Source organism: Xiphophorus couchianus, chromosome 13 (assembly GCF_001444195.1).
Source record: "Xiphophorus couchianus chromosome 13, X_couchianus-1.0, whole genome shotgun sequence".
Classification (NCBI taxonomy): Eukaryota; Metazoa; Chordata; class Actinopteri; order Cyprinodontiformes; family Poeciliidae; genus Xiphophorus; species Xiphophorus couchianus.
Genome location: NC_040240.1, coordinates 3,602,825 through 3,674,913, shown reverse-complemented (window position 1 = coordinate 3,674,913; position 72,089 = coordinate 3,602,825). Strand labels below are relative to the sequence as shown.

Sequence of the window (72,089 nt, the reverse complement as noted above, 5' to 3'; positions counted from 1 at the left end):
ATTATGCATTTGCACAGAACTGGCCGTAGCGTGAGCGCACACAGGATGGCTCAGTGTGTCGCAGACCGCCTCTCCGGCGTCCAGTGCTGCTGAACAGAAGATTGTTTTGGCCTTTCGGTGATTACCATCTCCTCATTTGGCGAGGCTCTCATGAAACAAGACAGGCTTTCACAGATGATCAGCTTAGAAGATGCACACTCACATGCACAAAGGAGAGTAATTAAATACAAGACAGGATATCTGTCATTAGCGCATGTCAATACTAAGGAGTTTTACTATGGTTACCGTTTTAAAGCACTGCCCTGAAAAGCGACTGCGGTATCTTGGGTTCAAGTATGTTGTGAATTAAACTGAAGTACATTTTTTGTGGTAATTTAAGAAACTATAAAGAAGTTTAGAGAGTTATTTATGTTAAAATGATGAAATAACTCTTCAAAACACAGAGTGCGGCTTGGGTACCTGTCCAGGTCTCCGACAGACGTCTTGAGATTTCTCGATGTTACTCGAAAATAAAGATCTTTTGCGTCTCCCAGGAACCACCTGCAATAGATGAGGCCCAGATCTGAGGGGGGTGCCGGCAGGGGAGACGTGTTAATGAATTAATATGCATTGTCCCAATTAGCCTCTGCACTGCAATCATTATTGCGCGCACACGTTTCATGTGCTGGAAATCGGGGACATCCCATTGCGCAAAGCCTCGGCTACCCAGAAGGCTCGCGGTGACTTATTTTTACTCCAGATAAGGTCAAACGTTTCCGTTTTGTTCTCGCCGCACGTTAATTAGACGGAATTCGCTTGCAGAAAGAACGGGACGTGTGACAGATGAGCGGACCGATTCCTCCAAACTCACCTCCGGGGGGATTAGTGGGGATTTTTTAGAAAGCGGACCGTGTTTGTGTGCTACATGCGATTACCATAATCAGCTTACGTCCGTGCTCACAGGCCGAGCTAACAAGACGTTTTTTGTTTTTTTTCTCTCTTGTTTTTCTGGATTTTCTAATTATTTGAATAATATTGAGAACATTTGGTAAAGTGCTGCTAAAAAGAGAGGGACAGAACTGCACGGTCGAAGCTGTCAGGGCAAGCTAATGTTCAATCAAGTTTATTTGTATTGGACAGTTCAAAGTGCTTTACAGTATGAAAACATAAATACATCAGACAGTCAACAGTTGTGAAAACCAGTAACAAACATTACGAAACAAACATTTGTTTCTTTTGCGTAGAAGAAACAAAACACAATTTGCTCCAATTCAACAGAAAGCATTGAACAAACAAAACAAACAAACAAAAGCTAGCGTCTCCCATGATGGCACGCTAGAGCTTTGAGCGGTTAGAAACAGATATGTTGCCTTGGAGCTTTTCTATGTAGATGAGAATAAAATCTAAGGCTGAGAGTAAAAAGCCGGGCATGCATTCATCTTGTGGCCAAATGAGGCACGGCTGAAAATGATATCTAATTTTGTCTTTAGCCTGCCAACCGTGCAGCAGAGAGAGCAGAAAGCCACCGGTTCGGCTGCTTCACCCTCGGCCCTCATCGTTTTCATTTTCAGCTGCAGATCACCGCGTGTAAGCCCCCCGAACACCACACATCATCTTTCTACCAGAGGGCCACTTTAAGTGCCGCGGCCATTTAAAGCCTCCTCTCATCTGCATAATTCAGCAGTGATATTGGTTCTCTATCATTACCTGAGGAGAAATATGACTCTTGTGAAGCACCGTGTCGGATTTTTATCTTGTCACTGGGATTTTATCTATTCTTGGTCACAAAATTGCTCAAGCGCCATCGAACTGGAATGTGGTTATTTATCTTGCTGTGCCACAGAGTCTGAATTAGATTTCAACCTAGACTTTAACTGGGCCGTTCTAACATAAATATCAGTTTCAGTTCTGGCTGAAGATTTGGGGTCTTGCTGGAACTTCTTCCACCCCAGTCTTAAAGGGGCAGCATCACGTTAAATTGACCCTTTTTTTTTTGGGCTTTACATCATGTTAGAATATTTTTCCCCCATCAAATACATACTTGGAGTGTTGCTTTGATTCTTTCATGCATGTTTGAGAAATCCTTTAATCTCCCATGGCTACCATTGAGCTGAGCAAAACACCTGGGTGGATGAAGCTCCTCCTCTGAGCTGCAGATTCCAAGCTTCTGAGTTTCCACCTCACAGAGCAGCCCTCCTGCCTCCTACTCAGCTCCTTCAGACTAGCAAGCAGCAATTAGCAAACACCTGGTGATAGGCCTGTCGCGATAAACGATAAATCGATTAATCGTACGATAAATTAAAGCTATCGACGTAATTTTAATTATCGGCACTATCGTCTCTTCCGTCCTTTTTCTCTTTCAGCTAATGAGACTGAATGAAAAAGGGCCCAACTCCAGTGCTCTCCACCGACTCCTCCCTTCCTCATTTCCTTAGTGTAAAGCCCAGCGCACACTGCACGATCTTAGAGCTGCCAGCCGATTGTCGGCCCATTTTCAAAACCTGACAGACCACACATTAGCCGACAGAAATCCTAGGTGTGACGGTTCGATTGGTTCGTTCCTGCCCTGTGGTGTCCAACAATGGGCACAAAATAATGGCTACAAGTCCAGTGAACTAATTTTGAAACCAGGCATTAATCAATGCTTTACTACAGTCTACCTGCAATGCATGTGGCTAGTGTCAGTTCTGACTGAATGAAAATCATTATAACCTATTTACGTCACGTTAACGAAGAACAGCTGTAAAGTTACCGGGTTTATCAACTGCGGTAGCAATTTCGCTCCAACTCCTCCTCTTGTCATTTCTATATTCTTTGCATGTTGAATAAACATTAATGTTGTTTCCACGTATCATCTCCAATGTCCGCTGGACTTCGGGTTGCGCCGTGTCAGCTGTTTGGGATTCCCCGACGTAATTTCCGATCAGAAAACACGTCACATTCAACATGCTGAGTTAAAGCTCCCAGTCGGGGAAAACCCCTGATTTAGATCGCAGCGGCAACGATGCTCTACCCTAACACACCACACAATCTTAGAAAGACCAACGATCTAAGATTGTTGTAAGGGGAAAAATAGGAGCAAAAAATCGTATAGTGTGAATTATTGCATCAGGTAGTCGGATTTGCCCATCTTCTCTATTTAAATCTAATTATTACTGAAGGGCAACATAATATACAGACTTCATAATCTGCACTCTTTTGGTTGAATGCAGTATTTATTTCCACTTTGGCTTTATGTTGTTTAGTTTTTTTTTCCAAGTGAGTTTTTTGTTAATGGAGACTGAGAATCCATTTTATTTTTGTTTTTGGTTGTTTTGTTTATTTTGTTTATCAGCTCAAGTGTTAAGTGTTCTTTTAAAAATAAAGTGTATCTATCTTTGGCAGGAAATCGCATGCATTATTACATCATTTCCATTAAATCAGTGTAAAAAAGTCTTCAAACAATATTATCGTTTATCGCAATAATTTTTGAGACAATTAATCGCTCAGCAAAATTTGCTATCGTGACAGGCCTACCTGGTGAGCTACTTATATGAGCTACTTGTCAGTGCAACACTGGTAAAAAAAAAATAAATAAAAGAAGAAAAAAAGTTGCTAAAGTGCAGGAGGTTCCTTAAAGACACAGAGGCCCAATTTAAATTATAAAGTAAAAATTCTTTTAAGTTATATTTGATATAAAAATTATATTTTTATAACAATTGGAAGTAACATAGTTACTTACAGTAATTGTGCTATAAAATTGCACTATGTGCCTGAAAAACACATAACACTGCCCCTTTAATAATAAAAATAATCAAATAAATTGTCAATAAAACACCAAATGTCCTAAAATATCTGCTGGAGTTGGAAATCATCATGTTAAAAGAGAAAACAGAACTGCAGTTATTTTGAGATGTGCTGTCAATAGGGAGAGATGAAGGCCAGAATGCAGACTGTGGTAGGAGGAGGGAACGGAGTCGTCTCGGTGAGTCAAAGCAAACATGACAAGATGGAGTCTGAGGCTACAACCAGAACGGCTGACTGGCCTTTGACATCTCACACACTTTAATTAAAACCGATTGGTGATGGAGAAAGAAGGGCTAAAGGGGGGTTAAAGGAGGGGACAAGATGCAGCCAAACTAAGAGAAAAGGATTCCAAACTAGATTTAAAAAAATTTTCATGACCTTAAGATACATGACAGATTCTCAGGAAGGAGACAGTAGTACTAAAACACCCATTCATGTATGAGTGTGTTTGTTTACATGTCTCAGATTGTTACTATCGCAGCTCCGCTCTTCTGTTGGGGAGAAATGTGCGTGTTGGTGTAATTTGGCAGCTGAACGCGATGTCTAGCTGAGGCTCCTCGCCCCCCGTGGAGCCTTGAAGTGAGGTTGAGACTAGTTCATCACACTCACAGGATGGGGGTGATTACTGGGAGACTGTATTCTGGGTACTGGATCTAAATATAGTGGCACCGTTCGGGAGGCAGGCTCCGGCTGGCAGGGTAGGATGGTAATGAAGGCATGCGGTCATTGATTTAGCGGGATTAACATTTTTACAGAGGATGGATCGCAGTCAGGGTTAAAAAGAGGAAAGCAACACGGATGAGTAAATTACAGTTTTCCATCAACTACTGAGACGTACGATTTAAACTTTACTAGTAAAAAGCCCTGTTTGCAAACAATCGTACCAAATTAGTTGCTATGTGTACCAAATTAGGATGTGCACATAGCAACTAATTTGGTACGATTGTTAGTTTGGTACAAGTGTTACATACAACTAATTTGGTACTATTCTAGAAAGAATTCATAGCTTTTAGGGATTCTAATGCATTATCCAGTTCACAATATGAAACTATAAAGGATTTTGGGTTCATGAAAGAGAAAAAACTAAAGTAAAGGTTTCATTTGTCACACAGTGAGTCCTGTAAACATAGAACGTGGAAAAAACTACAAAACACAAACTACTTCTTGTTGTCTTCTTTGTGGCTTTCGCCATAGTAACATCCTGGTGTATATCACATGACTCGTGCGATGTGAAAACAGTGTCTCCATTACAGTTCTGCGAAATACATCAACTTGGATAGAGTTAAAAAAAGCAAACACCTCATCACAGTGGCAGAACTTTTGATTGAAAAACCTGAGTTTTTTTGTTGTTTTTTCGAAAGCTGCCGTGTTCCCATTAAGCAAATTTATTTTCATCATTTCAATTTGTGCAAGTCTATGGTTAATGGAAGCGCAGCTAGTGTGACATTTTTCCAGAACATCCCGGTCAGAATGGTGCTGTGTGCGCTACTTAACCTGTTCAAGTGTTACATGAGCACTTGGTTTATCAGAGTCGGGTTACTGTTTTCTAAATGAGGTGGAAGCTGAGGCTAAGATCACAGTGCCATCTAGTGGCCTGGCATGGTGACTGCAGTCATGCCAGGCCAGTATTCAAGGTGTCGTAAATACTGGAAGTTTCATATTATTTATTCATAAACTAAGAAAATGTATTCCTAAGTAAAGGTTGGTGAGTACTATGTGGTTTTTAAAGGTGAGGGGAACTCGTCCCGTTCACACATAATTATTGTGATGGCCCTGGCTAACACGGCTAAGCTCAGCTTGTATTACTTATATTCGACCTAAAATAATAGTTGAATTTGAAGCTTTTGTCAAATGTTACTTTTAGGTAGGAATATTTATTTGCCGCAGCAAGTTTTAGCACATGATTTAACAACAACAGTAATTGTCAAATGCTGACGAGGGCATCAGTAAAGAGGCTGATAGAAACCGTACACTCATAAGCATAATCTGATTATGAGCTACTCCCCCTTCAAAGGGACAGACGCAGCTGTTTTTCCTTACAGGCTTAATTTGCTGAGTTTCACTTCCGAGGGACATTTCGTCTTGTACTTTAAATCATCTTTCCGTTGCTCACCCATCAGTAGGTACTTCCTGTTCTGAGTCGGACAGTTTGTTCCAAGTGCTGATGCCTCAGTGCTGCTGTTTGTAGAACCGTCTCTGCTATGGGAAAAGCGAAAAGCCCTGAACTGTTGAAATGTTGATGATTTGGCCTGCGCTGTGGTTCAGATCTGCATAATAAGATGGACAAAACAACTTGACAACACCTGCAGGGGTTCTCTGGCTGGTTCGCCAAGCTGCTCTGCCAAAACATTCTCCCACACGCCTACAATTTGTAGGTCCACTGTTTCTGTGTTCCGGCATTTAATTGTGAATCGTGAGAAGAAAAAGGAGCCATTCCCTTCATATAATTTGGATGTTAAGATGTCAAGCCAGACGTCGTTTGGTGCTACAAAAATCCTTTTTTTCTGCAGGTTTAGAGGCAGACTTCAGGGTTGCTCTCTCCATGCTTCTTTCTCTCCTCTATTCCTATCTTTCATATAGTTTCATATATGCATACATCAAGTGGAGGATGCACTGTCAGACAAAATGTGTTAAAATAAAAGAAACAAATAAAATAATCATGAAAAAGTTAATAAGTTTTAAAAACAAAGCACAGCCACAATAATAAATTTTTCTACAGAAACCGTGTTGGAGGATGAAAAATACCCCATCCAGCAATGGACCTAAACACAGCTACAACGTTACAAAGGAATGCTTTAGATTAAAGCTTAGTAAGGTTCTAGAATGGCGCAGTTAAAGTCCAGAACTAACTAAGTCCAATTAAACGTCAAGTAGCAGGTAAAATAATCGGTTAGAATTGAAAATTCACTCTGACAGAGCGTGAGCCATTTTATCTCTAAAAACCTGCAGAGAAAATACAGGATACAAACAGGTTGGACATTACAGATTTTTCTTCTTTACTTCAGAGTCTCTGTTTTTTACCACTTCACAGTTTTGCACTACATTGTCTCATTTTAGATAATAAATGCGATACAATGAGACGAGCCAGGCTAGATTGAAAAGGATGTTTGGTGCCCTGACCTCTAAAGAAAAAAAATATTTTACTAATTGCAAATTACAGAACATTAACCTGTAAAACTGAGTATGAACCAATGATGCCAAAGGATGATGCAAAGTTTCCCCCAGTAAACTTGCTAAACGCGGTGCTCAGGAGGCTTAGGGCAGTCATTCATCCGCCATGTTTTTGAGGTAAAACATGTTTATAGTTGACAGGAAATTTTAAAATATCACTTGATATTTATGCATTGTTGGAAGACTGGAAGGTCAATACCTAAACACCAACTATAAAGTCTTTTTAAAAAGCAATATAAAAAAACTAAAATAAATCAACAATGCTAAGCCTGATGGGGGCACAGGTAAAGCCTGTTGGCCCGCCAGGCTTATAATACACTGAGGGAAACCCTGTGATGGTAGGTTTAACGCATCCCTGGGTCAGTAGCTCGATGTGGTTGCCAAAAAAAAAATACTATAACTTCATAATTTCTAAATATTTTAGTTTATATTTATAAACATCACAAACCATTACTACAACTCACCTACACATGAGTCAATGACTCTTATGTAAAGTGTAATGTCTGCAAAACAAAATCATTAAAAATAATAATAAAAATGGAAACATTTGTGGTGCTCTTTGAAAAATTGAAGTGTTCAGTAGCCAGTAGCTCTGGGTGCTGCCCCTGTAAGCCCTTTTAAAGTCTGGCCCAGGTGATAAGGTTATAAGTATGATAAGTATGAGTAGTTTTGCAAGGCAATGTGTTCATTTTAAAATCTTCTTTCAGTTTGTGGGTAGTGTATTAAAAATACCACGTGATTTATGTCACCTTTACTCCATGAGAATCGTTCAGCTCTCTCTTAAACAAAAACAACTAAATAAACAGCCAACAGCAGCGCTGGAGAGTGTGGAACAAACACAGTTTTACGCAGTGATAAGTGAGATGACATTTCTCTGGCTGGAGATGCAGCTGACAGGCGTTTGTTTTCAATTACCGACAGTACAGCTCTTTTAAAACAACTCTGACGGCCAATCGGCGGTTATCAGCAGGCAGCTGAGAGAAGCGCTCTGCTTTTTGAAGAGCAGTTGGGGGCGAAGTAAAAAAAAAAGAAGACAAAAAGTAAAAAGTGCTGCCACAGCTGAGGCCGGAGGAAGCTGGACGGTCCGGGTTTGTTGCCGGGTGGCCATGGAGCAACATGTCTGGTATGTTCTCCTCCGGGGCCGTCGGCGTGTCTTGTGGGAGTGAAACTCTGCAAACTGCCTCTGCGATAGCTCCGCACGATGCTCTGTCTGTCAAAGGAGGTTTTTGTCGTCGCCATAAGTTTGCTTTTTGTTTCACTGCAAAGATTTTCACCTCCTTCGGCCTACTTTGATCACTTGTAGTGATGTCCTGGGTGTGTGTAAGCAAAAGCAGTCAAAAATACATATAGGAAGTGTTTTCTGTTCCATTATTGTTTACATCAGGGAAATTTCACGCATGTGTACAACGCCAGAGGGCAAAAAGATGATTCTTTTACCACTTGGCTGTGGATCAAACTTGGATAATTTAGTGCATGCGCCACAGCAAAGGTAAAATTAACAGAAAACCTGTTGGAAAAACTGAAAACCACTTTTTTTCTTCTGACGCTCTCTGTGTCAGCTACGCTACATGCTGACCCATTGCCATAGCAACTGACAACAGCTCCACTAGTGTATCAGGATTAAACACCAATAAACATGCAAAGAACAAAACATTCAGTCTGTTACGGTATTAGTTTTCAGGCATGGTGTTTATTTTGTAATTATTAATAATGGTCCGAACACAGAGGTGGTAGATTAGCTCATTTAAACACCTGCTCTATTGATAATCGGTCAGAAAGTTGGTGTGTGGGTCGCCATTTTGTTTTTAAACTGAGCCGAAACACACCGAATTCTGCTAAGGTTGTCAAAGTCAAGCTAGCATAGCTACTTCCCTCTCCCTTGCTACTTTTGTTTTTAAATTAGAACTTTTTCCTGACTTTATCTAGTTGTCGTAGTGTTTTTTAATGTTTTTCTTTTATATACCGCATATACGTTTAAGATTTAGTGCGTTATGTTGACAACAATGGGGACTGGCAGGCTTTTTAGGGGGTCAGGATCTTGCGCGCTTGATGTCACATTACATCGTGTCTATAAACAGTCATTGGAATGTAATGTTGTTTTGCTCGCACTAAGGTGAAAAACTGACAGAAAAGAGAAAATGTATGCAATATAAATGTAAAACAGTGCTTTGATATGAAGCTCTTTGTTGTGTGTGCCCAGATGATATCTTTCCAATCAGTCTGCCAAGATTTTGATTTCCTCTCCTTCGAGTCTACAAGGAGTGAAACAAGGAGAGATGTCAATAAAGAAAAGTCTTCAACAAGCAAAATGGGCAAGAAAGCCAAAACAATTAAAAAAGATAGCTTTTGTTCTTGTTTTTATGTGGGGATTCATTTTTTTATCTATTCCAATTATTTTGCTTGTTTAATTTTGACTCCCATTTTATGTTATCACAGTGAACAAATATATATATAATTGCAGTGACCACCACTGTTAGATTAATTTCTGTATTTGCAAAGCTGAATTATTGAACAGTGCGTTGACTCAGTCGTGTGTTTAGTTTTCCATCATTGAACTGAAATTGTGGTGGTCTTTGGTTGCCGATGGCAGTATTTCGTTACTGTTTGCCTTCATTCTGTCAGCACAGTTTTGCTTTCAAAACTTGACTGACTCCATTTCCTGTTGCCTTTCAGCTGCTCTCTGTTAGTCATTGTCTCTGTGTGTATGACAACCGGCTGCTTGTCTGGCCACCTTGCCGGATTATTGTCTCACTCCGGCTCGCCGTGCTGCCAGCCAATTGGACTTGTGTGCCGTATTTCTTACACTGCCTGCCATGTCCTGCCTGGAACGTGTTGGGATTGTTTTGTAATTATGTTTTTATAGTAAAAGTTTCATTTTACTTTTCTTACCTTCCCGTCCGCTAAGGGGTACGTGCATTCGGGATCTCTCTCACACGCTATGCAAGAGAAATAATAATGACCAGGCACATTTTATTTGACATGCTAGTGAAATATCGCCCCTTTTTAGGCTTTTCCACATTTTGTCACGTTTGAACCACAGAATATATATTGGATTTGGGTTTCATATAAAAGACCAACTCAGAGGTTTGTTACAGAACAGTGGACATCATGAAAACCAAGAAGGCCATCAGAATTGTCACACATGAAGACGTTTGCGGTAGGTTGGCACTACAGTCTTTCACAGCAGTAGAGAAAACAGACTTTCATCAGTTTAACCATCAGTCTTTGCTTGAAGGATCAGTATTATGTAAAATCTACTATTTTTTAGCTTTACACCATGTTGTAATGGTATCCCCTCCTCAAACACAAACCTGGAGTGTTGCCTTGATTCTTTCGTGCAAGTTTGAGAAATCCTTTAATCTCCCGTGGCAACCAGTCAGCTGTCCAAAATGCCTGGGTGGGACATGGCACCGCCTTCAAGGATCAAGCTCCTCCTTGGAGCTGCAGTTTCGAAGCTTCCGAACTTCTGCCTCACAGAGCACTCAGCTCCTTCAGACTAGCCAGCAGCAATTAGCAAACAGCTGGTGAAACTGCGCATCTGCTGAGCTCATTATGAAAGCTACTTCTCAGTTCAATGTTGGTGAAAACGTTGTTAAAGGGTTAATATGTGTGACGACTTCCTGTAGGCAGAGATTCAGAAGCATCAGGAGTTTCTTAAAGAGACAGAGGCCCAATTTCAAGGCGTTAAATCAGGAAGTAAAACTTTCTTTTCAGTTATATTTGATATATGGAGCATTTTTATAGCAACTGAAGTTAACATTGTTACTTGATTGTGCTATAAAATGGCTCTGTGTGTCCGGAAAACACATAAAGCTGTGCCTTTAAACACACTTTAACCATGGCAGGTAAAATCCACCTTCAGAGATTCATGTGCAAATGTCAAAGTTTCAAAGAAAACATGGGCTGCTCACTTAAAGCCCCGGTTATTAGACGTGAACTGTGTCACACCACACGAGACCTCTCGTATATTGTGTTTCACACGGGGTTCACACAGGCCACTTTCCAGAGTAGGTTTAACTAGAGAAAACCCCTGCAGATCAATGTGTTTACTGTATTTGCCCCTGAGTGTGTAGCAGTGATTACCGAAGTGTTCAGCCACCCAGATAGGGAGATCAAACATCAATCTATTCCTTTTCTTGCCAGAAGAGGAGTTCGATACCAAAGGCTCAGTGCACGCGACACTTTAATAATGACGCTCAGTCAACTCTTGTTTGTGGTCTCTAACTGCGAAGTTAAGGAAGATGATCAGAAAGATTTGTTCGCCTTCTTAAAAGAATTAAGTTTACCCCCTCTAATGTTAACTTATCCACATTCAGTCAGTGTAGATTGGAGCTACCTCTAGAGTAAAAGTCCAACTCGTTGTTTCTGCCTTTGTCGACCAGACTCTCAGTGAAACAACACGACAACCATCTCCTGGCAGTAATTAGCAGCCAACTAGCTGCCGAATGCTCCACTCTGCTTCCACTTTCTGCACCAGCTGATCTCTGTGGCCGCCTGCATGCGGTCAGATGGCGGGCAGGTGGAGAGCAGAAAAAAGCCGCCTTTTGGAGGGGCAAAACAATGCAGTTGTAGCTGTGGAAGTTTCAAAAGCTGCAGAAAACTCAACAATCGGCTTCCTTCAGAGGAGTAAACTCAATGTAGTTTTGTTGAGCGCAATTCAACTCAGTCACTAGTATGTTCTGGGTTTTTGTTTAGTACTAAATGACATGGAATCTTAATTCATGTCATTTGTTCATAACATAAAAAGCAAATGACAGTTTGTTTTTTATGTCATTTGTGGATCGAAAGACATAAAGAAAAAGTTAGCACTTATTAGCTTGTGTGGCTCTACTTGCTATTTGTGTTAGCCGTAGGTTTCAATAACTCTGCGGACGCATTATTTGTTGCCGATCTTTTAACAATCACAGCTATTTTTTAATAAAGCTGCAAACTCTTCTTTTGCTGTTGTTTTTTTCACTTTACAATAACTTAAACAATAAAAGACTTTTATTAGCTTGTGGAGCTACCATCATGTCCTGTGGTTTACAGTGTACTCTCCGTATACCATATTCGGTAACATTTTAATTAGATACATCTTCGTACTTGAGATTACTTTTATCCCTTACAATATCTCTGGAGACTCTGGCTTTAGCAAAAGGTTACCAATAAGAAAACAGTATGAAAATTTGCTCAACTCTTTCTTGAGTTGCCTCAGCAAAGCATGTTAGTTGTTTGGTTTTTTTTCCAATATTTTCTCTATTGACTTCCTTTTGTTTTTCTCTTTAATTGCACTACATAAAAAAAGTACTTATCAAAGTGGTTTACATTACAAAAGAAGGCATATATAAAATTGTGAAACTTATTGCAGTATTACTGGAAATGCTTCTATTTACACAGTTTTGTATTGCATAGTATTACTGTAATCACCAGCTGCTCAGTGACTCATTCTACCGTGTCTGTGTGTGCGTGTGTCATCTTACAGTTTTAGAGAAACAAATGACTTTCACTGTAATTGTAAGATGAGAAGAACATCCACTAATGGGCCTGGTTAGAGGTTACGTTTGCTGTATGACTGAGAGTTTTATTGTGTTTACATCCAGAATTAAAGTCTTAAGATTCCCCGCCACATGCTCACAATCCACTCATTCCAATCTCTACATTTCTTTGCATTCCATATGAGAATTTCTGTTTTTCTTTTTGGTGTTACCTCAGGATCAGCACACACACACACGGAGTTATTTCCTCACGTTTGAATTCCTCCACCCTTGACAACGCGAACATCACCGAAACATGAAGTGTGAGTCAGATATGGCCACATTCATGTCTGAACGGAACATCGAATCTGGATACAATGGAAAAAAACATTCCTCCCTCGTGACAGGAACCCTTCGTTCCGATGACTCTTTAATTGGCTTTGCGGCGATAACGAACCAAAAATTCAGACAAGTTCAACAACTGAACTTTTTGTTAATAAGTAAAGCAGGAGAAGTTGCCGAAAGCTTTCAGATGACAAGCAGCTATGTTTTGACTCGTGTCTCTTGTCTTGCAGTGGGGAGGTTTGTTTCAGCACACTCAGGCTGTAGTTCCTCCAAAAACAAACACAGTTTCAAACATCCAAAGAGATCTTCTGCATAAAAGATAAAAGGCTACAACAAAGGTAATTTCTGACTCATGGAAAATTGAGATTTTGAAGTCTTACATTGTTATGTATACAAATTAGCAAATTGGGAGAGTTTAAACCTCAGTAGAAGAAGAAATCGATTAAAAAGTGTCAGACGAGAGGATTTTTACAAACTTTTGGCTTCAATTTCCTGTTGAAATGGTTAACGTATGGTGGCTCTCAAACGTGAACCCAAATCATACAGTTCAAAAGGAGATGCATGTAAACTTCTGATTTAAAGTGAGTTAACAATAACGTAAATAACAACGAGCAGATGTTACTACTGGACGAAACAACAAAGAATATGACAGGAAGTGGTAGGAGGATGATGGCGCGGAATGTTTTTTTTAACATCACATGAACCTTCTTATTCACATGTGATTTTAATTGCATTGCTTACTTTATAAAAACACAGCAGTGTTGAAATTGGTGTTTTTTTTGGATTCTAGCAAAATATCAACAAAGTTTTGCGCACAGTTGTAATGGAAGCACAGTTAGACAAACATTGCCTTGAAAGTAAATCTTAAAATCATACATGAATAAGTTTATTCACGTGATAAGCCATTAAAAAAACATTCCATGATCCTTCAGCTACGTCCTTTTTTTTGTTGTTTGTACCAGTGGCCAACATCTGGCTGTTTATCATGTGACTTATGCGACCTGAAAGAAAAAAAAAAAACACCAGATCATCCTAAACAAGTTCTTTCAAAATTGGCCTGTTTCCATTAAGCAAATTTATTTTCAAAAAGTCTGACGTTATATGGTCAATGTAAACATAGCTAATATCAATAAAATATTATCTCCAGAACGTAAGAAAATATTCCAGGACTGTGCTGTGAATATTTTTCTGTAAATATGGTCACTTTTGTACAAATAAAGGATCTTGATCTAATCATAGTTGGATCCAACTATGGGGTCGAACAATAGTGGGAGGGTGTGTGTGTGTGTGAGCCGAGTGTGTGCATATGACTGACTGTGTCTTGTTGGTCAAACAGGAAATCCATTACGCCAGCCTCCACAGATCAAGTCGCACACAGACACAGATTAATGTGGCTAATGTGTACACATTAGGGCCATTACTGGAAATGTTATCGTGTTCATCCGCCACAGTTCCAGCTGCCTTGCGCCCGGTCTGCTGCGACGCCTCGTTTAGAAAAATGCTTTAAATCATCCGAGGCGGCTGAGCCTTTCCAGCAGCACCGGAGCAAAAGAAAAAAATAAATAAATAAATTTCAGCGACGGCAGTAAGAGAGGAGAGAAAGAGTCGACGCTGCCCAAAACTCACTCCGATGTTGAAAAGCGAAAGCGTCCAATTGGCTTGAGTTACACACCGACGTGAGAGTAGACAACTCCAGATGGTATGTTTCTCTTTTTCTTTTTTTTTCTTTCTCAGTTCAAAGGTGTTAATTGACTCCATGCTGATTGGAGTTGTCTCTCGCGTTTTTTTATTTATTTAGAAGCTCAAACATGCCAACAAAGTTACAACACAAAATATTGGATTGTTTTTTTTATTATTATTATTTTTATTATTATTACCTCAGATTTTCAAGTTAACAGTTTTCACTTCACATGAAGCAATAGCATCTGTTCGTTCTGCTGAGACGACCGTCACAAACACGAGTTATGATCAGTAGATTAAAAATGTTTTCAGAATCAAATCTCTGGTCATTGATTAGTACGTATAAAACACAATGAATTCCATATTTGATGTCAGTTTTGTGAAAAAAACATTTTTTTAAAGTTGCACAGTCATCTTCATGGTTGATTCCTGAGGGGGGAAAAAAGAATTAGGAACTGTGAAGAAAACTGCAGATCCTGTCTCGGCTACCTAGCTTGTTTCTGTTGGGCAAACTGCTCTCAAGTGATTGTAAAATCCTGTCTGTGGTCTGATGTCACAGACTTTACCACAGAAATTAATGTTCAAATAAGTACTAGTATAAAAACACTGAGGTGCGTACAGAAGCCAGTCCTCACCGGCTCAATAGAAGAACCAGAACTGAGAACAAAAATGCTTTGACTGCAACCTGCAGCTCTCTGTTGTGGCTGGAGCTGTGAGGAAAAGCTCGTCACATGTTCAATTCCTTTTGATTTTCTCTTTATTATTGCTTGGACGGGCTGCGCAGACTGAGATGGAAAACAAAAACTATGAGGGACTCGGTTCCTACGGTTCACCTCTAAAGTATCAACCTGCTGCACTGATTCTGCTTCCAGCTGCTGATTTGTGCGTTAAATGACAAAGGGAAGGAAGTCAGGTAAGCGATCTGGGGTAGATTAACGTTTGGATATTCAAATGAATGGGCTCTTTGCACCTCAGCTGCCGTGTTCGGGGAAAAGCGGCTTGATCGTTTCCGATCTATGGCACTTTACACTGGATATTTGCAGGGCTTGTCCAAGGTAACAGTTAATGATGTACATCGAACCGAAGCCCCAACAAGTAAGCTGGAGAAAAGTTTTAAGATGTTCGCCTCGTTATACATTCAGAGATACAAGGTGAGTTTTACTTTCTTTAAACTTTGTGGCTAACATTAGCTTTAGCTTATGCTAGTAGGCAATATTCTCGGACATTTTTCCTTGTAAAAATGTGCTATTTAAGTATCTAAACATTTTTCATCCATTCTAACGGACAATGTTTTTACCTTGTTTTCAAGTACATTATGTGTGTTTATTGTCGTTAGTGTCAGAGACCAAGTAACGAGGGATTTTATGGTTCAAGCTTTTTGCTTCTGAAGCCTGAGGAACAACAAGCCCATAGCTTAACAGTAGAGCAGCTCTGGTGTCAGAGTTCTAGTTCAGCTGACTGTTCAGGTTCAAAGTTGTTGCTTTTAGAAAAATATGGCCGAGTTCCTTAAGGTCTCCGTGTTACTTTGCTTTATTAGTTTTGCATGCTTCTTGTGAAGCAGGACAGTGTTTACAGCAGTGTGTACTGGGGGATCAGTAGCTCGGCTGTCTGGCTCTGGTCTGTTCTCTCGTTCCCATAAACTCTCTTTCAGGCTGAATACAGAAGTGATTCCATGGAAATAACACAGAAAGCTCCTTTACCTTCTTCTCTAGGCGGAAGAAGCTGATCCAGAGTGAAGTGAAGGCTGCAAACTTTGCTGTGCAGCGGTAGCTTTAACTGGTAGCGACGAATATTTACAAACCACCGTCTTCTTAATTCAGGACCGCTTGGAAATCCATAAAAACTTAAAAGCCCATTATATTAGGAAGACAACAAAGTGCATAGTATTGTTTTATTTGCGTCTGAAACACGACTTTGTCTTTTCTAGCTGTAATGGTAACTCAAAGCGAAAAAAAGAGAGCCGCACTTGCGCATGCGGTTGTGACATCAGCGCAGCAGATGCAAAGAGCCCATTCCTCTGATTGCAGAACTTGTCAAATTCGACTGCAGTTTGTTTTTATCAAATGAATGAAATATCACAGTCATTTCCTGTTGTTGTGCAGCATCTTACTATAAGAGGTGGTTTGCTAGTAATATTTTGCTATTTTGACTCACTGAATCGTGTGTGGTGTCCCTTTGGGGTCAGTCCTCGGTCCCACTCAGTTTACCTTGTACGTTCTCTCTATTGAGAACATATCAAATCTCTACAGGATTTCCTTTCACTGCTACGTAGATGACATTCAGCTTCACACTACAGCAGAACCCATCTTGCCATTAACTCATCATCCTCACTCTTCACTCTCACCACTTGTCTTGAGGAGATTGGATGAATGCCAATCTTCTCGAATGAAACACCAAAAAACAGAACCATCCACATCAGATCCACTCATCATTTTCCACCATTACATTCTCTGACCACAGCATCCCCCCTTTTCCTCCACAGTAATAAGTCTTTGTGTAAGATTTTGTTCTCCTCTCAGATTTGAAACTTACATTAAATACCTCTGCCAGGCCTCCCTCTACCATGTGAAGAACGTCTCTAAACTCTGTTCATCACTTTCCTTTTCAGATGTTGGTCAATTTGGCTAGAATTGATTTTTTCCCCCCACCTTAATAAATAAAATCAGCATCTGAAAACAATTTTTTGTATTTTTTCAGGTTAACTGTTGGAAAATTAAAATCTGTTTGACTGTCTGAAACATTTAAGTCCAATCAAATAAGCAAAATAATAATAAAAAAAAGATCTGTAAAAGAGAAAATGCTTTTTCATGATACTGTTGTTAGCATTAGCTTATACTTATTTAGCAGGTAACAAACCACTTCCATCTTAAGTGAGGACACTTGATTTCTAGTTTAAACCGAAGTCGTTAACACAACCTTTGTTACACATGATTTTGGCATTTTACCGGTTCTTCTTTCATCCGGTGGATGAGGCTCAGAACAGTCTTATCAAACCACTGAATGGATAAAACATCAGTTTGTAAAGTCATGTTCCATCTAGTCTCACCTATCACTCTTGGTCATAGTTTGTTGTTTTTTTTTATCCATTGTTTGGTTGAAATGGCCCAATTTCAGTTCCAACCACATAAACCCAATAGTAGCCCATCACCTTCCGTATGTGTGGGTATAGTAGCATCAATTATTGATTTTACAGATATGGATACCTTCTGTACGTCTGTGATTCTATTGTGTTCAGCAAGTAACAATCTGACAAATAAATGTAATTAAAAAGTTAACGTGTAGCTGAAATCCAAGCAGTGATTATTGAAATTGGTTATAATTCAGTTTCCTTTGTTCAAGTCAGACAAAACAAAAACTTTGCATCAAAATGCCAAATCTTAAGTGCAATTATGATGTTTTTTATTTCCTTCTGTTTAATGTTGTGCTCTGCCCTTTGTTGTGTGCCCCGTTTTGAATTTTGAAAAATAGTTTGACATTTTCAGTAGATATACTTTTCTGCCTTTCTTTTTTTTTTTGCACAGGGGTATTTGGTTTGAACCCGGACCCGCGAGTCCATTTGCTTCGAGTGACAGTCAGAGAAAAACAGGGAATTAAGTGAGCAATTGTGTTGACTGTTTAAATCACAGGAGGAAAACTTCAGGTTTCTACCAAGAAACACACCAAAAATCTTTTGTTGCTATTTTGACTTTATTTGCCACTTTTTAAACAGTAAAAAGTACTTATCTGTAGGGATTGTTTCTTTGGGTTTGTAAATGTGCATTCGATTGATGGATGGCATGCAGGGAATGTCTTGAGCTGAAAACTACTTTTATTTCAAAATGGCTAATCCAAAAGTCCTTCACATTGCAGTTTCATTGACCAAAGATTTTTAGTTCAAAAACTTTGGATGTTAACCGTTTTTATCCAAAACAATATTATGAGTACAGCAAAACATTTAGAGCAGGTTCTTGGAACCGACGACAATGTGATGTAGAACAGACATGGCGGCTCATCTCTGCTCATGTGCTACATTAGAACCAGAATCCATTCATGTCGTGAGGTAAAACATCTCCAACCGTCTTCCACCCGTCATCTTAGCAAAAATAAAATGTATTTCTCACTCTTCTATCCCTTTTCATCCCAAGGTTCTTTCCCACACACTCATTGAAGCACCAGAGACTTGTGTGTGTCAAAGTACTATTCATGTTACACACATCTTCTACACGATGATGAGTGTGTTTTTCAATTTACCTCTCTCAGAAACACAAGTATGGTTCAGATTCATTTAAAATAACTTAAAACATTAATATGTGCATACATTTCTTCAGCTTGATATAAGATTTCATTGACTTCTTGGAATACCAGCCTGCAGAATGAGTCTTTGTATGGCAGCCTTTTGCAGTACTGCTGCCAATGCTACATGCCAACATTCAGCACATCTACCTCAACCATGACCGTGATTTTTTTTAGTCACATACTGGTTATTTTGTCAAATATAAGGCCAAAGGCATGACAGTGGCAGTCATATCAAACACGGCTCCATCCTGACTGTGCTGGTTCTGAAAAGGTCAACTCATAATTCCTGCCATGTCCATTCTATTTTTGGAGCTAGCTGTCATTTGCCACCAAGTGTTCTGGTGTTCTAGAAAGTTTTAGGGCGATGGTGCTGAGCTTATATAAAAATAAAAACTAAAAACGTTTTCAAGATTTCATACTCTTTAAATAAAAGCTGCTGAGAAGCCAGTGGCAGCACTGACCTGTAGTTGTTCTGTTTTCACGTTACCTTCACTAGAAGAACTCTGGTTTAATGCAGTCTGTAGAGAACGTGAAACATGATTCCAGTAGTCAGCAGCCCATTGTCTTAATGGGAATGGAGTTTCTCCACAGTAGTAGTCGAGAAACCTAATCTGAGACTGAGTCCAAACCAGTGACAGGCCATTTTCAAAACCAGCGGTACAATCATAATAATGTAGAGAACCAAAATTTGAAAGTTTTCAAAGTTAAAAGTGTGATTGCATTGAATGCAGACAGGAATTTCACATTGTGGCTGCTGACACAACTTTTATATTCTTACATAGTGTGTGGAGTTTACACTGTTTCCAGCTGATTTCTGTTCACACACTTAACAACTGCATCCACTGCAAAAAACACAAAATCTTACCAAGTATTCTTTGCTTAGTTTCTAGTGCAAAATTCTTATTACACTTGAAATAAGACAAAACTAACTTACAAATAACTTGTCAGCAAGACATAGGAGCTGGTTTTCAGTCAATAATTCCTTAATATTGATGAAAAAGTACTAGATGCACTGGCAGATTATTTCAGTTATAACAGTGTGAAATATCCTACCAGTAGATCTAATACTTTTTAGTCAATATTGGGAAATTAATCACTTCAAACAATCTCCTGTATGTTGCTGAAAAGCAGCTTCTAAGACCATTTTGTCTTATTTCAAGTGTACTAAGAATTTTGCACTAGAAACTAAACTAAAAACTGACTTGGTAAGATTTTGAGTTTTTGTAGAGTCTACTGAGGAATCACTGACTACATCACATTGATCAAACTCAAGGCCCAGATTCGGCCCGCCGTATCCGAACTGCGGCTTTGTAGACTCTATAGAGGCACAAAGACAGAACTGTAAGGTAATAGTTGTGAGCTTAAACTTTATTTTATATTTATTTTATATTTATATAGTGCCAAATTGCATAAATGTGAAAAGATTTTAAAAATTACTTAACTTTAAGAGGTACTCACTGAATGCAGAAAAGGCTGTAATTTTTTTAAACAGTTTGTTAATGTGTAGTTTTATCAATACATTCCACCACAGCTGGCCCTTTAAATGAAGGATTTCCCAATCAGTTATTAGGTTTAAGAGGAAATCACGTTTTCTCACAGGTTATGTTTAGGTTTCGATTTTTTTTCTACATTATTAACACCATTTTAAAAAGACTACATTTTCTGTTTACAAGTGTTGACTATGACTAATATTTAAATTGGTTTGATATCTTGACATTCTGAGACACTGAAGAGTGACAAACATGCAAAACATAGGAAATCAGAAGCCTGCAAACCCTTTTACACACCACTATAGTCAGTAGAACCGTCAATAAAGCTTAGACCTTTATATCACTGGTGTTAAACAACAAACTGAGCACTGTTATTGCTGCTGTGGGGCTGGTGGGCTTCACAAGAAGTAGGACCCAATTTAAATTTTGTTCAGGGCCCTGTGCAATCTTGCTCCGGCTCTGTTATTTATCAAACTGACTTAAGTCCAAACCTCTAAACCCAAAACTGCTGGTGGTCACACATTAGAGCTATGAATATTTGAGTGTTGGAAGAAAAATAAACTTCAGACCTGATGTGAACCCCAGTACCTTTAGACTGCAGTTGTACCTATGGGGAGCTGAAAGGGCAGAAAAGCGAACTGGAACATATCAGACATGCTGTCGGTCGTAAACTGGCCTCCTACCGCTTCGTCCTTGGGAGACTGACCCATCTTCCGCCGGGCCACTGTGAGTCACCCATCTTTTCCCTCCATGATGGGATGGCGCTCTGCTTTGTTAGCTAGCAGAAGGAAAACAACAGTCTTTGCATTCCTCCCCATCTGTCCCAACTGTTCTCTCTCATCTTTATTTTCCACTTCTCTCTCGCTCTCTCAAAGTTGTTCTTTATTGTTATTCATCTCTGATAGAGACTGATTGAACTCATGCTCCCCACTGTAGGTCACATCTGGCTGCAAGACAGCTTACATTTGGGCTTATGGTCCATTATGTTCCACATCTGGCCACCCAGTGCACTCAGTGGAACAACATAAAAAAAAATAAAACAGCCTTCTGTACTCTGATCATTTCTCCTGCTAACATATTGTTCCAAATGCATTAAAGGGGCAGTGGTATGTGTTTTCCAGGCACATAGTGCTATTTTGCAGCACTATGTGAGGTGACAGTGTTAACTTGTTTTAAAAATGCTATACATATCAAATGTGACCTAAAATTTATTTAACACCTTGAATTTGGCATCTGTTTCTTTAAAATCTCCTGCTCTTTCTGAAACTCCACCTTCAGAAAGTCATCAAAACATGGCTCTTCCATTAACCTTTTAACAACATTTTAATAAGAGAAGGAACTCTTAAAATGAGATCAGCAGATGTGCAGTTCCGTCAGATGTTTGCTAATTCCTACTGGCTAGTATGAAGGAGCTGTGGGAGTTCTGCTCTTCTGTGAGGTGGAAGCGCAGAAACTTAGAAAATGTAGCTCCAAGGAGCTCCAAGCTTTGTCCTTGAAGGCGGAGCTAGGTCTACCCATGTGTTTTGCACAGCTGAATGGTTGCTATGGGAAATTAAATGATTTCTCAAGCACACAGGAAAGATTCAAAGCAACACTCCAGGTATGTTTTCGATGAGGAACTAGTACATGATGTAAACCAAAAAAGAAAAAAGTCAGTTTTACACTAGACTGCCTCTTCAACATCCTTCCCATCATGACTTAAAGCTCTCCGTTTTCTGCATTGCTGAGCAGCTCCGATTGAAATTCACTCCCCAGCAGTTTCTCCTCCGTCTTCACACAGGCACCGTTCAGCAGTTCTCCACTAACTGAAGTATGGATGGATGTCAGGCTGTAATTTCTGTCCCCAGGCGTACTCAATCTGGCACGGCAGAGCAATTAAGCTATCCATTTTCCCACTTTTTTTCAGTTCACGCCAGTAGCTATTGCCTGTTTATAGACGCTCCTGGCAGGCTGAACATGTGTGGCTCTGTGAACTCTGCATAGGCGCTGCAGAGTTTGCCAGCTGGCCGTATCTTATCTGTCTGCTGCTGCGGTAGGTTAGCGGCGACGTCATGAAGCTGCTATTTTCAGTCCATGAAAACATCCACGTCAGTGTCAGTACATTAGCCCTCAGTGACCGGGGCCTGGGGCACCGCCGGTAGAATGGAGCCAGGAGTATTTATTATGTTTATCATCATATTTATCATAGAAATGTGTGTTTCACAGGTGACAATTCTAAGAAAGGGCATATTTAATAGAAATGAGTCAATCAAGGATAGAGTAAATACACAGTAAACAGATAAAAGTGTCAAAATATGTCTCAACGTATGACCTTCTAATCTGTTTACTCGTTGAACTGTGGATTTTTTTCCACTCATTTTTCTTGTCCAGTGTGAGTTTTAGTTGGTGTGGCATTCAGTTCTTTGTCGTTCCAATGCTGCCACTCCATGGCAAACTAAAGAACTGCAGGCACTTTTCCAACTACTTCCTTTGCACATCTTTCCCAATGGAAATCATTAAGTGTATTCAGTAAGACGGCTTGAAAAAATTGGACTGCTCCAACGCATAAATTCTAGAGGTTTTTAACAGTGTTTTGTGTTCATAACACTTTTAACGTTTTCAGATTTTTATAAGCTGCAACCATAAACCTTAATACATGTAAGGGAGTATTTTTGTGATAGAGCAAAAGATATTTTTAAATATGTCTGCAAGTGAAAATCTGAAGGGTGTGATATGTGCATATGGTTAAAAACATGTTTACATACACTGAATTTTTTTCTTGCTAGGACATTATTAATAGTTTTAATTGCTACTTATCAGAATAATTATGAGATTTATCATCTGGCATTCAGCCAAATGATAAATCTCATTGCCAAGCCTCTGCTGATGAAGGAATCTGGTCATTTGCTTCAGGTGTGTTCACAGGTAAGTTTTACATGTGGTCATGTAAACGGTGATGTTGAAGGACAGAACATTGCTTTTGCCAGTGGCAATGAAATGTATTTTCGAAATTTATTGAAATGCAACAAAATACAAGATCTTTCGCACATTTGGATAAAGCAAACAACATTTAAGTGCTTCGTTGCGCTTGCCCATTTAATGCTGCAGGAAGTTTTATCACTTTTATACCGAGCTACGTTGAGGGGACAAAACGAGTGTCACGGTTTCTATTTACCATGGAAGTCAGAGGTCAGATCTCAGAATGCTGTTACGCTCAGGATAACTGTGTTCCGGTTGGACGGTGGAAAACCAGCAGGAAATGCTAGTTGTTTTGTTCTTACTTGGACAATAACTAAGAAAGCTACAAATATGTAGTTAAACTTTAATTACAGACTGATTTTTAATGTGAAAACCTTTCAATGTCCCAATTTCAATGTTAGGGGTGAATCAAGTTGATTTTCTTAATTATGAAACTCAAACTCTGACTTCCAATAGCAAATGAAAACAAGTAGCATTAAACAAAACTATAAGGCTAACTTAGCCTTAGAGTTAAGTTAGCATTAGGCTAACTTAGGGTTAGCCTTAGAGTTAAGGCTAACTCTAAGGCTAACTCTACCTGTCTCATGCGTAGCGTGAGACAGGTAGACTCATGCTACCTGTCTGTGTAGCGTAAGTATCAGAGCTGATTACACAATGACAAACAGCTTCACTCAAGTAATTCAGCCGAATCATGATAACAGTTCTATTTATCTTCAGTTGTATCTTAGCCCTAGCTTGACTTTAGACATGAAAAGAGGATGCTAGCTTGCTAAGCGTTACCATGCTAATGATTGGATCGTGTTTACGTTTGCTTAGAAATGATACGACAGGACTTAAAGTCTGGGTGGGAAAAGTTTGTGCATTGTTTGAAACTAAAGGCACTCAGAAAAAAACTTTTTGGGAAATCTTGAAAATCTTAAGGATGTTAGCGGTCTGTAACTAAGGCTAAAGCTATACGAACAAATTACCTTTCATCTAAGCAGGCTAGCTTAAAAAATCGGGAGCATTGTACGGCCTTTTTCCACTAGCACCTAGCAACGCAGCTCAGCTTGGCTAAACTCTACATAGTTCACATATAGTGGGTGGTCGTCATATAGTTATTCAGTCCCACAGACTGAAAACTCCTGATCTGTGCAGAAGAAAAACACAACAATAGAAAATGTTGAACATTTCTGCTAAGTCTGCCATTGTCCTTAAAACTCCTAATACACTCGGTTGATGTTTTGTGTTTTCACAAAATAGCAATATTGGCAGGAATATTGTATGGGAGTCACAACCAGTGACTCTATCCCCTAGCCAGTGAGTAAGCGACATTGTTCTAACGTTGCGACTCCATGCTCTTCCAATCCCACATAATCCTTAGTCGTGGAAAATGTCGCTGAACCGAGTCGAACCGTGCTGAGTGGATATTAGTGGAAAAGGGCCAATAATGTACATTTTCAGAGCAATACATTCCATCATATCACAGTGCTTTCCATCAGGATTCACAGCCTTTCATCATCTTCAAATTTTGTGACATCACAACCACAAACAACAAAGGGGGAAAACAAATATGAGGTTTCAGCAAATAAAAACCTTAAAATTGAGTAAGAGATATACAGTATATCCAGCCCACTTCTGTCATTACCTGTAGAAGCTCCTTTCATTGGCGGTATGTCTTTACCAGCTTCACACAGCTGGAGACTGAAGTTTTTGCTCACCTGTCTTTGAAAACCACCGTCCATCTTCTCTTCAACACTGACCCGCTTCCTCATTCATGCTAAAAAAAGCTGTTATCTCCACAGCATGATGCTGCCACCACCAAGTCTCACACATACCGTCTGAATATCACATTTGGTTCATCTGACCGGAACGCACTTCTCAAAATTTCTGTCTGCCAACATGGTTTGTTGGAAATTTTAAACAACTTTAATCGTAGCTTTCTTTCATCAAAGGCTGCCTTCTTTTCAGTCTTCTGTAAATGCCAGATGCCTGGAGCGAATGACGAATTCTCCAAACTGAGAAGCGAATCTCTGCAGCTTCTCCATTTTTGTCATGGGCCTCTTGGCTGGTTCTCTGATTTATGTGTTCCTTGAAATTAGTGGTTGTAATGTGACAAAATGTGAAAGGGTTCAAGGATTAGGAGTACTGTAACATTAAATAATACTTAATACATTATACATTACATATGAAACAGGGTTGGTTAATAATAACTGCCATTCTTAAGGCACCATCTGAGAGTTATGGCTTTCTATAGTTGTTTTGGACTCACACAAGAGAAGTTGCATTGCTGCAGTTTACTGCGACGGCATGTTAGAGCCATTGTAGACAGAAAAAAAAAATGGAGTAAATTTTTGCCAAAAAATCTCACATTTTTAGTAAAACTCGAAATTTTGAGTTTGAAAAGTAAAAGTTTTCTAGAAAATCTCTGAAATTTGAGGGGGGGAAAACTTGGAAATTTCACCAACTTGCTAGAAAAAACTTTTGAGATTGATCTCACACATTTTCTAGAAAAATCTTGGAAGACTTTTGAGTTCCAAAACTTGAAAATTTTAGATTTTTAAAACAGAAATTTTTATGTCTTTTTTTTCTCAAAGATTTCTGAGAAAATGTTGCGAGCTAATTTTTTTGCTTTACCCAGAAAATGTCTGCGCTTAACCTCAACATTTCTCAGCTTTTTCTGGCGATTTTTTTGACTTTCAAGGAGATCGGATTTTGAGATTGATCTCAAGAATCACATTCTGTTTTTTGGTGAAAATGTACTACTTGTTTTTTGGGGGTTCTTTTCTATCTACAGTTGTCCCAACATGTCATTGTACAGTAGTTTACAAATATATATATACATTTTACATTTCTCTGAAATCAAAATTACTAAATGATTTCCAGCATTCTATATTACTACTAATTTGCTACAGTATATCTCTGTTATATATTTACCCTGTATGTAATCTAACAGTCTCTGCTTTGTGCTTGTAGCTCAATAACATTCGGTGTAAGGGTTTACTTACAGTGATGCTTTGCATGTTTGTAGAGACGGGGTTTTGTTTTCTTAGGAAGTCAAGGAGGAGAGTGAATAATAGTGCATTTATAGTGGCAATGAAACACTTGCTGTCTTATGCAGGGCAATATTTCCTAAATCTCCCCAGCAGACGACTCACTAAGGCGTTGGGTTTTACAGGGGACAGTCATGTTTTCTTCCAGGTCATCTCGGGTTCCAGACCTCTCCTTGACCTTAGTGCATTTTGCGAACATTTAACAGTATAAGTTAAGCTTCTCTTCCACTCCAGGATCCTCCCCCCCCCCTTTGTTGCTGTCGAGTTTTTTTTTTTTTTTTTTTTTTTTACTTTCCTGAGCTCATCTTCTGCTGGCTGTTATATTTCTGTGCAATCCCATAAGGAACGTGCGCGGCGACGGTGCCCATCTCCGCCGCGCCCTCCACATGAAACATCTGGTCGTCGAAGTAGATGTGTGGCCGGATCTTCTCCAGCATCGGGCCCTTGGGGGCGCCGGCGAGGAACAGCGCCTCGTCGATCTCCAGCCCCCAGGCCCTGAGCGTCTTCAGCGCCCGGATCCCTGAGCTGGCCGCGCTCCGAGCCGTGACCAGGTATGTGCGGATGGGACAGTCCAGGCGTTGGCCTTTGGCGTAGAATTTCTTCTGCAGCTTCCCCAGAGCCTCCAGGAAACCCTTCAGGGGACCCTGCAGAGCGGTAGAAAAGATGGTAACTTGTAGTATCTTATGTATTCTTTTAGGGTGCATTCACACCAGCCCTGTTTATTCCACTTTAATCAAACTCTAGTTTTTTTTGCCTAGAATGTCCAGTTCACTTGGGGAGGTGGGATCACGCAAGCCAACAGTAGATATTCTGCTAGTGTCGAAAAAACAAAATTTCGCAATTGCGGCACTTCCAATACATCTGAAATTCAATTAAAATTGCACATGAATAAGCGTCTCCTCACAATAGTCATTAAAAATTATGGATGTAAATACTTGTATGAAACAAGTATTACTAACGCTCCTCATCTGTCAACCACCAGAGGAGACATTGGCATCTCATCCAGACGCCAACGTCTGCAAAAGCCGCTCCGACAAAAGAATTTGTCGGAGCAACAAACTCTTTCTACTTTGGAGCGGCTACGTATGCGACGCTTTGGGGAAATTGGAGTTGGCCATTTTACAAAAGAGCTATCGACTCAACACATTCAAATCACAAACTCAACTTCTGATTAACTGTGTGATGCGGTAAGTGTTTACAAATAACCATGTTGCTGCTGTTTACAAAGTGGCATGATGCAAAAAAAATGTCGCGTTTCCATTGCAGTTTTGCGAAATACAAACATTTTGATATGGCTGAAAAACCACGTTTTATTTCTAAACCACTCCAAAAGCGGGAAGTGGGCTACACCAAAGGCATTCTGGGGAATTTCGACTAAAACAAGCCTGAGAGTTCTAGCGCTAGCAGCGGAAATGGCTCATGGTCTTTTGCCAAAGAAAAAAAAAAAGAAATCCTACATCCGCTAAAATCTGGCCGTACTCCATTTTTGTTTACAAGAAAGAAGTTGTTCTCAGTGTCTTCTTCTGAGGTTTTTGTGTCGCTACTGTAGTTCTTGGAGCAGCGCCACCACAGGCCCGGAGGGGAACAGGTTTTTCAAACCATTTGGATAATTTGACACAGTGTGAAAGTGAACCCCAGCAGCTGAAAATGTAACGAATGTTGTAGCTTTGGTCCTCAATCAAACCGAGTCTACCGGACTATCAGGTGTGAAAACACACATGGATGCAGCTCAAGCACACTGTTTACACACACGATAGCCTGAATCTCAATAATTTATTATATTATTCTATGAAAATAATACATTATAGATTAAAGGTTGTCTACAGTTTATTGGAAATACTTTTTTTAAAAAAAGCAACAATCTTTTCTTTATTTCTTTAGATTAGCATCAGGTTGCCTCTGTAGCAATGTTAGAAACAGAAACTGTAGAGAAAGTTTTACAAACGTGATCCAGGAGTCTGTCCTCGTTTTCCTTCTCGTGCTCGAAGAACTTGTCCAGGCCGTGGGTCTTGAAGATGCGCTCAGACTCGTCAGAGAACAGGACGGCGTCGCCATCGAACGCCACTCTCAGCTGAGACTCCGACACCTCGGTCAGCTTCTCTGGCATGAACATGGTTGCTGCTGCGATGCCTGAGCGCAGACACAGAGAGAAACAGGATAAACTGGGCACGCACTCGGTTGAAGGAAGTTAAATTAATTTGCAGTGCGTTAGAGAAATAGAACAGCATCTTTTAGGAAATGACAGGGGAAAAAAGCATAACTATTGTAAACAAAAAGGTCATTTGCAAATATTACAGAAACTATTTTTCCGTATGAATTAGCTCTAAACCAAACAGAATACTACGGAAGCTCTAAAGGCAATGGGCAAACTTCTTATTGATCAGCCATTTTCTAAATCGGGCCAAATTTTTTGTTTTGTCAGGACTTTAAAAGTAAGAAAATAAAAAAACAATTTTGTTAGAATCACTTGGTATTTTTTCACTTGCCCTTCAGAATTTAAGTGAGAAGAAAAGCAAGACATAAAAGCAAAAAATGTATATTTTCCACTTTGTCGGTTGTTGAAATGGAAGAAATATATTTGTTATAGTCAGAAATACTTCATAGAAAAACACTCATTTTTAAAATTTTGCACATCATAATTCTCTTTTTAATTTTGTATTCTTTCTTTTAGGAAAAACAATGCTCCACAAGGAGAGAAAAACTACTTAAAAAATATTTTTATCTTCATTTTTTCTTTTTTCTTGCACATGACTTTTAAAGTCAAGACAAAAAGAAAATTTGGTCAGACTATATTTCTCCTCCTGATTTCAGAGCTCTGATAGAATACAGACATACAGCAGATAAGTAACTTAAAATGCAGCTTTCCTAAAAATCTTTTACTTAAAATGGAGAACAATTTGAATTATTATCTGGATAACAAAGTTTTCTCTTTTAAACATCATACCATCAACCTAATACGTTAAATGGCCGTCAGAACGTCGTTGTGTGTGCAGTGGTGTGTTCTTACCTTCAGCCAGCGCCTCCCTGACTTTCTCAGCATCTGCAGACAGGTAGAGGTTGGTGTGCCAGGCCTTCAGGTAGCCAATCGGACTGCTTCCTCCGGTCATACAGAACCTCTCAATAAATAAGTCTGGGAACGAGACCAACAGACGGTAGCAAGGTTTTTTATTTCATTGCATACCGTGGAGTTGAATGTCAGCATTCCTTAGAGGGGCAGTGTTATGTTTAAGTGCCATTTTATAGCATAGTTAAGTAACTGTGTTACCTTATGTTTTATAAATATCAAATATGATATAAGAGAAATTTTATTTCCTGATTTAATGTCTTCAAATTGGGTCGCTCTCTCTTTAAAAGCTCCTGCTCTTTCTGAAACTCCACATCCAAGTCATCACAACATCTATCCTGTATTAACCCTTTAAGAACCTTATAACCAGCGCTTCACTGAGAAGTAGGTCATATAAGGAGCACAGCGGATACTCAGTTCCACCAATTAGGTGTTTGCTAATTGTTCCTGGCTAGTCTGAAGGAGCTGAGTGGGGGGTTGAAAGCTCAGAAGTTTGGAAACTGCAGCTCTGACAGCTGTTTTGCTCAGCTGAATGGTTGCCATGGGAGATTAAATGGTTTGTAAAACATTCATGAAAGAATGAAAGCAACACGCCATTTACATTTTAGATGAGGGAATAACATTATGACAAGATGTGAAGCGCAAAAAGTCAATTTTACATAATACCGTCCCTTTAAATGAGCAGCTTATAAACTTAATTACATTTTAATAACAATAAGTTTAGGATTATTGGTTGTTAACATGAAATGCTGCTGAATAACAGGGCTGTAAGGACTGAGTCTGTGTTTGGGGCAGAAGCTGAAATGGAAATAAATCATCTCAGGAGACATGAATAAACTTACAAGCGCTTAAAAGATGGATAATGTCCAAAGAGTCTGTTTGCATTTATTCATTTATTTATTTATTTATTTATTTTGTCGTGCAGGGACTCAACTCGCTGCTGTGGCTCGATGAAAAGAGCAGAGCAGATACAGCATGTGGAGAACGACGAGAGACCACTGATAACTAGTAACTAGATCCATGATTCTAGATCCTATCTCCTCTCCCGGGTGGAATGAGAGGATATTCGCAAGAGCAGAGCGGGAGAGACGGACAGGAAGGTCAGGAGGAATGTTTTAGAAGAAGTTAGGAGGAGCAGAAGGTTCAGAAAGAAGCACAATGAACTCGAAACCAGGGAAATGTTACGTAATGTGACAGAAGGTTAATGAGGGAGGGAGATATGACTGGATGTGGCCATAATCACAGTGCATTGATAAAGAATATCATATCCTATAACTTTAAGCTCTCTCAGAGTGGATAGCATTAGCCACGGATTCTCAATAGGATTTAGGTCTGGACTTTGACTGGGCCATGTGACCACAGTTCTGATATTACCCCTCAAGTTGGAAAAGTGTATTTGTACTGTTGTGGTGATCAAAATCATAAACTGGCTTTTTAAGTTTGAAAAAAAATATGCAAAAGCACCATTAGAAATAGAAAACATGACATGTTAAATACTCGATCCAAACTTCAAAAATAATAAATATACATGTATAAAAGTTGCTGAAGCGTAAAAAAAAAGAATCCTCCAAAAGCAAATCTTACTTTCTCATGGATTATTTTCAATAAACACCAAATAAATACTGTTTAATCTTATAATCCTCCCTAAATAAATGAAAGAAAAACATTTACGCATTTGTGACGTAACCACTTTGCAAATTAGATACTTTGTGACTGCGCTCTAATATGTCTATTGCTTTTACATTTATGTTTAATTTAGATCTAAATAAAATACAGTGTCGCCAGAAACCCCTTTATTTTGTTTTATTTTATCACCACAGAATTTCTCGTGTTTTTAAATCTCTAGCACGACTCAAAAGTTTTTATGTCACAGATTGTAGAAACCGAATCTTGAAGATCACAGGCTTGTGCTGAAACATGATTTTAATCAATCAAATCAGCTGTTTTATCTGAACGGTGCCAAATTACATCAATGTAAAAAAATATTTCAAAATATGTAACTTGACGAGGTTTAAATGCAGACACAGCAGTTTGTTCACATTTTAACAGTTTAATAGGCAGATTTTATCGCTACTTTTTGCCACAACCGCTCCACAGCGTTTAAAGAATAGTGTGCAACCTCTTTCACCTTGGCCCTGCATACAGGATAACAGCTCTGGTTTTGTGGTTGTATAATAATAATATCAATGATAAAAACCTAAAAAAAATACATTCATAAAATTAAGCATTAGAAAAAAAAGATTAAATAAATGTAAAATCTAAGTCATTAAAGCCAGTCACTGACAAGTAACAGAGCGGTGGACTCAAAGGAATTAAGTCCTCTTCATTATTTTTTCGTTTCCTGGCTGCATGAATGTTTTCAGATCATTCATCTTGGATTCATTTTCTGGCTCAGAGGATCTAAAACATTATCATATCAAAGCAGGAAATCAGCAGGACAACAGAGACACACTGTTGTCTCAATAAAGACCAACTTTTAGATATTTATGTTCATCTCTCACAGGCTCTGTTCCGTGCTTCCACATGTAGTTTTTCTTGGGAAACGCTTACATAAGTCCCACATTTATGTTCTTTCAAACGACACAAAATCTTTACTGCAAGCAGATTATGCATCACGTTCTCCTGGAGGTTTGGATTCGTTTCAGGATTAAGAGAAGAAACTGTTGCTAAGGGAGGGTCAGAGGTTGTTGCATTGATGCATGCACTTCTTCACAAAGGGAGCCACCAAAACGACATCAAACGTAAAAGCATCTGCGAAGCCTTGCGTTGCTTTTCTTGGTGTCTTTGCTCGTTGCTGTTTGTCTTTCGGGCCTCTTGGATTATTCTTCCATCCCGCGGGACTTAATCCTGAAGTCGACCCGGCCTGAAGGTCCGCGGATCTGAAAACATTAGAGGAGCTGAACAGGAAGCGGTCTGTGTGGAGAGTGTCACCAGAAGGTCTGAGATTTTCCCTGGGAAGGATTCAGTCACTCAGCTGTCCATACACTCCGCTGTTTATCTCTGAGCACAACTTGCGTCAGCTTCAGTACACAACCTTTGGCTCATCTGAAATGTACCCAACATAGTGTTTGTGCCCCTTGGAATTTGTCACAATATATATTTCAATTGTATATTTCAAGGATGTTAGGTGACAAAGTTCCTCCACATCTAGAATTGTGTAGATACGTGGATTGAGATGTTTTTGACAACTGGAAACGGAAACATGTGGTGGTCCACGTTCTCTTTAACAGGGACAGATAAACTGGTCGAAGTTAACGGGAAGGCAGATGGCTCTAAATTCAGGTTGCCGCAGCGACTGCAGTGGTAAACATGGTTTCCTCAGGTCAAGAAAGGCTTGGCTGTAGCGTGTGGACTTTTCATGTTCTCCCTGCGGATTTGATTCAAGTTCCTCTAGTTTTCTCCCACAGTCCAGAGGAAAAAAGTACGTTCGATTGATCGTTGTGTGTGCAATGTTCAGATCTGGTATTCGGATCCATCCCAGCAGAGCAGCACAGCTGGTTGCCCTGTTGCCTTGCAGCATAAAGTTCCTGGGATAAAAACCTGACCTAACGTCTTTTGCGCACGGAGTTTGTTCTCCGTCTGCATGCCTGGGTTCTCACCAGGTATCAAGCTTTTTCACACAGTCCAAACATATGCATGTGAGGTTTAATGAACCTCTAACACTTGATTGATTGGCCTGCCTGTCTATGAGTTGACCTGTGATGGACTGGATCTATCCAAGGAATACCCCACTCTGTGCCCAAAGAGTCCTCAATCAGCTCCCCACGGTCCTGTGAGGACAAGTGGGTAAAGATGAGGGACGGACTGATGGATGGACACAGTGGAAACAAGACACATCCAGTCCATGTTCATAGGCCCTCTCCACTCTCAGACCTTGATTTGATTTCCTTCCTTGCTCCTCCACATCTAGAGGATTCAGTTGAGATAACCTGGCCATCTGGTTCGGCATCTTCATCCAGGAAGAGACCCAAAGGAAAACCCGAGACCGGCTGGAGGAAATATGTTGCTCTTCTGGCCGGGATATTCCTTGGAATCTCCTCTGAGGAAGTGAGCCGAGTGGCTGGGGAGAGAGAAGTCTGGGTCTGTCTGCCATGACCCGACCCCGGATTAAACGGAAGATTACGAATGGATAATGACCCTAAGACCCAAACCTAATCTTAACCCCTAACCCTTAATCACAAACTACACAGAAAGTTGCACAGCAGAAGGTATTTGCCAAAGAGAGAAGTCATGCGAGTCACTTTCACCTCCGTCCCTCGTTGGTGTTTTTGTTTGTCAGGTAATGTGTCTGTGCTTCCCTTACTAGTGGTAACATTTCAAATTATCTACAGCAGCAGGAAATGACAAACTGCATATTACCGGGAAAAACATTTGTTTGAAACATATATATCACAGCCAGTGACATGCGGTGAGGTACATAGCTGGTGAGACACTGACTTAATCATAATCAGATTTACAAATTTAGATCCCCTGCATGTTATTGTTTACATAAGGAAATTCCCCGCATGCGGCCAACGCTGGAGGCCAAAAAGACAATTCTTCTACATGTCATGCATAGCCGTAAAATAATTCCAATCACACTTGGACATGTAGATATTATTAATTTTGTGCTGTGCTCCACAGGCTCTGCCTCAACTGCCTTCGCTGACCGCACGCCACTGATCACAGCCTACCATGAGAAAACTCTTTGTGTCCGAGCACACCTTCAGTAGCATCCTCCTACTCCTGAGGAAGTTATTGCTCTGAAAGTTGTTTTTTCTACTCTCAGCTATGTATTTTTTTTGGTTTCCTGTCTCTGCTGCTTTTTTATTTTAATTTAGTTTTTTGGCAAGGAGAATGTGTTTGTTGTTCCTCATCCATGGCTTCCTTTGTGCTAACCTGCTTTTGGGCCCTTTCCGTATTCCCAATGTAACAACATTTCCTGTTATCGACCATGTGATTGAAATAGTAAGAAAGACACTCCCTTGTTCACAAGAAAGACAGTTCCTTCATTTTCAGCTGCAAGATTTCCAAACTCCACCTAGCTTGAAAGTAAATAGCTCTTTTGACAAAAGCAGAAACAGACTGTAATCTCGTATTCTCAATAAGATAAATGTATATGGAAGATTTCATAGTTAACTGCTACTGTAGTGACCAAAAGCTCAGAAAATGGGATTATTTTTTCCTTTATTTAAAAAGTAGGCTGCAACATGTGCAGTGAGATGATTAGCTAACTGTTGTCACTAAACAGTAAAAGCTACTATGTTGATTACAGTTTGTCACATGAAAACAAAATACTCAAATTAATGTTCATCTTTGTGGAACTTACTGTGGTGATTGATGGTGTTGATGAGCCGGATCCCGACATGAGCGTGATTGTACGTCACCAAGACGATGTCGAACAGTTCTTCACTCTGGGGGTACAGCTCCCTCAGGCGAGTGTTGACCGCGTCCAGAGCCTGTCAGAGGGGCGTTGGAAACAGTCACCCTGGAAGAAGTTCAACTCAAACACCATCACACCCCAGAAATCTGTGCGGATCTATAACCTTGACAAAAGGAAAAGCGGGTCCCGGCGCGAAGGGCTCATTCTCGTGCTCGATTTGGTATCTCAGGTATTCCTCCACTCCTTTCTGCTCGAACACCTTCTGCTCCCGCTCGGTCCGAAACAAGACCCGGGAAGAGACGGCCACCGTCACGGCGTTCTCTGGCTTTGGCTGAAGGAAAACAGAGATCTGGGTTGAGAGTGGAGTGAATTTAAGAATCAACCTAAAAGGAGAAGAACAAAATCAATCAATCAATTTTACAATTCATGGCAGAATAAATTACGGGGTAAGCCCTGTTTTTACATTCAATCATGCTAAAACAACATTTTTCCTTTTAAGTTTGCCTTTGCATATGTCTCTCCATCCCATCCATTTCTTCTTCCTATCCCTGGGGCATTGCTTGTTCATTTGCTTGTTCACTGTAAATTCCTCAACTCTCCATCCATCCTATCTGTCTGACAGTTGGCACATACACATTTAGTCCTGACCACTGATTTTCAGTTGTGTTCAGGTCAAATGATTTGAAGCGCAGAGCTCTTAAGATCATGTTTGTCGAGTGTGTGCAGCTGGCTGTTCGAGTGTGTTTCGAGTTGATTATATCCTTTTGACTGTTTCTTTTCTATGTTTATTTAGAAGTGACTATAAGAGAAATTCTTCTGGTTGCATATAAAACTCTGACTAATGAAACTCCATCATATAAGACATCTGGTAATTGCTAAAAGAGTGAAGAGCTCTGTTGGGAACAAGTTCATGGTGGACGATGAGGGCATGTAGTCTGTCTCGCTACGCTCTGTTGAGGTAAAACAAACTTACAGACAAGCTGCGACAGTCAAACTACAAACTTTTGACTACATCCAAAATGATGCAGATGGAGGAAGTATTTTCACACAAAATGTCCTCCAAGATCGTTTTACTCATGAAAACACAATAAAAACCTTAAACTAGTGTTTCCCAACCCTGGTTCTCAAGGCACATAGCCCTGCATGTTTTACATGATTTCCTGCTTTAACACACTTGATTCCAATCATTGCAGTTCAGCACAAGCCTGTTAATCAGCCATCAATTGAAATCAGGTGTAATGAAGGAAACGCATAGGAAACATCTCGGGCAGTGTGCATTGAGGACCAGGGTTGGCAAATGTTGCTGTAAGCAGTAAAATGTGACTGTTACTATATCAACATTGTTTTTTAATTGTTCCAAGAATGAAACTCAAGACCATTCGAGGATAATGTGTAAAATTAAACCTGTATGACAAAAAACATTTATAATTGGAGGAACAAAATAAAAGTAGAACTCATGCAAATGTCTAGATTTTACACACACAAAAGTGAAGTTTTTATTTGTTAAAACTGGGAAGCACAATTTGGGTGGCATGTAGAGGAAATTAGAATTTAAAAAATGTCACATACAGAAGTAGCACAAAGATCTGAATATCCCTCTGGAGACACCTTGATCTTTTTAAATGTGTAGTTGTGTCAAAATCCGGCTGCACATCTCTGTATGTTTTTGTAAATGTACAATCGCTACCAAGTTAGCATTTAATTGACTAAATCCCTCTCCTTCCATGGACTCAGGAGGAAAAGATCAAGACGCCATTTTGTCCTCATGTTACCTGATGTGTATGTTTACGCTGCTGTTTGGAGGGTGAGGGCAACATTCCTGCCAGGGCAGCAGGCATTAGGGCCCACAGCAGCACCCACTGGGTGAACACTGGTGGCTTTGCTTGTTTGACTTTGCCTCACAGTGTGTGTGTGAGGGTGTGTTTGTGTGTGTGCTGTCCACGGCTCACACGTACAATCTTTTACATCAGAGATGCTAGACTTCAAGTGGGCAACCACTGGAGCAACCATTATGTGTAAACATCCTTTATTGTTATTATTATTTTGGTTTTAAGGAGGAGGTACTATTACAAATACAGTGAGAAAGATAACTGCAGTAAATACAAGTTGCAGTATTCAAATATAATAATTTACCGGAGATTAGCCAGATTTTACTGGACAACTGAGCTAAAGGCTTTTGAGTGGCCTAGTCCAAGGTAGAACTAAAATTCATTTAAAATGCCGTAAGATTATTTTAAACAGGCTGTTCATGCTGGAAAACCTCCAAAGTGGCTGAATTAAACCAAATCTGCAATTAACACAAATACTTGACGTCAGCTTGGTCTTATTACGATTGAAAGGTTTTTACTTTTGCTTATAAAGCTAGCTTGGTGTGGATACATTTTTCCCCCCATTAATAAATTACATCATCAAAAACCCTGTTTTTCCTGTTGACTTAAGATCAACAAAAAAGCAAAAACAAAAGAAATCAGAAGTTAACAACAACCTTAAGGTAGCTATTCTCTTTTTTTTTCCCCCCAGGGGGTCTTTTGTGGGCTCTAGTATCCATTATATGATAGTTGGCTGACAGGAAACGGGGAAGGAGAGGCGGGAAGACATGCGGCAAATGTCGTTGGGTCCAGGAGTCGAACCCGCGACGGCCGCGTCGAGGACTCAAGGCCTCCAAATATGGGTCGCGCTATCCCCTACGCCACCACTGCATGCCCCAGCTATTCTCATTTTAATATACTTGTTACCAACAGCTATGTTGGAAAGCTGAATTTCAGCCCTCTTTCTGTGGCTACTACTTGGGTTTCATCCAAACAGGAAGCACAAAACGGCACTGCTCTGATATAATTGTCGGCAAACAGCAGAGTGTTGCTGTAGTGAGGAGAGGGACTCTGTGTTGAGGCATCTGCGTGCTTGTGTTTCAGCGCGATCCAGAGAGAGTGCTGAGCTGCTGCTGATGCATTTAGCTATGATCCGTCACCGCGCAGCCGCCGCTGACATGTTGCTCACATACTTGGTAACACGCAGACGAGGCCTTGACAGGACACATCTGAGCAAAAGCTAAACATAAACTGTAAGGTGCAAAACGATCCATTTTAAGGAATAACCGGTGAATATGAAAACCAATTTATTTACCTGTTATAAGAGCCATTAGTCTTTGTAATATGTCACTAATTTTCCTTAATGCCAGCATAAGTGTCTGCTGTAGTGAGTATTGAGAGCTTATGATTGTTTCTCTACGTTTTGCAGAGCTGGCCGGTTTGAGTCTCATCTGTCCGACAGATTACAGTTTGTTCATCTGAACACTAGATCTTCACTCTCCAGGATTACTTATGGAGTTCCACAGAGTTGTGTGTTTGGCCCAATTGTTTTTACATCTGGTTCCAGGTTCTGCTGCAAGTTTCAAGTGATTTCCTGCTGTTGCTTCGTGCTGGTCCATAGGGAGTGACTGCTGCAAGTCACTCCCTGCTACAACCTGCTGGGTTTCCTGAGATGGAAACTTTTTAAACTACTTTATTTGAATAATTAACTGAGCTTGCTGTACCGTTTTATCACTAGGGTCAATTGGAATGTGTGTATGAAAAAATTTGAATGATTTTTAAAACATTTTTAGCCAAATACCTCTTTGAGACATTTGTTGTGAATTGGAGCTACATAAATAAAACTGAATTGAACTGAACTGAATTACTGCAAGAAATCTTTCGAAAGATCACTGAATTCACCAACACCAAATTAATGTAGCATGGCAATAAAGGTTGCTACTCTGATGTATGTATTTTCTACCTCTGGTACTTTACACCTCTCTCAGACAGAGAAAACAGACAAAACTGCTGCTTAACAAAAAGTCACTCCAAAGACACTTCATTTAAATAACTTAACATTTGTAAGTTGAAGTCTAAAGAAGCGGTTACATGTTTTACAGTCATCTGAAGTCCTCTCGGTTTTTTCTTCTTCTTCTTTTTACTCATGCTACAGTCGTTGGTACAAGAACATGCGCCTGGCAAGGGACTGACATAAAAGTTCGCTCCTCATTACACTAAGGAAACAGCAAAGGGAGGGCTAAATCTAGACGGAGAAAAATGTTTCAAGCATGCAAATGGAGATTATGAAGCCTACTGCCATTCATCATGCGATAAACTGATTTATTACAGCGGTGTTCAAGCTTGTTGTTAGCTGGGCCAAAAAAAAAAAAGCTCAAACCTACAAAGCGAAACAATATAAATTTTTTAAAACTACAATCACCAAAAACATTACCCTTTTTTTTATAGCAACTCAATAATAAAACAACCACAAACTATTATAATCAGATTTATTTTTTTGTAGGAACTTCAAATTATTTTTGCACATTTTCCTTGTCAAATGACAGGCCTCGAGTTTGATCTTATTTTGGGCTCAATTATAGAAAACTGAAAAAAATATATATTTTGTCTATTTTCAGCAATAAAAACAGGATCTAGGTGAGTCTTAATTTGAAAACACTTGCTGTATTTAGCCAAGTTTTACTACAGCAAATTAAAAGCTGTTTTAGGTACAACAAAGTGTTTAGAGCAAAATCAGTGAGTAGATGTGATTCTATTTACCATGAAAATAGAAACAAAAACAGTTTGTGTTGAATCTTAACATTTTGTCAGTAGATTTTATTGCTTATTGTGACAGAGTTATGCATGGTATGTTTCTTCATATTCTGTAACGACCCACTGAGGCCATCACAGAACAGCTGTACTTTTACAAACAATCTTTTATTCTCAAAGACAGGTCATATTTACTGATAAAGTCATTTTGAAGGCACTTTTGTATTCGCAGCTTTCAGTTTAAATCATGCCTCATTTTTGTTCATCTATAAATTTACCTAAATAATTTAGGTTCTTCTTTGAAAGGCATAAAGTGTTTTTCTGTGCATGTGCTCCATTGGTGCCATTTTGACAGGCGTCCACCCATAATAACACATATGTACACACATTACAGGCTTCATTAGCTCAGAATGTGAAATCAGCACAACACACGTGACGACGAATCGGGTCAAGCGGTTGGTTAGTAGCACGGGTTCGTGCGCGAACATGCAGCCGTCACACAGAAGGTTAAACACGCAGGGGTGAAAGGTCGTCACGAATGCTCGCTCAGACACAACGTGATGACGGGACATACTTACGAAGAACACGGCTCCCTCCACCTTCCGGGCCCGTCTGCCTGTCACCTTAGCAGAACGACAGTTTGTTTTTATTCAGCAGAAGGAAGCTTGCACATTTATTATTGTTATTATTGTTAGAGGATGTCTGAATGTTCACTTTTTGCTATTTCCTGCAGATAACTCCAGTTTTTAGAGTGAGAGGAGGTGAAATCACCCTCAGAGTTTCATGTTTGCAGACGACGCTGTGGTTTGTGACAGATTAGCGGGACGTACGAATCCTTTGGTGCAGTTTATCTGTTAGTCAGTTGACTCTATGAATAACATGTCACACAGTCTGGGAGTGACGGCCGAGCCGGAGTCCAGTTCTTTGCTGTGATTTGATACTGGAAGTGTTAACTGCCTGCCTTCTCCCCGAGCGGGGCTCCTTTACCCCAGAGGGAATTCGTCAGTCGTGGGACTCTTCTTCACAGAAACCCACTGTGACTTCAACGCTAGCTTACAATCCCTGTTAGAGGGTGACTATATGTGTAAATTGGGAAAAAATTTTGTTTGTTTTTTAGTCTTTTTCCAGTAGTTAAACCCAACCCTGTTCTCATGATATGAAACCCCTCAGAACTTTTGTGACATCTGTGTTTAATCCTGGTCATTGACTCATCTTTTTTTTCTTCTTCTTCTTTTTACATACCAAAGACACAAACTTCCAGAAAGATTCTGGAGTATAGAAGGGGAGCGAAGAGGTGAGAGTATGAGCAGAAAGTAGTTGGGTGAGTGCAGACTGCAGTTATTTATAGATCAGGTAAAGGCCAGTGATGGTGCAGCCTGTCCAAGTCTTGGCAGACATGGTAACGCTGGCGTGTGACTGTACACACTGCCACTAAACAGCGATGTCACTCTGAAATCTGACCCGAGTTGTGTTATTCTTTGAAAAAAAAAAACATCTTGTTGGCCAATGAATGACAAAATTCCTACAGGAAACAGTGTTAGACCACTGATAAATATCGGATCTAAACTGGGACGCCTGGCACTGTGATCCTTTTACTGATTATAGCGTACCTTACTTTGGAAGTGTTTTATTCATAGTCCACCGTAACGTGACTCTGTTCCCAGAAGGAAAGCAGTTTATCATAAAGGAAAAACCGTCCCCAGAGATAACAGCAAGCAGCATAGCTTCCACTGATATAGCTTATATGGAGACATAATAATTTTCTAATTACAGGGAACATTTAAAATCAAAGCCAAAAAGACTCAGAGGTAACAATAATCAACTGCGTACTGCAAAGCTAACACTGTGCTAGCAAGCCTCAAGGCAGGTATCTGCCTAAAGTAAAGTAACTGAAAGATTGTGGACAACAATGGATCCAAATTTAGTGCTTTCTGTAAGCAAAAAAGACATCCGTGTCTTTAAAAGCTTAAGGCTTTTGCATACTGGTTTGACACATAGATGAGGCATAACATTATGAGCTGCTGTTTCATAATAGCAACACTTTGAGTTTATTTATCTATAGGACTACTACATAAGAGAAGTGTTAAAACGCTAAAACTGAATCTCAGTCTCTTGTTTCTGCTACCTGCTTGTTTACAAGCTAGCACTGGTGCTATACTACATCTAACTGTTGAAGAAAATTAGAAAAGTACCTTTTAAGAGTTTCCATTAGCTACTGCTTTAAATGTTTTGTTGAATTTAAGGCTTTGGGTGTTCTGGGAAGTCAGCTTAGTGAAAATATTAAACTTTGTAGGCATAAGAGCTTGTTGGTTTTTAAATGTACCTACAGTCTCACCCATAAAACTTATTTTACTGCTGTGCCTTTAAAGGAGCTCTTCAAAATACAATGAAACAAACTATTGCCCTCTACGCAGTGTATATTCAAACTGTTGAACTATTAGTTTAATTATGTTGTCTTTTTATTGTTGTTTTGATGTGCCTGTAGCAGATTATTTACATGCAAGATAGGTTAAATGCGAGTACCTAATTCTGTTTATATAACACACTTTTTGTTAGATATCTAATGCTGTTATGTATACACTGTATGACAGAGGGGCATTAATATATCTGTGCTGCTGCTGTGAATTTGAAAGTGATGTTATACAATAATATCTGGTTTTATATTTTAGCACAATCATCAGTGGGCCTACATGTTGATCTGAAAATACACTAATCCTCACCCAGCAGAGATTACTCAGCATTTAGCTTCTTTTAGCTTCATACCACTTTGCATTTTATAGTCTACACTTATTTGTTATTCTTCTGCTTCATGCTTATGAAACTAGCAATAGGACTGCAGTGAATCCCTGTCAGAGTCGCCCAGAGGCAACTTAGAGGCTTATTCCCTTGGACTTGAAAAGTGCTACAGACTACAGTACATCCTGTTCAGTATGTTGATATCTTTCAAAGCCAAAAACAGCCCTAAGCCCTTGGCTGCGACACTTCAGCTCCCCGTGCTAACCTGTGGGTAGCAGCTTCACTTCCCTGAAGGTTCTCAGAACTGTGACTGAACCTTCCGCTCATTCACAGCTTCCACCAAAGACAGCTTTTTAAAAAATCGTCTTTATATTTTCTCACTAAGTGGCACTACAAGTAAAATTACTGCTAAAAAATTGGGTGGTAACCATTTTGAAAGTTAGCAAAGGCAGTTAGCATAGTGACAAGCATGTGGGAGAGACCTGATCGCAGTCCACCTGCTATACCTGGTCATAATAATTACACCATATTGACAATAAAGTGCTGAATATATAGAATAGGTGAACGTCTTTCTGTAAGTTTTGTCTACAAACTATAATTTACAAAGGAAACATTTTACAGGTCAAAGAATCAAGTGGTCAAAACAGAGAAAAAAGCGAATGTTAGCCTAGCATCTTAGTAAATATCCTTCTGTTTAAAGACCTTTAACTGAGCAAGAAACATGCTTATTAAATACTTTTTTGTAGATATGTGTGCCAAGTCAGGAATTAATGAAAGAACTATTCTTCTTCTACTGTTGAATATTATTACAGCTTTGCAAAAATCTTGATTTGGAGCTAACCTCAATTATTTTTTAAATATAATTGTTAATTTATGCAATGCAATTTTAACTGTTCAAAGAGAAATAGACAGATAGAATTTATTGTAAATCTCCTAAACAGCTACCTGACAGTTTTATGAATGTGAAAAAGAAATTATTTTTAGTTATAAAAAGAAAACCTCAGATATAATCTAAACTAAATATTCAAACTTTATTTCAACACTATTAAGTGGTCTGCAGTAGTGTTGTGATTGAGTTCTGCCTAAATCACTCACCAATAATCATTTTACAGATTCTATATCATTTCCCTCCAGGACTTTAGAACAGGCTTATTTCCACAAACAGTTGTCAAGCTAACAACGGTTAGCATTTGTGTTCACCTTTATTTTGTAAAACATAAAAGCCTACAAATGGGAAAAATATTTCAGAATAAAATAAAACAATTATATAACTCTAGATTGAATTAGTTCATTGAAGGGAGACACTGTAGTTTATCTGTCTACAGTTAATATTTACATAGATTCATTCTATTCTTGAGAGAAGGAAACACATATTTGTTGAGGTATGAAAAGTAATGAAGTCATCAAATTTACTTTCAACTTTCTTAGTGCTCTTTACCAAAAAATGATTTAAGGCTAAAAGTGTTATAAAGTGGGGAAAAAAATGCAACAAATTTGTTGATTGCAGACCTGAACCTGCAAACATGACATTTGAGAAGCCCAACGACCGGTCACGCATTAACGTAAATCTCTGGATGTGTCCGTCTGAAATTCCACTGGCGGTGGGTTTGTAACGGAGTAAGAGGCCGTCACTGACACCTGCAGATTCACTGATATGCAATGTGCCGATTCCCGGCCTTAACATCCAACCGACGCGATTTAAGACAAACCAACACGTTGGCAGGTGTGCATCTACGTTCAAACCATTACCTGCAGAAAGCAGCGTAGAGGGATGATCGTCTCAGAACAGAATCCAATCCGAACTGCGACCACGGTTTGTGACACTCACCGGCTTCGGCTTGGCGGTCAGCTCCAGCTGGTTGGGGTCGAACTCCTCTTTCCCCTCCCAGGAGCCTCTGGTGTCTCCATTGGACGAAGGGGAAACTTTGAGCTCCTTCACCTGTCCGCTCATCACCTGTATGGCGTCCAGACTCATCTTCACCATAGACAGTCCCTCTGTCTGCGCCTCAACAGCTGTCAACCCTTACACTCCTTCTTTGGAAAAAAAAAACAAACGGGACACTGTGTTCCTCTCAAACAAGAAGAAGAAAAAAAGACAAACAGGAAGAAGGTGAAACTAAATAAACAAAAATGTCTTTCTTCTGTCGCTCACATACGACAGGACCAAAGGTTCATGTGTACATGAGAGATCTGCTTGCACCTGCCCTTAAATCACACCGAAGAGTTCCCTCTTCTTCCTCGTGAGCTCTGCCCCGTACCCAGCCTCTTTTTTTCTCTATTTTCCCCGTCCCAAGAGGATTACTGCTCTCAGCATCCAATCCAGAGGACATGAAAGACGCTTCACAGTTATTATCCCACACTCAGTCCCTCTTGGGTGACAGTTTGACCGCACGCAGACGCAGGCAGACGTACATTCTGCCTGTCCCTGGTCTCAGTGTTTCAGGCTATGCAGCTCTCCATCTGTTGCCACCTCTCTCTCTTTCACTGCCCTCCAACCCCCGCCCCCACCCCTTCACTACCCTTCAGCCCCCAACCAATTCACTCCAACCCCTTCCCATCTTGTAACTCTGTCCCATTCAATCACTCTCTCTCTCTCCCTCTTTCTCTGCTCCCTGGTTTGATTTGTTCCCCTCTGCTGCTGACCAATCAGAGGCCCGCTTCCTTATTCAGCGCGACCCCGCCTCCGCTGACCTCATGTTGATGGTGCAGTTTAGCCTAAGAGGCTCATGGGAAGTTCAGGCGCAATAAAAATAGCCATGACGTAGCTCAAGGGGCAAGTGGATTATTTGTTTTGCTTTTATGATTTTAACATTTTATGTATTTTTTTTTCTTTTTTCAGTTTGTTTACTTGGATTCCCCCATTAACTGTTGGCGTGACAATGGCTGCTCTTCCTGGGGTCCACATCATTTTAAAAAAGCTATTTATTACAATAACATAGCACATTGAGTCATAAATATGCAACTATAGCACTTCATACGCTAAAATTATTAAGCAAGGCTCTTTTAAAAGTTCCAGCATTTGTTACATTTATAACAGATGAAGTGAGTTCCATGTTTTTATTCCTCTAAAAATAACACTCTGTAGTGCCTCATTCCTTGTGCAGAGTAAAACAACCTTTAAAAGCATGCTTTGTATTATTATTTTTGTGTAACGTTTGGCTAAATAAAAGTTGATTATATAAAACATTTGGTATCTTAGATACTACAATAAGTGTACATCCTGTTCTCTTCTGTTGTAGTGATTTCATTTTGGTAGGGCTTAATGCAAGTCTTACCTACAGCATTGTTTGTTCTGGTCAAAAGTTGACATATTTCATCATGTATGATTATTTATTTAATAGAAGGATATAATATTGTGTGTTTTGGTATTGATCTTATACCAAGTAAATACAGGGCAGGTATCGCTGATATTGATATTGATACCTGATAGTCTATATTCTATATCAATATTGATCGATGCCGATCAATATCGATATAGAATATTGATATTGATAGAATACTGATACTTTTTATTAAGTGTAATACATCACTGAACTTCTCATCTTTTCTGTGTTTTTGTGGTTTTTCCTTTTAATTTGTTTTGTTAAAACCTGGGATAGAATTTGGACAAAGTTTGCAGGTGTCTCCAAAATACTTTAAACAGAATAAACAGGAAAAAATAGAAAAACAAAACAGATTTATGTGCATATTTTCCATAAATAAATAGTGTAAAAATATTAGCACTTGAGAACAAATCAAAACAAAATCTTTTTTGAGGTAGACTTGAAAAACTACCAAACAAAAGTAAAATTTCAAGAGGGATTTTGAAATTAGAGTATGGCTCTTACCATGCTGGTATTGATCCGATACTGGTATCAACTTGGTATCGATATTATCGATATTTTGTGACTCTAACAATTAAGCTCAATTGGAAGCTGCCTCGATAGACAAGTGAGATGTTTTCTGGAGAAAAGCTCCTGGTATGTCCACATCTCTGAAGAATATTAGTGAATTATTGAATTCAATCAAAAAAAAAAAGAAACTTTATTATTATCCTTAAAAGTCAAACCCCAAATAACACAAACAAAACTTGGTTATGGAAAAAGATGCTCTTCTGGTGAGTATGAAAGCCAGTAAGGGAGGGGCAGGTCAGGGAATAAATTAGCCTAAAGGTGGTAGATAATGGATCTACCCTTCATTAAAAAAAGGTTGTACTTAGAGCCATTAGCCATGCATGCTGAATTCTGCTACAGATGTGTGCCTCAGTGGTTTGCACTCATGTTTGTTTTTTTTAACTTGACTTTGCATTTTTCCCAGTGATTTAGTGAGGTCTTTCCACTCTGTTAGATCTAGTATCTGCTTTGCTTGCAGAGGAAGATCAGTAGTAACATAATCAGGTCCAAGTTTATGCTGAAATGATGCTGGATTTTTCTTTAACTGTTGTCATTACGTCTTATATACTGAGAAGAATTAACAAAAAAGAAAATTAATTGTAGAAAAGTCCTGTTGCCCGTGTGTTGTACCCATGAATGCTGTTCATCAAATCAAGTCAATAAAAGGAAGACCGTGGATGTTAGCTTCCGCGCTAGCATCAAAACTTCTCCGCATATCAAAACAGGCTGTCTTTGTTTTATTTCCAGATTTCAGCTCTTTATGAGAAACTCTAGACTCAAAATCTGTGGCAAGACGTAAAATTACATTTTCACATAAACACTCATCCAACCTGACTGAGACTGAGCTATTTTGCAAAGAATACTGGACAAAAAATGGTCTTTATACATATACAATACTGTTAGAGACTTACCCCTCCAAAAAGGTTTGCAGGTGTCATCATGACAAAGTCCTGGCTGAATACGACTTGAATTTAACACTTTGCAGATGGTTTTATAAAACTGAATTATGAAACACACATCTACTTTACAGTTGTGCTCTGCTTTGTGTTGCTCTATCACACAAACCCCAAGAAAATACACTGAAGTTTGTGAATTATTTGTTCCAGCATGTCTGATTTGACAGCAGTAGAAGTTTCCGTATTTGTGTAAACAGTGGTGACTGTTAGACAAACTCTAGCCGCTTTAGGTCTACTTTGATTTTTTTTCTTTTTTTTACTGTAACACATTCACTTCCTCTGTGTTCAGCGTCCTCATATCTTTCTCTCTCTGTTCTTATAGCTTGTTATGTGAATATGAAACTGAACTGAACACCTGACCTTTACATGGTCTCTTTTTTTTTCAGCCTTTGTGATACAAAATGTCACAGACATGTTGTTGTCCTGGTGGACAAGGAGGCAGGTAGAGAGAGGAGGGGTCGCATTGAGCATGCAGCGCCCCCCTGTGGCCACTGCGCGCGCTGCACCCTTTTGCTGCTCTGGGGCCTCATGGATTGCGTCGGCTTGTGGCCACAGTGTGTGCTTTTGTGGTGTTTGGTTTTCCACTGAGCTGAAAAGCCCGATGCGGCGAGGCTCAGAATAGATTTTTATTGATCCGTGATGGAGGGTTTAGGGAATGTGCAATGGAAAAAGAGAGGGAAAAAAATGGCGGGTTGGGAAGTTGTATAAAGGAGAAGCTGCAATAATTGAGACCTATGTTGGATTTCTTGAGGTATGCTCATTTTTACACCTTTATAAATCCAACTAAAGTAATTTATTAAGTCACTTCTGATGAGTCATCTCTCTGTTTCATTACTCCTCCGCTTCTGCCTAGTTAATGAGAGTCAACCATCACCGGAGGGATGATTACCTTTCATTACATCTCACCGCTCCTTCTGCTTCCACCTAAATATGTGCAGCAAACACGGTTCGTGTGGCTCGTCTCCTTGCCTCGTGGCCCCAGCACGGTTACCATGAGAACAGCGTTTAGGGGTGACATCACTGCAGCAGTGTGGCATCATCACTGAGATGACTCATGCTTGCTTTCTTCTTTTATTTTTTTAAAGCAGACTAATACATTTTTATAAAGAGGGTAGAAGGACGGGAGAAGACATGCGGCAAAGGTACCGAGGTCGGGAGTCGAACCCGTCCGGGACATCCGCGACTGAGACTAAAGCCTCCGCACACGTGGCGCGACGCCACGGTGACTCGTACTAGCTCTGAGTCGGTTCTTGCGCGCGTGCCTCGGAGCGGTTTCCGACGCACCGACACTCAACGAGAGGAAAACAAACGTCACTCTTGACATTTATGTTTTATTCTATGTAACAAAAATAATTACAATGCTTTTTTTGTTGTTGTTGTTCTAGGACTCTAATAAGATTTCAAAATAAAAGTAAAAAGGACACAGACAGATTTACATAAACATCATAGAGAGCGGTTGAAGCGTATAGTTATATTGAACAACAGAGCGGACATGATTCCCTGTTAAGAAGAAAAGTTGTATTTTTAAAAAAAACCTATGTTGGTATTCATGTCACAGAGGTTAAGGTGCCTGTTTAGAACCGCATCACATGTAACAAGTACATCAGCAATTCACAATGAGCTCCACACAGTCGGTCAATCCCATTCCCATCGTTGGCACATAAGAGATGGACTTTTCTCACCAACATTCTGAACCGGATCGCGAGTCAAATGAAAACCTCCATATGATCTGCAGCTGCGTGCGTGGGGGGTGTTCAGGAATCTTAAGCAGCGCTAATTAGAATGGATGAAGTCTAATGAACACAACAGAGCGAAGACAGAAACATTGTGGATCCACTGTGTGAGCCGATCTGTTCCAATCAGAGCGTTTTACAGCAAACCGGCACATGTGAAATTGGATGACTAACCGTGTCTGTGGCAATGATGGAGGGAGTCAAAACAGCACAAAGGAAGGCAGCAAGGCTGAGGGACGGGCAAATAATAACACCACCTCTGTCGTTGAGTTCATCTTAGTTTGTCTGCCAGATCGATTTCCTAGTATAATATTTAATGCAAATGTAAATTATATAAACGAATAATACAGGCAGGTGTATTAACAGCAGACAAAAGCTAAAGGAGCAATTATATCATGCTTCGAGTGACACTTTGATTCTACTGTCATGCTCAAGTGTTTCGTATTAACAGAGCCTTTAAACTATCTTCATGTTTGACTTTTGATTACAGTAGCAATGATTATTTAATGGAAAATGGAGGTGGTAGAGACAGTGCGCCATCAGTTATCTGGCTTTGTTTAATTCTTGCTAGCATTTTTGGACAGAATAACTTTCTGATATAAAAGTAAAGCAACAAAATGCTAAATATTACAATAGTAGCTGATACCATTTTATTTATTTTTTATACTGACTGGAAATGAATAATATCTTCTGTTCTCAGTATATGTTTCACCCCAGATGATTATTGGTGGCGCACTGCTTCCAACCTCCACTTTCTATACAAACGATCATATATTTTTTTGTAAATACCGGTTAAAGCAAACCTGTTGATAATTTAAAGGTTCGTAAAAAGCATTCACATAAACATCCCTGATGTTTTTGAGACTGGAGTTTTATCTAGAAGGTAAAAGTCAGCTTTGGACTTGGCCTCTCTCAGATTAGCCCATTAACTTTAGCCTCAGGGCCAGATAATCTGGATTTGAACTGAAGTACAACACACATAGAGTAATCTACTGCAGGCAAGATACTGACTGCTTCTAAGAAATCCCTTATAACTGTACTGCAAATTTGCAGTTCTGGTTATCTTTGTATACACTGTCTGTCACACAGCTACAGTACTCAAAACTCTTGAAAATTTTAATATGCGACTCAACTGATCTAAACAGGGATTTGAAATTTTAGTGAGAGAAAACTAAGTAGGATAATAAATCAAGCTGTAGGATTTTTAAAGAAATATTTATCTAAATACCTAATAACCATAAAAACAGTTTTTCTTTCCTAGAATGATTTCGGCATGTGTCAAGTCCCTCGCAAACACGGCATAATTTCTAGAAGTTTGTTTTTGTGTGTGTGTGAATAATGAATAATAATCCTAAATGTTGTAGTTCTATTGCCAGGCCTACATGTGGTGCTGTGCTGCTGCCACAAAAAATACACAAAGCAGAGAGGAATAAGATTTGATAGGAATGTGAGGTTATTGGTTTTTTTTAAAAAAAAGGAAAAAAAACTGCATACTGATCTACAAATGGTTCTAAAGTGGGAAAACTTTTGTGTAAACAACTAACAGGATCTTGGTGTAAATCGCACCTAGCTAAATACCAGGAAATAAAACGTATCTTAAGTAAACTTTTAGCTTACAAAGTAGGTAAATTTAAAACCCATCCGAAGATGCTTTTGTCCAACCTCCTTAAACACTTTTAAATGCATTAAGCCAACAATTTTATTCTGTTTGAATAGTTAGAAGCATTGCCTGCTGTTGACAGTTGCCTTCTGTAACAGCTAAAACCACAATAAAGCCTTAAAACAGTCGTAACACTAAAAGGGGTTGTAGTTTAGCTGACAAAGATTTCTCTGAGTCGCTTTTTCTTAATTTGATTAGACGGTAATGCTGAAAAATTGGCCAATAAGTCTGACTTTTTTTTCCCAGCCTTTTTCATACAAAATTTAAAAATGTTAAGCCAATTTTATTTTTTTTCCAAACACGTAACTTTACATTGGGCTTTATTTTACCAATATTAACCATGTAAATAGTTCATACCGTAATTTTGAGGGGAATAAATATGGCTTCTAGTTATATAAGACCATCTCTTGTAATGGAGGATGCTCCTCACTTTCATCTCCAAGGTGGTTTATCGTGTACTGAAACAAGGAATATGCAGCAACTGAACTGTTTCCAGACGTGACAATTTTCTTCCGGCCGCTAGGTGGCACTGTGACACAGCATTGCTTCTTTATCACCTCCATCTCCTCAAAGCTAGGTAACAAACCGTCAGCTCTGCTGTTTGGGGCAAGCTAACCATCGTATAGGCTTAGCATTTGTAGCATTGCGACAATTGGCTGTTTCATGGGGCAGATTGTACATCATGTATACCAGCAGATCACAAAAGCAAACATGTTAGGGTAATAATACTCAGTGCTTCAGAGTGGAGGTCACATTCACATTGTTACAAAGTGAAACTAGACTGAGGCATCTCTTGTTACGCAAATGATACAAATACAAAACACTGAACACTCAAACAGTAACCCCTTAAATACGCACGCACACACACACACACACCACATACATACACACACACAGAGCTCTGATGTCAGTTCAGTATTACTCAGACACACACAGATGCACTCTTTCTCTCTCAATAGCAGTGTTGTAAAATGAAATCAGGTCTACACTATCCGCACATTTACATCTTATATTTGTTTATATTCATAAATACGATTACACTCGTATTATAATAATGTACATGTAGAGGCTCTTTCTGAACAACCAGGGAGGGAGCGTCTGCAGTGGAGGAGAAGATCATCGTCTTTACTTTGGACACAAATGTAAAGTTTACCACAGATATCTCTGGGACATTCTCGCAAGTTTTTACATTACAAACAACTGTCATTCCCAGTCTTAAAGACGAACCAATGAGGAAGAGTCAACTTGCTTGACTCTTCGTGGCATTTTAAAATAACTGGTATGGGACTCTGATGAAACTCAACTTTTATTGGTGCTATGTGTGCACCCCCAGCTGTGTGGACAAGCTAAGTTTATGCTTTCATGTTATGATGCTGATAGAATGTCATGCCTTCTCGCCTGGTTGTGTTATGTAGAGGAGTCTGGCCCTGCTCCAAACTGCTCCTTATTAGAATGCTTCCAATTAGAACAGGAGAACTGAAACTGTATGAGTCAAGTCAGATATATCTTCAGGAACAAAAGTGTGTCTGTCTGAGACAACCTATCAGTCGCAGTCCAGATACTGCAGGGTCCAAAATGTCATTGGTGAGTGGCATTTAGAGACTTGGAGGGGTCTGGACCCTTGGCTATTGACAAACGATTTCTTTCTGCAGGTGTGGATTCAGTTGCTGTTTTAAACGATTGGATCCGATTTCACCCAATCGCTAATGTTTGGACGTGACATGCGCACTGTGCCAGTTCAATGAAGAGAACTAGGCGTTGCATGCTCTGTAAGCAACCCCATGAGGAATAGGAACAAGACATTGTTGTCAGCAATAAAATGTCTTAAACATCCCTCTTGCTGTGACTTTAATTGTTCAGTATGTGAAAGCGTGGCAAACACTGACTAAACGACTTTGTTTACTTCCTCCGATGCCACTGCTAAAACTATAATCCTGTGTAGAAAGGCTAACTTTAAAGTAGTATCAGACTGGTATAACCATAAATCTCTGAGATTGCCTATTCTAGCTTGATGTGGTCATTAGTTGTTTTTGTGTATTTCTGGGCGTTTAATGCAAATATGTAGATAAACCATCCAGTTTTTTTCTTTCATCTAGCTTACCACAGGTGACACACAATGCCTGAGCTACCTCTTCAACCCTTTGCTCCGTTTCTCATCGATTGTAGATCTGAGTAAAGTTCCTCTCCCTTTACCTATTATCAAAGCGCTTCCTCTCTGACATTTAACGAGGAAGAAAGAAAAAATCGGGGCAGCAGCAGGATGCAGGCAGAGGAAGAGGAGAGACGGCTATTTAATGTGAAACAACGGTGAATCATCGTAGCAGGTTTGGCCTTTCTCAGAAATACCATTCTGTCATAAGATCTATAATTACTGCTGTGATTATCCCTGCGCCGAGATGGTCAAGTGCCTCCTCTTGTTGCTCAAACAAGTGGTTTTACTGACGAAAGACTGCGGGGTTTGCAGGATTCGACATACATTTTGCAGATCAGAGAGTTTGAAGAACAAATGCTCAGGTTGCGTCACAAGCAGAACAAGTATCGGCATTAACCAGATTACAAACTCCTTTGACAAAATATTGATTTTTGCTATCAAAGCTGTGGGCGCAGCTAAGAAGTGACTGAGGAGCACATCAGTATGCCTGGCCATGCCGCTGGAGGCAGCCGGGTGACACGTTTTATCAGCTGCCAGCCTAGTGTTTAGCTGGTGGACACTCAGCCATAATCTGCCACAAAAACGCTGCCTGGAAGCAGCTGGGAACTTGGCTAGGGTAGAATCTAAACCAGTGCAGCCATGGTCTGACCAAAACAGTGTGTATACTGTACCTCCAGTCTCCAGCACTGAAGGCAATAATAAGATGAAATGTCTGGTATTCCATGAATATAAAATAGCACTCTCCGTCAGATAGCTGATCTCAACACTGCTGTTACCCCGCAGCCTTGTGATCTCACGTCCAATACAGTGTGAAAGCACGAGTAACACCATGCTGCTCTGCTATGCACCAAATGCAACAGGAGGGAATTCCACTTTTCACAGACCATCTGACTGAATTTGTCAAGCCTCCCGTCTAGAGTAAAGCAGAGTGGGGAATAAACGGAATGGCGTCAATCAATCGTCAATGCCTCTTCCTCCTCCTCCTGTAGGACTGCATCCCTCCCTGTCTTTTCTCAACCTCCTAATTTCCCTAGCTTCAGTTCACCCCCTCATCCCTTCCCTCCCTTCTTTTCTTGCCCTTCCCTTCCCCTTCTACTTCTGCATGTCACACTGCAGCAGTAAGACGATGGAAGGGTCGGACTTGGCCGCCTCTTTGAACTCCTCCAGGGTGATCTCGTCGTTGTGGTCCTTGTCCATCTTGGAGAAGATCTTGTCGACGCGCTGCTGAGGCGTCAGCCCGTCCTCGTTCATGCGCATCATGATCACCGTGCCGACCATCTTGTAGATGGCCTGCAGCACAGGGTAAAAGGGAAGAAGTTTTTTTTTAGAAGCAGCCCTAAGCTTTCTTTTTAGGTCACCCACCTACAATCACACACCTCGATGATCTCCAGCATCTCCATGCGTGTGATCTTTCCATCTCCGTCCAGGTCGTACATGTTGAAGGCCCAGTTGAGTTTCTGCTCAAAGCTTCCCCTGGAGGTGATGGACAGAGCGCAGATGAACTCCCTGAAGTCGATGGTTCCGTCGCCGTTCTTGTCAAACGTGCGGAAGGCGTGCTGGGCAAATTTTGATGCGTCGCCGTACGGGAAAAACTAAAGAGAGAAAGCAAGGAGAAAAGCACAACGACAAATTATAACAATTGTACTGCGAAGAACCTCGATGCTGTCTTTGGCCATGACATGTGTTGGTCAAAGATGTCTATAAATCTTTACAAGATGGCAAATTCTGTCACACAGAAAACAACCCTTTATATGCAGGAATATATTGATTCAACATCAGAAAAATAAGTTGAAGTGTGTGGCGCATAGAAAGAGAACATGAAGTTATTGGCAGAAATATTTATGGCAAAAACCTCTTAAGCCACATTGTCATTGTTTTTGCTATGATTAACTGTAATACACTAGGATCCCCCAATATTTATATTTATTTAAATATTTGGCTTTAAATTGAGTTCAATGTGCCATAAAAAAAGATCTTGAAAAGTCTTCAGTTTGACTTGCTGAAACCTCCAGATACCCTGAGTTACATGAGCACTAGGTTTTTCAGAGACTGAGACGGGTTACTGTTTGCTAAATGAGCTGAAAGCTAGTGAGGTGAAAGCAAGGGTCAAAAATATATCCACGTTTTGGTGACATGGTAAGATCACAGTGCCACATATTGGCCTGTCATGACAACTGCAGCACATCAAAGGTGTCTTGGAACTTTTCCCCAAAGAGCATCCCAAATGCAGGCAGTTTCCAGTTTCTAGTGTAAAGTAATAGCAGTCCTAGTGGCTAGCTAACTTAGTGGCTAGATGTTTCACTTAAGTTGTATTAAAAACAGATTGTTTAATTCCAATAACAGAAGAGGTATACAATGAATACAATAACTCAGTAGTCATAGATCTATTATAATCAACTAAGAGAACAAAAGTGATTAGCACCAAGAGTGTTATTGGTTAGAGTTCCAGTGGAACCCAGCCGTCCTTGTTAAGGCAGAATCAATTAGCATGTCTTCTTCTCCTTCGCCTCATGTTTTCTCTCACCTTAACGTAGAGCTGCTGGAACTCCTCCAGGTTGAGAATGCCCGAGGGGCAGTCTTTGAGGAAGCCTTTGTACCACTGCTTGAGCTCTGCCTCGTTGAACTCCGTGCTCTTGGTCAGGTCGTCCAGGACCTCCGGGGCCAGCTTGCTGTTGTGTTTCCCCATGATGCCTCACCTCTCTGGGTGGGAAAGCAGAAACAGAGCGAGACCGGTTGAGCATGCAGGTGAGGGGCCGCTAGACAAAACAACAACAGCAGCAGCGGCCCTGTGTTGTTGAACTGCACAGGCCTCATGAGGATGACGAACATGATTACTTGTGAACAGATGCAGCCAGAGCAGGTCTGCAACATTTTCATCAGGCTGTGGGTGTCTGAATATTTGCTGACGTTCATTTTCCAAGTGGATTTTAGTCTAATTATGGCTTTAAAATAAGATATTTCTTCTCTTTATTAATGACTGAACATCTAAAAAAAATCTGCTGTTTGACAACACAGAAACATTGACAACATAACTGACATCATACATGCTAAAGTAAGAGTAGAAGAAAGTTAGCGAGTTAAAGCTGGAAGACGGAGGGCTTCGAAATCTGCAGCAACTGTCCATTCCTCAGAATGACGACTCTGACCTCTCGCTGTGTTGGCGAGGCCTGTGATGTCATCGCTTCAGCTTAGCCCATAAAACGGCCCATTAGCCACCGGCACCACACACATAACCCCACATGCTGATGGCCACTGCAGCACCTTTGTGACGCCATCCGTGACTCATCCGTGACTCGTTTTCGCACTCTGACACAGGACACAGCCGACGGCGCAGTGCCGGGTGGCCACAAGTCCTGACGGTGTCAGGGCAGTTTTCTGGCGGAAGCATCATCCTGTCGCACTAAACGCGGAATGAGTAATGGATAGGGAGGCAGCTGAGCCCTAAATCCCTGTGAACGGTGCTATTATTTTTGAAGAGTTGCATTCCCGAAACAAGTCAAAGACACTTGGGGGACACATTAGCTTAGAAGCAGGGTCATAAAAAATATTGATAGGAGGAATATTAGCAGTAAAAGGGTAAAAGCTGTTGGAGAAAAGAAAAATGTGGCGAAGGTCAGTTCTGATTTCTTCCAAGTGTGTGTGTCTGTATTTCAAGTCAGAAGCTTATCAAGGGTGTTACATACACACACTATTTCAAGAAACAAGCAATAAAATAAATTAACTCAGGTCATAAACGTCCACTGCTAAACTCCTAATGAGTCTCTGAATTCAAAGTTTAACTTTGAATTCAGAGTTAAACATGTGCTCTCATAGATTTGCACATGTAAATGCATGTGCAGGGCAGAAGTCCACCAAAAACGCACTGACTTGTTCCTTAGTGTTGTCTGAGGACCTCACTCACACACATATCATATTCACCTTGATTCTTCTCATATTTTGCGTTAAAGCCACTAATTCTGTGGCTCCCAAAGACAGGAGTAGGAGTAGGAACAGGCTATTATTATCACAAAACATTTCTGATAAGAATTTTGAATTATCTTGATGATTTCCAATTATTGATGCCTAAAAAAAAACTTTAAAAAACGTGACTAATTTGTCACTACTTTGTGGATCCATCTTTCATCTCTAGAAACCAAATATTTTGTCTAGTTTGCAAAAAAGCTTAAGTTCAATCAGATTTTTAACAAGAGTGTTTTTTGAAGAGCGGTTTTCAAGTCTTGTCAAAGACTCTCACTTAGATTTGAGGTTTGGAGTTTGACTGGACCATTCTAACACATAAATAAGCTCTGATCTAAACCAATCTCCTATTGCTCTGGATAGTTTATGATTGTCCTTACCTACATCTTCCTATCAACTTTTCAGTCAAAAGAAAATTGGTACCAGCCAAACGTGGAATCGGTAAGTCAGGCTTTTTAAAGATCTGTGAAAGGCCACAAAATTACATTCGGTGCACCCTTACTAAATACAATAATATTTTTAGATTTTTATTTGTAAAAGAAATGAGTCATTTATCCTTACCTTCCTAGGAAGTACATTTTCTTCGTAGACCTCATAAAACTCCAAATAAATACAGTATGTGTGTTTTCACAACTAAAAGTCCAGTAGATTCGGTTCAATTGGGGACCAACATTTGTTACATTCTCAATTGGTGCGATTCACTTTCACTCACTGTGTCCAATGAGTCAGTCCTGTGACTGAAACAGTTCTGTCCCCTCTTCGCCTGTTGTGGCGCTGCACGTAAACATCGGAAGAAAACACCGAGTGCAACTTCCTTCTTCACGAAATGCAAACAAAAATGGAGAGGCATCAGATTTCAGTGGTTGTAGGATTTCTCTTTTGTCTTTTGCAAAAGACCAAGACCAGGCAAATGAATTACAGTTGGGTTAAAGCGGGTGTGAATGCACTAAAGTTGGTGAAGTATAAACACTTCCTACATTGGTTTTAAGCCTCTATCCTTTTGTTACAAAATTGTTCGTCTCTATTTGTGGAAAAAATGGAAATAGAACTTTTTGAGGAATTAAAGCCCATTATATCAGACCGATTATATCAGACACCGGAAAGTCATTCTGAAGGATTGTTCTCATTAGCGGAACAAGCAACCTTTTAATCCACTAAACCCCTTCCCCAGTAGAGTTGTCGACTTTCTGACAGCTCGCCTTAGTGATGCGTGACTCTCTGGTGTCAGGGTTTATGCAGAGATAACCATCATGGCCCGATCTCATTGGGCCAGCTGGGGTGAAGCTTTGACAACCCAGATGAACAGCCTTCTTCAGCATATCGCTTCGGCTGCCCTGGAGGAGCTAGAGCTTATCAGAGTGCAAACAAAAAGGTGAAGGTGTGCGCATGGAGAGCATGCCAAGCAGTAAGGGGGGGGGAGCACAGAAAAACTGAACAACACATGGATGTAGACTTGAACCTTAACTATTCAGATTCTTTCTTTCAATTATATGTCAGCTGTATTTCCTTCTGCTTGATTCTGTTTTCTGGATCTTCAACACACAAGACAGTCTCATTGTACCCTATTATTCACTGATTTTAACATAATAAGCACTTACAAATAACATGAAAATGATGGAGCCCCATGATTCTTTGTCCTTTAACTCTTATGTGAAATGTAGAGCTGTGAGAGCGCTGCTCAGCAATGACATGCTGTTGCTGCTGTGCGCAATGAAGTCTTTGACATGCTGTTCATGTCAAAAACACCTACACACACACACCCCCACACACTAGTTCTGATGCTCGCTATAACTACTTCAGGAAACAATAAAGGGTAAAGTGCAGGTTTTGTGTTATGGAAACAGACAATGCAAGCAGGACGCTAGCTCACTGCCGAAGGAGAAGACAAACGAGTTTCTTATTGAGTCTGAAGGGAGCTTAATGCATGGTCATTCCAGACGTCACACTGATAGTAAAACTCTGGGTGGAAAGCTGAGCTGTAAATGCATGGAGGATACTTTATGTGTGTCACCACGCATGTGTTTGTCAGGCCAGCTTGACGGAAGCAAAGCTGATGGGGCGAGAGGCTGAAACATGTTGGAATGCCTGCACTGTGGATTACCTAAGGATGCGTTTAGCGGGACACAAGTGGAAATCTAAATGTTGAATACCATGACAGCTGCTCTGCAATTGTCCAATACTTTTATTTCTGCATTGGACTGCTGCAATGGATCAGACAAGAAACTTGGCACTTGAAATGAATGACCAAATCCACATGGTAAATAGAAAAGTTGCTTTCCTACTCCTACATTTCTTAAGTTTTTAGACACTAAAATGTTCACACCTCATAAGAAGGCAAAGTGCCAAATTTCTAGCCTACTAGTGTCTTTTTCAGTGTTGTATAGTAACGAAGTAAAAATACTTCACTACTTTACTTAAGTATATTTTGGAGTACTTCATACTTTCCTGGAGTATGAAAATTTTTGATGACTTTCACTTTTACTTCACTATATTTCCGAACTTAATTGCGTACTTTTACTCCGATACATTTTCAATGTGTGGTTTAGTTACTCGTTACAAAAAAGCGAGAGAGAGAAACGCAAGTGTTTTGATCCCACCTACTGATTAGCAAGTAGCAAGCAGGCTACCGAACAAAGTCCGTAGCCTGCTTGCCTGGGCTTGTTCATCACCACCAATAGGATACACCTTCTTCTTCTTCTTTTCTATTATGGCGGATCACAAGCAACTTTAAGGTGCATACCGCCACCTACTGTACATGAGTGTGTAGAAGCATTACTTCACATCTATTAAATTCTATTTTTTAATTTTGTATTCTTAAGATAAATAAACAATGCTTTCCTTAATTTGTGAATATCTGTTATGTTTCCATCATTTCCTAATATACCTTTAAGATTCCATTCATGCCCTATGTTTTGAACTATTCTCTTTAATTCTTCCCTTTCGAGTTCATTTGACTTACAGTTCATCAATATGTGTTCTACATTTTCTTTCACTCCACATCTCTCACAGTTATCATTATTTTTCCTCCCTATTGTATAAAGCATGTCATTTAAGTAGGTATGACCTACTCTTAATCTACTAATTATTATTTCTTCTCTTCTGTTTCTTTCATTAATGCTTCGAATTTGAACTGACTTTTGTACTTCATATAATCTTCTTCCTTTCTTATCTTCATTCCACATTTTTTGCCATTTCTTGATTTCTTTACTTTTAATTAGGATACACCTGTTTCACTTCTCCCATTAAACACAAAGCAAGTCTCGCAATCAGTAGCGGTCACATGGAAATTCTATCTTACAAAAACTCCCCGTCCAACTTAAAGAAACACATCGAGGTAACTTCTTATGAAATGGTTATAATCCTCCTGTTTCAGTAACTATAGCTTGGTCACTAGACACTACTGTATTGTGAAACGTTGACCATAAATGAACTTTGTTTGGCATTGTTTCAGTTCCACACGTGGTGTATTTAGCTTAGGCTTAATGTTGACTGTAGCAGGCTACCTAGACTCCTCTGTTCAAGGGGGGCAGAAGCCATAGCGATAGCAATTTAGACTAAATTTAACGAATATAGGAAAGGCATGCAAGTTCAAAACCAGGTTTACAGATGCCAATAAGCTGCATTTCCCTCCCAATTCTTTTTTTCTTTTGCATAATGACCAGTTGTGTGCACCACCTACTGACTGTAGCATTGACTGATTCACTGATTTGTGAAGTAGAGTAAACGTAACAGCTCTTTTTCTTCATGTTGGCCGCATTTTCTGTACTATTTATTTTTCTCATTTTCAGCACTGACCTTACTTGAAGGGAAAACTTAAGGCTTACAAAAACTTTGTATTTTCTGTCCTGGAGGGTATACTAAGAAGCTGGTTCAGTTGTAAAGCAGGTTAAGTTAACCTTGTGCTATAGGTAAAGCACCTAATTTTCTTAACTAAATGATGCCTGCAGGTATATCTATTAGCAGGTTTAATTTTGCCTGCACTTGGTTGTGTACATTATTTTAAGTGTATTTGACAAGTTTACCAAAATATAAAAAATGTCATTCAAACTGCATTTGCTTTGTTTTACTTTTTACTTGTACTTTTCATTACATTACTTGAGTACATCCATTTTTACAGTAATTTCCATACTTAAGTACAAGAAGTTTCAGATACTTTAAGACTTTAACTCAAGTAACATTTCAGTCAGTGACTTCGACTTTTACCAAAGTCATATTTTGGAGAGGTACTTGTACTTTTACTTGACTCTGAGATTTCAGTACTTTATACAACACTGGTCTTTTTTATATGAAGCTTCCTGGGGGACATGGGAATTATTTTGTTCTTTTGCGTTCCCTCGCAAAAGGTTTTGCATTCTCTCGCAATAATGTACTGATTAGTTCATGCGGGATAATTGAATACTGTATGATGGCCTTTCTTATGGTGGCCATCGTACTTTCTGCTATTATAGAAAGTTTTTGTAAGGCTTTTCCACATGTTAATATCTGAAGTTTTATATATTTTTCTTTAGGATAGAAACGCACCACAAACCTGTGACATAAACAGAAACTTTCTGTAAGTAGGAAAGAAGAAAAAATATATACAAACTATTTGGACTAGTTCTTAGTTATTATCGTGGGGTAATAAGTCATCGGACAGTTTTGATTGTGTCTCTTTTCTGTTGGTAGTCAGTTTTTTGCACAAAAACTGACGTTTGTTTAAGAACAAACACTGAGGCTCTTTAAGTGTGTATACATTTGAAATTTTAAATTGACATTTGTGACTGTATACAAAATAGGCCAGCAAATATTGCAGTAAGCATATTGCGCGGCAATGCAAAAGAAACATTTTTCCCCATTTTCCCTAGAGGGCTCCGTACTTTTACAAACATCTACAGTAGTTAATTGTAGACAGTATGTTGGTATTGAACAATACAATATGATGTCAAGTTGGTACGACTAGGCGACTAGGTTCGGTTGGGGAACAAAATTGGAACATTTGTTACATTTTCAGCTGGTGTGGTTTTCTTTCACACTGCACTGTCAGCTAATCCTTTGAGCAACTTCCTTACACTCTTTTGTCGCCTGTGGTGGCGTTGCTCCAAGAACCACTGATAAAAACAACACTGAAACCTCTGAAGAAGACAGGTCAGGTTGTCTTCTGACAACAGGTCAGGTTGCTTGTTCAACAAGAGGTGAACACCCGCTTGTTCACCTCTTTTGTCTTTGGCAAAAGTCCATCATTCATTTCTCCCGCTAGAGCTAGACTCACGCATTTGTTTTAGTTGTATTTACCCAGAATGCCGTACGCCGTTGTCCGCTTCCTGCTTTTGGAGCATTATATGAATGCCTGGCATACATACGTTGGCATTAAATCCTGGTTTGATCCGCTTTTCTTTCTCCACTATAGCTGCTGAGAAATCTTAATATTCCCAAAGAGTATAGTGATAGCTGGGAGTCCTTTCTGCTTTGTTTCTTTGTCACTTTTTAAAGTTGAGGAATGTTTCATTGTACAGTCAGTTATAGGAGGCCTTCTGCAAGTGTTAAAAGTATAAAACAGAGTTACATTTGTTTGGTACATGTACATCCCAAAGCAACAGATTTCTACCAGATATTTTCAAATACGTCCACCATTGTGGTACATATATTTAGAAACACATGTTCTCTGAAAATGTTTGTGGTTTTTGTCAATTCTTTTATTGCATGTACATGTCATTAAATAAAGTACTGATCTGGGACTTGGCTTCTGCAATGTCCCAATCTTTAATTACTCAGACTGGTATCAAACATATTTCTTGGCACACCTGGGTATGTCCAATCACTGTGCACTATACGAAACAAATCATTATTCCAAACCCTCCGTCTTAGTCAATGTCACCTCCATCACATTCTCAAATACATTTACACCTTGGTAATAGATCTTTGTCTGGATGTCTGTTCACATTTCTCTTTCCAACTCCATTTAAATGCTGTTTAGACAGAAGGCAGCATCATCTTTCCTGTCTTTTCAACAAACTTTTACTCAGACGGATGGTCTGGACAGAAGGCTGAGTTTGTTCTGTGACAGTTCTGGAAGTGAAACCTTTAATCAGTGTCATAGTGCTCTGATCTAATGTGTGCTGATGTGTCTGTTCACACCGGAGTGTCTCCCTTGATGGAGAGACAGTGATCAGAAATGTTCAGTGCTTGACGAAGCAGATCATACCTTCTGTTGATTTACAGATTGTACTATTGTCTCATGACAACAGTACAAAACTGGAGACTTGCATTTTGATGCACGGATGTTTCATCTAAAGGAATCACATGCTGTACATGTCAATGTCGCTTCTAGATAAAGTATACACAGACGCAAACGGAAATGTGAAGACAGGAAATCCAGTTTTGCTCTCCGCTTAGGTTATGTAAGGAGAATATGTAAGGTCTTTTTTTTTGACAACTGTCTAGAAAGATCTATTGAAAATCTCCTTTGACAACTTTGACTTGATCAAGTACCCTGTTAAATACACAGCTTTTATTAAATGAAAAGTTCACAGTCGGTAAGGTGTTGACAGGAACTCCCTAAGAAGATGCTAAATTTGTTCAGAATTATCCACATTTCCCTCTTCCAAGTTTTGAAACTGTAGTTGTTACCAGCACTGCAAAAGAAAAACTGCTCTTCATCTAAAATATCTATATTTGCTAATACTGTGTAGACGTCTCTGCAAATTGGCAAAATAACCCAACATAACACAACCCAACTGAATAAAATGTTCATTGATTATGTCATGGTTCACCTAGTTTCTCACAGCTAACCATTGTAAAGTAGTAGTGACTCAGTATTGTTCTTGACATTCAATTTTGTGGTTGGCTGTAAGCTAGAGCTCACCACTAGAGGTAGTTCCCCCTTTTGAGGTTTACCTGGAATTTCTTCAAAAAATCATGTATATTGTTTTATTTTTCTGTAATATGGTGGGTATGTGTAAAGTAGCAGTCCAACAGTGAGGACGAAACAGGTTTGAGCACCAACGCTTAAAAATCTCCTTGTGTCACTTGCATGACACGATGAGCCTATAAATTTCAAATAAGGCAGCATGTAATGTTTCTGATAGGCTGTGTGGGCTGAAATTATGACAAGTGATAATGACATTCATTTGTCTGTTTCTTTCTATAGATTTTACACTTGATGCGCCAAACGATAATATGGTCTACTGGTTCTACAGTCTGTGATAGAAGGGATATAAGTGTTCCTTAACTTTCTACCAAACTACTGTAAGTGTCCTGTCGTATTGTACCACCGGATTAAAGTCACTCAATTGTCTACTTGACTTTTAAGACTGCTCAATCCTTTGACGACAAACATTTGGAGAACCTACAATGTTACTACTTACCAAAAGACTTTTCCAATGTTTCGTTTTCATTCACCCAAATGCAAGTTTGGAAGTTTTCTCACAACTAATGAAACTTTTCTTGATATTCTTTCTGCACCTCCATCAGTTTTGGTATTGTTGTGGAGAACCAAACCCCATCAGGAGTTTTTTTCAGGTGATAAAATGATGATGGGACGCAAGCGGACTACTCCGTCGAACCCAAAATCGATGTTTTTCACTGGTCACACCAGTTAACCACGCAAGTTCCAAGTTAAACTCTCCTACTGAGTCAAAGCAAGATGAACAAATTCTAGGTTTGAGAATGTACTAAAACTAATGCAGCACATGGGAAAGAATCCGTGACTTGAAAGGGGTTATTGAATAATAAAACATGGTATTAATAATTCAAATGTGTGTACTTTAATTATTCAGCTTTAAAAATGATTCTCTTTTTTATGCAAGTACAAAATTATTCATTACCATAAAGTCTTACTTTACTTTCCCGTTTGTTTTGTCTGAATGAAAGTAATATTACAGTTTGGAAAGAGACCTGCCAGTCCCAACTTGAAATTCATAGAAAATCTGTGAAGTGAGCTAAACACAGGTGTATTAGTAAGGAGGCTTCCCAGCCCCAAAAAGCTAGAGCTCACCACTAGAGGTAAACTATTATCAGTGGAAACTTAAGAAGAAGAAAAAAAGCTGGGCAGCAATTATAAGAAACCAACAAGGTTTTAGTACCACTGGCTTTTAAGAATGTTTGGCTCCTTCTACATAATTTTGTTATGATCTTAAAAATGCTCAGACAAAAAAAAATCTAAATGAAAGAATAAATCAGTTAATATGAAACATTTCAGATTAGAACCCTGTATTGTAATGTTTTACAAAGGTCATCTCAAGGTGTCGTCTGCCAGCTTCCAATCGTTCTGCTGTAATTCCTCTACATCACTTCAGTCAGTTACAGAGCTTTACGCAGTGAAAAATCAGAGGCAGTCAACATTTAAAAAATCCTTTTTGAGAATCACAAAATGGTTGAAATGTTTCAACTGTAATCTCACACAGTCCACAGTGTGGACTTGCTAATTTCCACTATATGGAGGAACAAAATGTTGAGCACAATATCACTACGATGGGAGCTCTCGCTCCGCGGCTTTGGCTGAACGTGGCCCAGAGGGAGAAACGTGTTGCTGTCTCTGCGAGGGAAAATGATTAGCTGGCAAAAGCTGTAATTGAGTTGGAAAGAGCGCAAAAATGGGAAGCGGGCGTCCCGTAGAGCTGGTGACTGTGCAGGGCGGAGTTTGTGTCATCTCTTCAGAGTGGAAAAAGGACAACAGATGTGATATGGGGACAATCGATAACACACTAGTCCAATACCGGCTCTGCTATCTACTACCCTGTGAAGTACATTGGGCGTGTGCGTGTGTGTGTGAAGGTTTGTGAAACAGGGTAGAAGAAGTAATGAAAACCTAAAACAGGGCCTGCTTATTGTTATGCGAATAAGCAATAAGCTAAAACATTATTGGGGCAGCTCAGCGAACTGACAAAAACAAACCGCCATCCGTCAGAGACCGAGGCTCACGGCCAACAACAAGCAGCCTGATTTATGGATGTGATACGAGTTCAAACCAAAATACTGATGACTAAAGGGAAAGTAAGTTTACACGGCTCCGCCGCTTCACGCTGAGAGCTCTGTACTTGTGATTTAAAAGGCGTAAACCTTGAATCAAACTCGACAAATTGAAAACTGTTTGCAACATGAAGCATATCTGAAAATTTTTAGAAAACTAGAAATATTGCAATATTTATTAAAGGATCAGGTTTTCCCAGATATGGTGCTGCTTTTTATCTCATTGTACCAAACCTTAACATTTATTTTTAATAAAATACCTACCAAAACTTAATGAAGACTTAAATAAGGCCATATGAATGGCTTGCATCTAATGTACACATGTTTGAGAAATTATGTAGAGAGTAAGAAACTACAGTGGAAAGCAGGGGGTCAGGGGGGGATTAGTACATGACCTTAAAAAGATCAGACAGCCTAGCATGAGAACCTGTCATGTCCTGTGATTAATACAGGCTCATGGGATCAGAAGGAGCTTGGAGAACAATACAGAGGAATTTACAATCACAAACGTTTACATACACTTTAAGTCTCGTTGTCTGCCATTGGTTTCAGGGTTTCCTTGAATGGATTTTGCTTGACAAACCTTCTTGCTGGTTCATCTTTTCCAACTACATTTGTTTCTTCAACTCAACTTTCTATGATTATGCTTGAACACAGCACTTTGTGAACAATCAGGGTTAATGACTCTTGTAGAGGGTGTCAAGGACCACATTCACACAGCAGGTCTTGGTGCTCAATATCAATGCTTTTTGCTGAAATGAGATTTTTTTTGTGGTCGTTCCAGTTAGCAGTTAAACCGGACTGCAACGAGACTACTGTGTGAACAGTGAACAACGGCGTCTCACAGCAGCGCACTGTTCGCTGGAGTAATAATGGACCCCATGTATTTCAAATGTGGGCAAAACTTTGTCGATATTCCGCCAAGGTTGAAAAAACACCATTTCACTTTTGCGGTATTAATAAAAAAAATCAAATAAGTTTGGTCACGCGATAAGTTAAAAAACATGTCTCACCATCATCCTCTTACCACTTCCTGTTGTTGTCTTCTTTGAAGTCTGCGCCAGCGGCAACATCCGGTTTTGAAATTGCTTATTTCACTCACTCAACTGAATGATAAGTCTTTTTTTCCTAAGATGTTGCAAGATGATTTAGAATTTCAGTCCTAATATCTGTGGACAGTTTTGATTCATATGTAAAGGGTGAGCAAGTATTAAACCAATGTCCTCAATTTTAATCTTCTGAATGAAGGAAGGATTTTCTAAAAATGGGTCTTAGTGTATAACTAGCTCTAGAGTGTGACAATAACACAGCACCAGTGGAGCAGTTAGGCGTTAATGAAAACCAGTGCTCCTGTGTTAGGCTGACAGTGAGAGAGCAGCAGACTGCTGGTCTGAAGTCAAGCTGTGCCAAGTTGTGTAACAACTGGAGTGGATGGCACTGCAGGCATCGGCCTCGACTCAAATGAATATCTAAATAGATCGAAAGGTTTTGTGTTGATTATTATGTGACTATTGATTCTTTTTGACAACCCCAGTTGCCAGGGGAGTGACGATGCATCCAGCTCACAAGAAAGAACAATACTGGATGTCAGGGTTCATGAGAATGAGGTGAGGCCATAAGATAATTTCATAGTATTTAGATATTGTTTTAGTATTTAATTCCTTTTATACAGAGTAAGGATCAGCGCAGAATAATCTAGACCACATATTGTGTTTTATGTGCCTGTTTTTAGTCTATGGTGGTCTTAATGCCGTAAAAGCAACACAATGTTTCCTTTTTGTAATTCCACAACTAGAACAGATACTTCAAAAATGGGAGGGAAAGTGTGTTTTAACAAATCTCTGTTCAGTATAGAATTACTCAGTTCAGGCTTGTAAAATTTGTTAATTTCAATGCAGTCCACATTCCTTAAAAAGGCCTGTGAAACAACCATTTAGTTTAGCACAGAGAGGTAACAACAAACAGGATGTAAACGTTAACCTTCTCTAAAGAGAAACTCACACATAGGACCCAAACAACTGCCTGCTCAAAATTACTTTCAAAAACTTCTCTTTCAGAGCATTTTGCTTTTTGATGTAGTTTTTGTCACAATAGTAGCCCTTATTTATCTATAAAGATAGATAATATCATTTATTAAGGGTAAAGCTTTGGGGACTCTGCTGCCAACTGGTGGTTAAATATGTAATTTCATAAAAGAAAAAAATCATTGCAGAGGCTTCGTATTTCCTAAAACCCAGTAATATGCTGGGATCCTGTATTTACAGCTGTAAATGTGTGATCGTAAGTACGGAAGCAGTTTTTAATTTTGATCCAAGGAATTAACTTTTGGAAAATATTGTCCCATTAGCATTAACACATGACTAAAAGCTTAAAAAGTGGCTAAAAGGACTCAACAAGCTAGCTAGCTACTAGCTAGCATGACTAGCCTACCATTTGCCACTAATGGTTTGTATCTTAGGTTTGTATCTTAGTTGTTACTCTGTCACAGTTTGGTTTTCTTCTGAAAAGCCAAAATGGGGCCACACTGGAATACTGTACCACAAAAAGGTGAAGGGTTCACTGTACAGTAGTGTTTATCTTTTTTTTTTTCTTCTTATCCAACTTTTTTGTTATGCAATGAGAAAAAAAAAACTCCCTTTATGATTTGAAACCATTCTGAATGTAATTCAGTGATGAACAAAATCTTTTTGAAATCAACATCTAAGACAGGGGTGCCCGAAGTCGGTCCTCCAGGGCCGGCATCCTGCATGTTTTAGTTCTCTCCCTGGTGGTACCAACAACCTTTTCAGCTTGTCAATGTTCTTTTTAGGCCATCTAACAGCCATCATTTGATCTAGGTGCGTTAAACCAGTGAGAGAAATAAAACATGCAGGATGCCGGCCCTCGGGGACCGACATTGGGCACCATTGATCTAAGAGATAAGACGAAGTTTGGAGTCAAAATGTAAAAAAGATCATTTGAAGAATAACAACACAAACGGGCGGTGAGGTATCATCATTTCCCTGAATCACATGTTTCATTGGCTTTTCTGTAAAAAGCTATGATGTCAACCAGTTAAAGTCACAGCCTAATTTTAGTACATGAAGCAATCCTGCCAACTAGACAAGTAAGACCTTTTTGTGTTAATGCCAACTGTAATTTAGTGTAGAGAAACAGCAGATAAGCTGCACTTGAATGAGTGGAAATCAGTAGAAAATAAGTGTTAGCATGGCTCTTGCTAGTCTTTATATCACCTTAATCTGCATACACCTCCCAGCAGACTCATTCAGGATGGATGCATCGCTATAGAAACATTGCTCCCCCCGGTGCAGTTCGAATGTTCACTTAAGATGAAGCAGCATGTTGAGCCAGGGGAGAAACAAGGGGCACAAAAAGGCAATGTATCCTCATGAGTCAGTCTCCTGGAGACTCTACGTCTAAAATATCATTGATTCACTGCTATTACTGTAGCAGATTCCCTTTCCGGCAGAGTCCTACCACACCTGCAGAGCCTGTTAAAATCTGCAAATATCTGTTCCCACAACACACTGAAGTTCACTGGAGCAAAATTGTCTCCTAGATTACCTACGCTCAAGAAAATGTATTAACTCCAAGTACCGTTTTGGAAAAACAGGGTATCTGCAGGTTTTAGCAAGTCAAATCTAAGACTTTTTAAGACGATTTTGATGCCATCTTGAATTAAATCGAAGAACAAAATAATTTATACCTGTCCACACATGTGGTCAATTGTAAATAAATTCAGTCTGGACTTCGACTGGTCTATTCTAGCACATCCATCTCTTTGTCTACAAACTATTTCTGTGTAGTTTTGAGGTCGTAAACATTTAGGCTTTCAAAAAATAATTGGTTTTAAAGTTAAAATAGACTGGAAGACTTTTATACTGTGTGGCCAGGCAGAAATTTTGCAAACTAAATTCAATCATTTGTCTGGAGGTCTTGACAAAGCAACATGTGGGATTTCTTCTGGCATTCTGCCAGAATATTTGTCACTTTAACCACTTTGGGGGATGAAAACTTAACCCTTCAGCCAAAATAACCCAAATTAGGTTATTTTGGTATTAACTCTGCGGATTTTAGCGTGTACATAATAGCTGTTATGAACTTGCTTTGACCTTGGACTTTGGAACCTGGATAATTGATGGTATGTTTTGAACAAAAAGGTTATGTGCTATAGACAGATATTTTGTTCTTGTGTGTTTTCACACCTAATAATCCAGTAGACTCGGTTCAATCGGGACCAAAACTGCAACATTTATTGCATTTTCAGGTAGTGTGGCGCTTTCACACTTGCTGCACTTTGATTAACCTGTTCACCTCCACAACTACACATCTCTATATTCAATCATCTCTCTTCCTGGGTAATAAAGCATGTGACAAGAATGGATGAATCAATCAGTCAAGAGGTGTGTGTGCATCATGAAAGCCGCCCTGCTTCAAACACAAAGACGTACAGCGGACAATGTGCACACACATTGTCCGCTGTACACAGCCGGTGATGCATGAGACAGATGAGCAGTACACCTGGCAACATGGCTTATTACCAAAATGGAAATGATGCATGGGGAGAGGAAAAAAGAAACAAAACGCTGCGTATGAGTGTGTTATAGGAACACAGCATCCTTCATGTGAGGCTGTAACACACTTGAAAAACACCCCCACACGCACGCACACGCCCACACACACGGAAATAACAGTAGCAGTTAACATGTTGCTTTATGTTGGTATTATTGCACTGTGTGTGGATCAATAAGTCTTTCCAGCTTCCCAGGATGTGGATACAGTAACATTCACTGATCTGCTGCTTGGTCAGCTGCAGCTTCTTTCCACACACTGTTGGACATAGCAATGGAGCTACGAGAACATCTCTGAAAACTGGGATGATTAGATTATTAAAGTCTTTCTTGTTTGAAAGACCGAAGACCTAGGGTGTTTTCACACCTGATAGTCTGGCAGACTTGGTTTTATTGGGGATCAAAATTGCAACATCTGGTCGCCATACTGCACTGTATAGATGGCATCAAGTGGTCGTCTTAGAGACTTGGTACTCTGTTGATGAACGCGAATTTCTTTTAGCTTTTGACTAATGAGCTGGACACCAATGTCAAAAAGCGTATTTATTTATTACATTTGTTTTTTATTTTAAAAAAAAATTATTTTAATATTTCACTAGCAAAATATATTACCCCCGTTGAACAAATGTACTGAAATTAAAGGTTGTGGGGTTTTTTTTTATTGTTCTGTTTATTATATCAAACCTCACTGCAATATGAAATTTATTTATTTATGCAGGTCACAAAAGATAGACTGTACAGACTTTTGCAGTTGAAAAGCATGTGGTAAAAAATAAATAAATAAAAAAATTGGCTATGATAACTGTGCTAGCCCTCTTAACACAAAGCTGTGACCCCAAAATGAATGAGCGGTACCCGGGCGTCCATCGGTTCCAAAATGCAGGACTGTAATTGCTCAGCAGCACTTGAGAAAAGGCTTGAGTAGAAAGCAGAGAATAACAACCACAAAGTAGCCGCAGTGTTGTTCTACATACTGTATCAGACAAAAGTTAGAACAGACCTACTTCCACAAACTCAGTACTGGCAATTGTTACGCATGCTAAGAGAATTTGTGATTTAAGGCAAGAAAAACACACCAAAAAAACAACAGAGGAAGCCACTGAGGTCCCATATTAATATGTATATAATACATCACTATCCTTTCCTGCTCCGCTTTGTTACATAAAAGCCCAATAAAAACACAGTCAAGCTTTTAGTTCTTAATCATTAGCGTGATATGGCTGCAAAAAAAAAGGAATTTAAAAGGCACAATCGTCAGGATTTACAACCGCAGACTGCAGGATGTGCACCCTGATTCCTGCTGCAGCTATTATGTTAAGATAACCAGCTACTCATGCATCCATTTACATTCTCGTATCATATTTATCTTCTGCACGAGCAGATTAGATTCACATGTGTTCCTGTTCTCCTCCTGTTTATTATTTTATTCCTCCCACAGCATGAAGGACATTTTGCATTTAGCAATACAAATGCTTCTTCTTAAACGAAGCACAAATTTAAAAAAATATGAGTCACCAGGTCTCCAGAATACCTTTTTTTTTTTAAATGAAAGCAGATGTGCTCACCAAAATGTCAGTTCAAAGTGCCCTCCAGGAAAACACTGAGCTCACCTGCTCAACAAGTACAGCTGAGACACCAACTGACTCATATGCAGTGCAGTTGTAACAGAAGACTATTCTTTTTTTTGTTTGTTTGTTTAGGAAAACTATTCCTCTTTTATCACTTATTCTGTCAGCTAACAAATAAAAGCTCATTTGTTTTGGGGGGTTTTCCCCTCCCTGCATCCAGTGGCTTCACAATAATGGTGCAATGAAAGCAGAACATGAGAACAGAGGATAGAGGGGAGGGAAATGACCTCCACTTACCCTGTTATATTTGAGGGTAAATTCAGCTCCTTCTGACGAGGAAAGTGCTTCCCGGCTTGATGTCACGGCAGTATTTTCCTCCCAAACGGTTCGTCCCTCATGTAAAGCAGACTCCCGAGTTCACTCACCTCTCTCTTTCCCTCTCTCTCTGTGGAAGAAGATGAATGAACCGCTGGGTCTCCCTTGCCAACACATTTGCATAAGCCCCGCCTCCCGCGCGCGCTGGTTAGCTGGCGCGCCGTTGAAAGGAGGCTCCCTTTCACCTGATTGGACGAAGCGGCTTGTCAATCAGGAAGCGAGCTGTGCGCGCGGCTGTATTGTTGACCGTGAGCTAGTGCAGCTGAAGCAAGCTCCAACTGCGGAAACAAGCAGAAGGCGTACTATGTAGTGGTAAGAAAATGTTTTAAAACTTTTATTTTGCTTCTTATTTGAGTCTGACACACGTGAATGTTCAAATAATTAAGGAAGTTGTAAAATCAGACAAATA

The 72,089-nt window shown here is 39.6% G+C and overlaps 2 protein-coding genes across 2 annotated transcripts; both read right to left on the bottom strand.

Annotated features, from left to right (window-relative positions):
• Positions 1-25,706: 25,706 nt before the first annotated feature.
• On the bottom strand, positions 25,707-44,390 carry nt5c1aa (5'-nucleotidase, cytosolic IAa). The gene is made up of 8 exons (XM_028037122.1): positions 44,091-44,390; positions 43,719-43,921; positions 39,733-39,777; positions 34,759-34,926; positions 34,542-34,671; positions 29,177-29,299; positions 28,115-28,299; positions 25,707-26,813 (listed from the first exon to the last, which is right to left on the bottom strand). The coding sequence occupies exons 2-8, from the start codon at positions 43,872-43,874 to the stop codon at positions 26,457-26,459; spliced, it is 1,164 nt and encodes a 387-aa protein (XP_027892923.1). The 5' UTR covers positions 43,875-43,921; positions 44,091-44,390; the 3' UTR covers positions 25,707-26,456.
• A 3,850-nt stretch (positions 44,391-48,240) lies between these two features.
• On the bottom strand, positions 48,241-71,765 carry LOC114156337 (visinin-like protein 1). The gene is made up of 4 exons (XM_028036707.1): positions 71,603-71,765; positions 54,788-54,963; positions 53,640-53,855; positions 48,241-53,553 (listed from the first exon to the last, which is right to left on the bottom strand). Exons 2-4 carry the CDS (start codon positions 54,947-54,949, stop codon positions 53,356-53,358), a joined length of 576 nt encoding a protein of 191 aa, XP_027892508.1. The 5' UTR covers positions 54,950-54,963; positions 71,603-71,765; the 3' UTR covers positions 48,241-53,355.
• Positions 71,766-72,089: the final 324 nt, after the last annotated feature.

Bases quoted from the DNA above. Each gene is read 5' to 3' on its own strand.
- nt5c1aa (XM_028037122.1), bottom strand. From the start codon at position 43,874: ATGGTGAAGATGAGTCTGGACGCCATACAGGTGATGAGCGGACAGGTG. The intron at 34,672-34,758 runs GTTATAGATCCG...CCCCTCTGACAG, and splicing joins CCGCTTTTCCTTTTGTCAAG to GCTCTGGACGCGGTCAACAC. The intron at 29,300-34,541 runs GTAAGTTCCACA...TCTCGTTCCCAG, and splicing joins CAACACCATCAATCACCACA to ACTTATTTATTGAGAGGTTC.
- LOC114156337 (XM_028036707.1), bottom strand. From the start codon at position 54,949: ATGGGGAAACACAACAGCAAGCTGGCCCCGGAGGTCCTGGACGACCTG. The intron at 53,856-54,787 runs GTGAGAGAAAAC...TTCTCTCTTTAG, and splicing joins TCCAGCAGCTCTACGTTAAG to TTTTTCCCGTACGGCGACGC. The intron at 53,554-53,639 runs GTGTGTGATTGT...CCTGTGCTGCAG, and splicing joins AGATGCTGGAGATCATCGAG to GCCATCTACAAGATGGTCGG.